Consider the following 68,027-nt stretch of genomic DNA (forward strand, 5'->3'; position numbering starts at 1 on the left):
TACAGGCAAAACAGGGCGCGCATCTTTAAATGAAAGCCAGAGGCCCAAGCAGGCGGCTCTGGTTCCCCGTGGACACCCTCCCTAAGCATGGGCGCAGCCCCGCCAGGGAGGGGGGAACCTTAGTTGGGAAGGAGCCTCGAGGCCAGACCCCGCCTTAAATAACCAGCTTCCCCGCCGAATCCCCCAGGTCTGGGCACCAAGTGCTCTGGAAACCTGTTCTCTGGCTCAGCCAAAACACAGAACCCCTCGCTCCTTCCCCTCCCTCTGGGCTTGGGGGAACCTTAAAAATCACAGCTGGGGTTAAGTCCACGCAGGGAGGCCCGGCCCGGGGCCTGCTCTTCCCGTGGAGAAACCCACCAGGGTGGCCAGGGCGGGGGGGCGGGGGGTGGGAAGCAGAGTCACCGAGGAGGGGCAAGACGGCTCGCCCCTGGGGACCTCCACCCTCGAACCCCTGTCCTCTGTTTACTCCGAGGTGGCAGCCCGTCCCGTCTTGTCCGTGGTCCGACTGTTCCTAAATGTGTGACTCTCAGTATTGCCAGTGGCAGCCGGTTCTGTGGTGAAAAAGGTTTATTCCCTTCCTCACGGCTGCCTTGTACAAAATCCGTTAGAAAAGGAAATGTAAAATATCAGATTTCTAAAGCGACAAACACAGCACTACGGGGTTAAAAGATTTTTACTACTGGTCTTGATTTTGACGTGAGCTGGTTTTTAATTCTTGAACGTTGTCACTGAAATAAAAACCTGATTTGCCTTTAAAGTGTGCTTTGTTCTGAACGGAGCGGGGAAGCCTTCCCTGTGCGGGGTGTCTTCTCCCTGAGCTGGGGGCCGGCCGCTAGGAGCGGGAGGCGAGGGGAGCGGAGCCCGGCCCCGAAGCAGACCCGTCGCCCGGAGTGGGGGCGCGCGCGCACACACACGTGGGGGTGTATATGTGTGTGTGCAAGTGGGCGTGTGTGCGTGCACGGCTGTGTTCACGCATGTACGCGTGCGCACGTGCATGTAGGTGTGTGCGCACGGGCACATAGGGGGTGTGTGCGCCTGTGTGGTTGTGCGTGCACACGTGTCTGTGCATGCGCGTGGGTAACAGAACAGATGTCAGACGCAGAAGCGGTCTTTATTATGAAAAAGCAGTGTTATCCGGGGAAATCACACGCGGGTTTCTTTCTAATAAAATGACACAGCAGATTTCTGAGATAACTGGCCAAGCGCAGAAGTCGCGAGTCAACAGTGCTGCCCGTCCCTGCACACCCCCGGCCCCCGTGCTGAGCATAAATAGCTGTCCGTGGGCCCAGGCTCTCGGGGCCAGGAATCTCTTCCCCCATCCCTCCCTGCAGGGCTGTGGTGGGGGCAGAAGGGGCGGCAGCTGGGCTCCGCAGAGCCCGGGCACGATCCCTCGGGGGTCCCACCCTTGGGTCCCCAGTCCCTTCTGGTGCCTCCGCCTTCACGTTGGAGAGGACACAGCCACGTGGCCTAAGTGCAGGTGCGTCCCCGAGCCCAAAAGGGGAGTAGAGTGAACCCCCCCCCCCACCTCTGTCCCCCTGGTCACTCTCAGGCTGGGCCAGGTGGCCACTGGCAGAACCAGGCGTGGCCCTGGGGGAGTCCCCACCCGGGGCCTCCTTGGGAGCTCGTGGGGCCACATGGATCCCGCTGTGAGGTCGTGGTGTCCGCCGTGGCTTGCCTCCTGCAGCGCGGAGCCCCCTTCGTGCCCCTGGCTGAGCTCAGAGCGGGGGCAGTTTTGCCAGAACGAGGGGATGGAACGGGGCTCGCCGAGGGCCCGGCGTGCCCGGCTGGGGACGCGGTCAGTGAGGTCGGCTGGCTCTAGGCAGGTGGGCTAGACCTACATGCTTCCTACGCTGCTGGGCCCATCCGCTCTTCAGGATTTTCCAGAAAAGACTATGTTCTTCCACACGTTCGTGGTGAGGAGGAGGAGGAGGAGGAGGAGGAGGAGGAACCTGGAGAAATGGCTCGGGGAGGTGGGCGTCACCTGGAGGCGCTGTCCTCAGTCACAGATGAGGGAAACGGTCATGGTCATGTCGCCGCTGGAGACAGGAGGGCGGGAGGGACCGGTGTCACCTGTAGGAGGGGCCCTACCACCCCGCAGTCAGAGCTGGCTGGGCCCCGCCCCAGAGCCCGTCCGGGCCCTTGTATGAATGGGGAACAGGCCCCAAGTTAGGGGGGCTGCAGACCGAGGCCCCGCCTCCAGAGGGTCCTGGGCAGTCACGCCAGACGCTCCAGAGTGGCCACGGGCCTTTTCCCAATCCCATGGGCAGGCAGGCGCAGGGGAGCCATGGGGAGTGCTGGGGGAAGGGCAGGTCTTCCGGAAACCAGGTGCCTGGCCTGGTGGGGTTCCCGGGGGGCCGTTCACATCCAGGATGCGTTCCAGACACCATCCTGATCTATGTATTCTGCCCCCTCGTGTTGCACGTGAGCAGCCTGAGGCTCAGAGAGGGCCAGGGACGGGCCGGGGTCACACAACAGGTCAGAGCCCGAGTCGGAGAGGTGTAAAAACGTGGCAGGACTCAAGGAGCACGGGATCCCCCCTCAGCTCTTCCGTTTTGAAGCATGACCCGCCGGCTCACCTCTCGTCAGCCACAATGGCCTCGTCCAGCTGCCGGGACAGCTTCTGGAGGTGCTGAAGTCCCGCTCCCACAGGCTCCGGGTCACTGTCAGACTCACTGAAAGGAGGAAAGCCACAGCAGCGACTGGCGGAAATGTGCAGCACGAGGCCCTCCCGCCCGGTGCTGGGCCCGGTGCGCGCAGGCCCGGAGATGCCCCGAGGGGGCCGGGAGCACCTTGTCTGGGCCCTCCCTGCCCTCCAGGAGGTGACAGCCCACGCGACTTGGAGCACCTGGCAGAGAACACGTGGCTCAGGGCCCATCAGGTCCAGGGCCGGGGACCCTGCACAGGTGAGCCCTGCGGTTCCCCCTCGTCAGGGGTAGAGTTGGGCCAGGACACAGATGCCCCCGGGGAGCCCCAGGAAGGGGTCAGAAGCCGCTGGGGCCCAGCTAGTGATCTGGGGGCAAGGCACCCCTCCTCTTACCTGGGGGAGCACAGGGGCTCCGTTGAGGAGTAGGGGCTCCGGAAGGTGGGCTCCCTCCGGGACCGCCACTGTGGGTGGGCGCGGGGACCCACGTGCCCAGAGAGTCGGTGACAGGGTCTCTCCCGCGGGCCCAGGGCTGAGGAGGCTGGGGCGGCTCCACACAGCCGGGGGCTCTTCTGGCCCGGGGTGTGGGTGGGGGGACGACTGCCCGTCTGTGCCCCTCTTCTCCTCTTCCTGGCCTTCACCTGGGTCCCCACCAGCCACTTGGTGCCGCTCTGGCAGGACTCCTGGATTCTCTGGGACGGGACCACGGAAGGTGAGCGCAAAGCCAAGGACGAGCTCCTGCAGAGTCTCCGGGCCCCTCCCGCCCCTCAGCGCCCCAGCCGCGCAAATATAGACAGCTCGGAGCCCCAGGGGTGAGGGGGGTGCGTGGGTCCCTGTGAAGCGAGTCTGCTGCGCGGAGCCAGCTCAGGGCCACCCAGGGCACCGGTGCGGCGGTCAGCAGCCCAACCAGCGGCTTGTGGAGTCCACGCTCGTTTCGGGACACGGAAAGACCCTGGCGCCCCCTGGAAGGCCCCCAGTACCTGCCTCGGGTCTCACTAAGTCACCCTCCGCGCTGGTGCGGATTCGAGGGGCAGCTCTCCCGACACTCAAGCGGCTCAAAGCCCCTCTGGGTTCCTCACGGCCTGGGGTGGGGGTCCTGGGCGCCTCCCACCGGCTGGGGAGGCTGTGCTGGCTCCTCGAGGCCAGAATGTCGGCCCAGGCAAACCAGAGGCCAGAGGCCGGGACGAGTTACGTTTGGTGAGGTATGTGGCCGCGGGCGCACCTGTGTTTCTGTGATCCCTTCGGGACAAAGGCGGTCCCAGGACTCCTAGTCGGGGACTGACCTTTGGCTCAGAGACCCCAGAGCAGAGGGTCTGTAAACCTGGGTCAGATTCCCAGCCCGACACCAAGGAGGTACCCGCTCCCCTTCTCTCCTGGGAGGCTTTCGCTCGCCATGACGTCGGTCCTTCCCGGGGGACCCCTGCCCCCATTTTTGGGTTGGAGGACCCGTTCACCTGCAAGGCCCCAGGCACCTCACACCTGCCCATGTGGCGTCTTTGTGCCCACACGTGTCGTCTGACACAAATCCTCGCACACCTACCTTCTGAGCACCTCTCGAGGTCCACGCCTCTGCCAGGCCAGGCCCCCCGGCCCCCCGGTGGCGAATGCTTCTCACCCCCTTTCCACCAGGCAGCCGGGGAACGAGCTCTAAAATGCTCCTCGGACTGGATTCCCACCAGGTTGAAAACCCTCCCCACTGGCCCCCGGTGGCTCTTGGGAGAGTCTAACCAAACACCCGCGGCACGCGGCACGCCTGCCCTTCCCCTCCTGGCTCCCTGTCCTCTGGCCACCCAGACCACGCTCCCTCCGCTCTGGATCTGGCCCCACGCCATCTCGCCTGCCTTACGCTCTCCCCCCACTTCCTTCCCCCTTCCTGGGCGATTCCGCGGGGTGGCCTCCCATGCAAGCCTCGCTGTGTTTGCTGTGTCCCCGTGACGCCCATGCTTTCTACGCTGTGACACCACAGCTCTAGGATCTTATACCGCGAGGCTCCGCTTGGCCTCCAGGACGCCCTTCCCATCCGTTCGTCCCACGGCTGGTTGAGGGCAGGAGACACAGCGAGGACACACCAAAGTCCCCGTCTTCGTGCGGTCGGCCTCCTCAGGGGCCCCTTGAAGGCACCGGCTGCGGGCACCGAGGAAGCCCTGGGTTAAGGGCCCGTGGGCATTACCTGGGACACGGAGCCCAAGGCGTTCTTCGCTGAGCGAGCCGCAGCCTGGAGGCCCTGCTGCGCCGGCTCTGGGTTCTCCAGGCGTTTCCAGGAGGGCCCCGCCCCGAGGTTGAGGTTGCGGCTGACTGCCCTTAGGGGCAGCCTCCTTTGGAAGTGTCTGCACAGGGAGCCCAGGGCCCCGCTGGAGGGCTCCGGATGGCCGCCCGCAGCCTGCTCCGCCTCCTTCTCCGCCAGCTGTTCCCGCTCCTGGAGCGGCCCCCGACGCGCGGAGACCCCCACGCCCGGCCACTTAGAAGCCATCTGCCCGGTCGGGAGTCTGCTCAGCCCACCAGATCCTGGGGAGGAGGTCAAAAGCAGGTCAGCAAGCCATCCCCTCTCCCCCTCCCAGGCTCCACGGAGACACAGGTCGCCCGGGCTGGGCGTGGGGGCACGTGGCAGCGGCGGGTGTGGGAAGGGAGCTGCTTCCCGGAGGAGGGGTCAGCGCTTCCCGCGGTCCCTGGCGGCCACTGTCCACAACAGCTGCGTGTCCATCTTCCCACCCAGCCCCCCCAGCTCTCTGCCTCAGGCGGGAGGGAAGCAAGGGTCAGGACGGGGCCTCGCCGAGCCTCGGCTGGCCAGGGCCCCCCCATCCGGGGCCCTCTCCCGTCGCCCAGAGCCCCCCGATTTGCAGCTCGCAGTCCCCAGACGCCCCCACTTGCGTGCCCATCCTGACTGGCACACCCGCCCCCCCCCTCCACGCTCCGCGCAGGTCCCGTCGGAACAGAAGGGTCCCCGGGCCCCCGGGCCCCGGACTGCGCTCACCCGGCAGCCCCCGGCGCAGGCCGCAGCCCCGAGCAGCCGCTCCGCGCCCACCCGGCGGGTTTGAAACTCCGCGCGGGTCCGCCCCCTGGCCGGCCCTCGCAGCTGATTGGCCGCGTCTCCGCAGCGCTGCCGCGCCCGGGATCCGATTGGCCCGCGCTCTAGCGGCGGGAATGCTGCCCTCCGATTGGCTGGCCGCCCCATTCGTGCTGGGGCCGCGGCCGGGCGGGCGCAGCCGGGCGCCGCCCCTTTGTCTCCGCGGTCTGCGCCCCGCCGCGCGGCCCAGCGGGTTCGGTCGGGAGGCGCGGGGCCGGGAGCTCGGCCGCGCCCCGCGGCCGTGGGTCTCAGACACTCCCTCTGTGTCCCCACGCTCGGCACCCACACTCTGGACCCTGGAAGATCCTGGGGGCGGGGACAGGCCAGGGTACACCTCCCGGTCCTCCCGCGACGAGGCCGCCTCCCGTCTCCAGTGGGGCATCCAAACCCCGCCCTTTGGAAAGCCCTCTCCCACTTTCTGGAGACCCCAGGGCAGCCCGGCCCGCGCCCCTCTCGGGTCCCTTGCTGCCGACCTCACCGGGCCCCCCTCTCTGGCGGGGTCTCCGCCGGTGGGTTCCTTGTGGCTCTGCCCTTCACTGCGACACGGCTGGGTGACCCCACCCACTCCTCTCTGCTAGGGGGGTTGCACGCCCCAGGTGCTGCTGTGCTAAGTCCTTTTATGATGAACTCGCTGGGCCCCGATGGCAGCCTAGCAGATGGGGAAACCGCTGTCCGGAGGGGTTGGGTCGGGCCCCAGTTCCCTCAGTTAGTAGGTGGCGGGATTCCCACGGTCCGGGACCCGGGTCCAGGCACCCAGCACCCCCTCGGATCCAGTGCGTGGGGAGAGACGGGCGTCAATGAGCCGCATCATCAATAATCCAAGAAAATTAGGACACCAACATCGTGTCATTTAGAGCTCGTGCCTGAAGGATGAGCTAAGGGAGCCAAGAATGTTTGAGCGTGTGGGGGGCGGGGGGCGGGGGGACCAGCGCCCGCGGTCGGTCGTCCGGCTCCCACACACAGACGTGTAACCGAAACTGGTTTCCTGAAACAATGCTGGGCTCTGTGTGACCTGCTTTGATTTGTTAATTTGCTACTTTGTCGTTTAAGAACACCACTGGCAGCTGGCGACGGGGCTCCCGGGCTCTGCTCCCCTTCGCTGGTTCCCCGAGCTGGATCATTGCCCGCTCAGGACAGTTGTGCGTGTTGGTCATATTTAGGAGGTTTAATTCACGCCCTTTTCCGATGAAAGACGGGGTGGGGGGGGGGGAGCAAAAGTGGTGATTCTTAGGAAAACTACGCCACACGGGTGGGAGAGACTCGGTGCAGGAGAAACACCTAGAAACAGTCTCTCCGGCTAGACCCGCTCTCGTCACACCTGTCCGAGCCGGTGACAGTGCCCCGCGTGTCCCGGGCGTCAGAGGACGGCTCACACTGGTCCAGCACTTAGCTCGCACGCCGGGCACATTTCCTGTCTTCACCCTTCCTTCCTCAGCCCTCCAGTCTGAAGTCGGGGCTACTTCCGTCCCCGTTACAGATGACACAGACCCACAAGGGTGAAGTGTCTGCCGGGGACAGAGGGACAGTCGGCGCTGGAACCGAAGCCCTTGGATGTCTGGCTTTAAAACCTGAATGCTTAACCCTGGGACACGTGACCTCCCGGAGGCTCGGGAGAGCCTGGGTGACCCCGACCAGACCCTCCCCTTCCCTGCCCTCGGGGGCTCAGAACAGCTCCCGCAGCCTGGGTGCTGGAGTGCAGTCGCCATGGCAACGAGGGAAGGAGGAAGAAACCTTTTCTTCTGAATGAGGAGGCTCCCTCTTGCCTTGCAGGGGGTTGGTGGGGAGAGGGGGTGGAAGGGGGAGGATGTGCTGAGGGGAGCAGGCTCCTGGTCCAGGGGTGGCGGGGACAGGGGCCCCTGCTCCTCCCTGAAAGGAGAGAACGCTGTCAGTTGTCCCAGGCGAAGGCTTGCTGGGGTCCAGCCCCACCCTGGCCTCTGTTGGGGAGGAGGGTGGATGCTGAGGGGGAGCTCCGCCTGCCCCGTCCTGGGGGCTCCCCCGTCCTGGGGGCTCCCCTGTCCTGCCGGCTTCCCCATCCGACAGCAGAAGTTCTACCCGCTTCCTTGGCCTATGGAATGGCCACTGCAAACTCCCAGGAATGTGACCTGCGGCGGTGGGGGACAGGGCGCCCCACATGAGCTGGGGACAGGTGGTGCTTTCGCTGAGGAACCAGGGGACGACAGAGTGCGGGGATGAGGCGTTCCCACAGAGGGGTCCGCAAAGGCTGGTGTTGGGAGGCCAGAGAACAGGACAGAGGAGGCCAGGGTGACTCCAGAGGGTGCCCTCCCCCCCGCCACCCCTCCCTATAGTGGCCGGAGGCAGGGGCCGCCCCACCATGCAGCCTAGGAGGTTGGGGCACCTCCTGAGGGCAGTGGAAAGCCGCTGCTGGGTTTTCAGAGGGGGTGGGGTTAGAGTTGCCTCTAAATGAAGTCCATTAGGAGGTTAGTTTGGGGGACAAGGGGTGGCTGGGGGGCCCCGTCTGGAAGCCGTGGCCTGAGCCCCTCCCGGCTTGATTGATCTTCTGGCAATCAGCCTCATCAACCTCCCTCACCCCCGCCCCTGCCCACAAGGGGCCAAATCTCTCAGCTCCGCCCCAGCCACCAGTGATTTCCACCCTCCACACCCGGAGCCGTCGTCAGTGGGACGTGAGGGGACCCGTTTCTTATCACTGGCAGGAAAGTGCCGGACGTTAAGTCTAGTATCACAAGTACTTAGAATGCAAACACCCACGTAACCGTCGGGGGGAAGAAACAGCATGCCAGGACCCCGGAAGCGCGGCCCCCACCCCACCCGGCGCGGCCCCCCTCCCCCTCTCCGGACTTGTCTGGGAATCGATGTTACTTTTCTTCGTAGTAGTCGTAGCACCCAGTGTACATCTTGCTCCCCGTGCACGCAGACCCCTCCAGGCTGTTGTGTGGCTAGAGCAGGATGGAACAGAGGGGAAGGACCCCTGCACCCTCACCCCACCCCCACCCCCCAGAGAAGGGCGGGTCTGGGCCCTTGGAGGACTGAGCACCCAGGGAGGGGTCCTGGAGAGGTCTGATCCAGCCGCCCCCGTCTGGGTTTGGGGGCTCAGGCTCAGCCCCGCCCTGTGCCAATGGCTCCTCACGGGAGACTTCCGGGGTGCTGGGTGTGGGGTCCCACCTACTGCTGCAGGGAGACTTCTCAACTTCCTGGGGAGGAAGGTGGGAGAGGTGGCTCTTCCCATTTCAGTCTGGAAAATGAATGGAGTTAGGAAGGGTGGCAGACCCTGCGCCGGGGCGCAGGAGCTCTGCCTGGCCACCAGGTGGCGCCAAGTGCCAAGCTTTCGGGCCCCCTGTCCCTTTAGACCAGAAGGCGATCCCAGGTGCAGGGACTGAGCTCCACCTGGGTCCCGGGCGCAGGGATGAGGCCCTCCAAAGGGGAGAGGAGAGCCCCGCTCCCCACAGCCAGACTTTGTAGGGGAGGCTGAAGTGGGGCTGAGAGAGGCTCTTTGCCCAAACCTGCACCCTTCTCTCACCCCGTTCTAGAGCCACCCAGGCCAGACGGCTGCTTCTCTCCCCTCCCCTGCCCTCCCAGTGTCACATCCTCCGGTGTGCAGTGCAGAGTATGGGGGGAGGGGAGGAGGAAATAGGAAAGGGAAGGCAGGCAGGGACCGAGGAGCCCTAGGCTCAGGTCTCCCCTCCTCTTCCCCTTTGGTGGGAAAGCTCCAGCCGGCTTTCTTCCTTCTTGGTGACAAGGGAGCGGGAGAGTGGGGTGAGCTGGGGGCGAAGTACAAGCTAGCCCCCCCCCCCCCGCCTCTGCCGGCGGAGTACCCCCCCCCAGTGGAGTATGTGTGATAATCCTTGCACACTCCTGGCTCCCCAAGAACAAGGGAAAGGGGTTTAAGTGCCGCCATGGGGATGTGGGAAACTAAGGCAGATGAGAAATTAAACTGCCTTACTGCCTACAGCCACTGACAAGTCCTTGTAACCCACAGACTGACCTCCCTCTAGGAGCTCAGCTGCCTGGATGATGACACTTTGCTGGGGGCAAAAGGGAATCTTGGCTCAACATTGTCCTGACCCCCCAGGATCCTGTGAGTCTACTTAACATGAAAATTCCTTTGCAAACCTCCTTTATCTTTAACCCCCAAGTATATGCTGGCCATCCTCCTCCAAGCTTATGGCCCCCGATATACATCTGAGGGGTCTTGTGACTGGGGTCTTACTAGACGGTAATAAATGATGTTTTGCTAACAGCAGCCCCTCAAGGGCCTGGAAACCTTGCTTCCAAAATTCCTTAGAGACTTACACGGTCCCTGACCCCCTCCCAACCTGAGGATATATGATGAGTTACCCGGCACGACCACATACAGCTTTTTCTGCCCACAAGTCCTGTCCCCGTGCTTTAACAAAATCACCTCTTTTGCACCAAAGACGTCTTCGAGATTCCTTTCTTGGCCGTCAGCTCTGAACCCCCCACCATCACTCCCCCAAAACCCCTCATTGGGGTGGGAGGAAACCAACGGTGGGGGTTCGGGGGCCCCCACATCGCTGTGAGGAGCAGGGATGAGGCACCACCGACCTACTCCTCACCCACACCCCTGCGGGCCAATCCCCAGGTCTCCGCCACCCAAGGCTTTGTCCGGGGAGATAATCTGTGCCTGAGCCCACACCTCCCTCACCCGCAGCCATGGACGCCGCTCTGCTCCTGAACGTGGAAGGGGTCAGGAAAACCATCCTGCACGGAGGCACGGGGGATCTCCCCAACTTCATCACGGGGTCCCGGGTGAGTGGGCCCCGCCCCCCACACCAGATAGGGGCCCCCACGGCAGCCTTTGCACTGAAACCACGGCCGGCTTTGTCAGAACCCGGCCGGACACGTCGTCCCTGGATTGTCAACCCCTGAGCACCTGGGGACCTCTGGATTGGTGCCCATTCACGGGACACTTTTGACGCTGGAAAATTAAACTCTGGCGTGGGGCAGGGGAAGGGCTTTGGGAATTTTCTGGAGCCCCAAACGTCGAGTTAAAAGGAGGGGCCCTCGGCGGTCGTCGTTTTGTCCACAAATCTCTGGGGGGCTTCCCTGGGTCTGTGGCCCCAGATCCAGGGCTGACGTAAGCGAGGGGCTCCTGACCCGCAGGCTGCCAGAGGGTGGGACGGGGTCCTTTGCGAGGGAGTGGGCTCCCGGCCCCCCGGGGGGAGCTCTGGCTGGGGCTGCATGAGCTGAGCCCCGGGGACACCCCCCCCCCCCCCCGAGAGTGCCAGTGGGGGTGGGGCTTCCGCAGGCGCCGTGGAGGTGCGTCTAGACCCGGGGTCCCTGTCTCGGCCACCAGGTGATCTTCCACTTCCGCACCACGAAATGTGACGACGAGCGGACGGTGATAGACGACAGCAAGCGCGTGGGCCACCCCATGCACATTATCATCGGGAACATGTTCAAGCTGGAGGTCTGGGAGGTGCTCCTGACGTCCATGCGCATCGGCGAGGTGGCCGAGTTCTGGTGCGACTCCATCGTAAGTAGGCGCGCCCGCCAGGGCTCCTGCGGGGCCGCGGAGCGGGGCTGAGACAAAACCCTGGGTCGCCTTCCTCCGCGCAGGTGGAGAGTCACCCCAAGGAGCAAGCCCCAGAGCGACAGTCAGCGTGGTGGCTGGCTGGCTGGCGGGATGTGGGACCAGGGCCACCCATGCCCCACACACCATTGTTGGATCCTGGGGACTTTTGGCCACGGGTCACTTTTCTGCCCCCTCCCCACTCCTGTGACCCTTGTAAAATTATTTCCATTTAAAAAATCTTTTTAAATGTTTATTCTTGTGAGAGAGAGAGAGAGAGAGAGACAGAGCACGAGTGGGGGAGGGGCAGAGAGAGAGGGAGAGAGAATCGGAAGCAGGCTCCAGGCTCTGAGCTGTCAGCACAGAGCCCGACGCGGGGCTCGAACTCGTGAACCGTGAGGTCATGACCTGAGCTGAAGTCGGACGCTTAACCGGCTGAGCCACCCAGGTGCCCCCCAACAAACATTTCTTTTCTTTTTTTTTTTTTTTTAATATATGAAATTTATTGTCAAATTGGCTTCCATACAACACCAACAAACATTCCTTACGGAAACTTTCAAACATATACAAAAGCCAACAGAAAGTGCGGTGAGGTCCCAGGTGCCCATCCTCCGCGCCAGCCACCATGACCCGAGCCTGGCTTCCAGCCCCATCCTCCCGCCTCTCTCCCTCACCCGCGTGGTTACAGCACCTTCCAGACACCGGATCGTTTCACCCACAAATCCTAGAACTTGTATCTGTAAAAAAGATACTACCTCGGTGTCATCGTTACATCCTTTTGAAACCCCGATATTTCCTTAATGCCAGTCGCTCCTTGGTCCTGTTCCCGCCACTCTCTATGGCTGTTCCAAGCTGGGCCCAAACAACGTCCACGCACAGGCCCCGTGGATACGCGTCTTGGGTCTCTTTTTGGGTCGTCTCCCCTCTTTGTCCCCTTGGTGTGGATTCCTTGGAGGGACCAGACCCCTGCGTCCCTCTGCCCCCGTAGTTTCCAGACGTCGTGCGCCACACCTGCTTCTCCCTCTCACTGGGTGGTACCTGTCTTGTGATTGGCCGATGGGTGCAGACGTTGAGAGCCTGGTCCAGCCAGCACCAGCTCCCCCGGGCTCTCCCCCGATGTACCCAGCGGCTGCTGATGGCGGCCGATCAGATTCAAGCCCTCACCGGGGGTAGTTTGGGGGCTGTGTGACCCTGGGGAAATCCTTCCTCCCTCTGGCTGCCTTGTTCATCCACCGAAACCCTAGGCTAAGGGGCTGTTGTGGGGAAGACGTGATGTGGTGCTTACGAGGGCAAAGCACAGTTCGGGGCAACTGAAAAGTGCTGGAAGAATTTCGGAGACGAACTTTTATTTATTTATTTTTTAACTTAAAAATTTTATTTATTTATTTAAAATATTTTTTTAATGTGTATTTATATGAGAGAGAGAGAGAGAGAGAGAGACAGGGTGAGCAGGGGAGGGGCAGAGAGAGAGGGAGACACAGAATCCGAAGCAGCTCCAGGCTCCGAGCTGTCCGCACAGAGCCCGACGCGGGGCTCGAACTCACAGACCGTGAGATCATGACCCGAGCTGAAGTTGGACGCTTAACCGACTGAGCCCCCCAGGCGCCCCGAACTCCCCTGTTTTAGACGAAGCAGAAGAGGCAGAGAAGAGCGACTTGGGCTGGGTCAGACAAGTAAAGGGACAGGGTGGAGGTGGGACCCCTGGTTCCCCCACCGCTTATCCGGATGGAAGGCTGGACCCCGCCCCCCCCCACCCCCGAGTGACCGCCAGGGGCTGCAATGCCGGGGTCGACCGCTAGGGGCGCCCGCCCGACGGTTCCCCCGCCAGGTGCCAGGTGGGCGTGTCTCCTCTGCCTACCCTCGTCTGTGTTGTGCCTCATCCTAAGGTGTAGAAAGAGTGTAAAGATGTGTCTTCAACGAGCCAGGTCTTCAGAAAATCGGCTTTGTGGCTTCCGTTAGTTTAAAATGCCATCTGTCGGCTTTGCTTATGGTGAGGTTCTCCGGCACGCGCACCTGTCACTGGGGGGGGGGGGGGGCGCGTGGGACGAGCCTCGGCCGCCAGCGGGGTCGTGCTCCGCAGGGTGCACGCTCGCTCACGTCGCCAACGAACCCTCGATTGGCCGATTGGTTTGTTGTGCGCAGAACCCCGAGCTGCTGCTACCCCCCCCCCCCCACCCCCCCACCCGGACGCGGGCACGGCTCTGCGTGTCCTGGGCGGTCTGTGTGCGCGTCTCGCAGGCTGGCGACTTCGATGCCCCGGGGACAGCCTGCCATGCCTCCTCCCGGCCCACGGCCGCCATGATTGCGCACGCACGTACGCACGTGCCACGGTGGCTTCTCTAATGACGTTTCCCCCTTTTCTCCGTCGCCGCACCCAGGCATCAAGCATCCACCCTTCATGGGTCTGTCTGTCTGCTTATCTACCTGGGAACATTCGCTGGGCACCAGGTTTGGACCGTGCCGTGTGTTAGGGGTGAAACAAAGCTCTGTCCCTCAGTCTGGAGGAGGAGCAGAGACTTGAGCAGTTACGACGGAGGGCGGCCAGTGCCCTGATGGGAGTCAGTGAGGGCACAGTGCTTTGGGGCCACAGATGACGGGCAACTAGCTGCTTTAGGATCTTGGGGGAAACTTTTTCAAGACGACATCGAATTGGGTATTGAAGGATGAATAGGAGTTCACCAGGTCTACATGTGGGGAGAGAGGTGGCATCTGGGCCAGGAAGTGTGCAAAGCTTCGGCGTGGTTAATTTACCTAGCCCCTTCCCTGGGGCCCATCTCTCTGAGTTTTGGGGGGCACCTGGTGGCTCAGTCGGTTAAGCACCCGACTTCGGATGAGGTCACGATCTCACGGTCTGTGGCTTCCAGCCCCGCATCGGGCTCTGTGCTGACGGCTCGGAGCCTGGAGCCTGCTTCGGACTCTGCATCTCCCTCTCCCTCTGCCCCCACCCCCTCAAAAATAAATAAGCATTGAAAAAAAGAATCTGAGTCTTGGAACAACTCAGCGATCGGTGGGATCATCATGTGTGTTTGTCAGAGGACTTAGGAGGGCCTGGCTCTGCCCCTCACTCCCTGCAGAGCCCTCCTCCTGGACAGCCCTCATCAGCTGTCGCTTTGAAGAGCGGGGGGCCTCCTGCCTCCCTCACCTCCCCCCACTCAGGGGAGGCAGGGTCAGTGAGGAGCTGGGGGCCTCTGCCCTGAGAGCGCTCCTCCCCGCCTCACCCCCGCCGTGGGCAGGACGCTGGTCTCGAGGTGGGACTTCGTGCTGGTGCCCAGTAGTGTGGGGTGTGAGGCCAAGGGCTGCAAACTCCGAGTCCACCAGGGGCCGGGCGCTCTGGCCGATCGACGGGGGCAGCCTGTCCTCAGCCACCGCCCCCCTTGGTTGCCGCGTGGCTGCATATTCTGCGTTTTTAAGATGAGCCAGAAATACTCCCTCAATACTTGAATGTCAGGAACTAATTGGTAAAAACTCCACAAGGCGCGGGTTAAGACAAAACCCATCTGGCAGCTGAATATGGCCTCGGGCCCACTGGTCTGCAGCCTCCAGTGTAGACACAGCCCCTCAGAAAGAACCCGCCCCGGGCCTTGAAGCCTTAGAGACGGGCAGGGGTCCTGGGGCCCCCTGCCCCCGTCGCAGCCTGGGTCCCAGTCCCCGGGGCTGGAGCCCCACAGAGGGCCCCGCGTGTGTCTCTAGCTGTCCTCCCGGTCCCCAGCCAGGCAAGCTGGCCTCACAAGACCGGTGCAGACGGGGACTCCATCCTTCCCGATTTCTCCTGGCTCCTGGCGGCACCCCCAGCCCCACCGTGCTGCCCAGAGGGTCTGCGGGCTCCAGGGTGCCGGTGGCTCCGTGGACTCGTGGGACGAAGGGCGTGTGAGCTGGGGGCCGCCTGCCGGGCCAGGATGGGCCCTCCCCCAGGCGGCCGCTCCTGGCGCCTCTCCTGGCTTTAGTTCAGCCTTGATCCCCATGGGATTAACTGCCATCTGGTCACCTCCCTCACAAAGGAGCCTCGGCATTCCGGGTTAATCCTGGCTGCTGGGGGCGGGGAGCGCTGACCGTCACCCCCACTCACCCCCACGCTGGTGACTTGGAGGGCAAGCTGAGCTGTTTCTGCCCCTGGAGTCCCCGACACCGGGTCTTTCCTGGAGCTGCCCTGAGAGAGCCGGAGATGGGCCGTGTCAGAACCGGGTCCAAGCAGAGGGGCTCACAGCTGGGAAGCTGAGGCCCCAGGGGCTGATGTCCCCAGGCCTCCTGCACCCCCAGAAGGGCAAGCCCGGCGCCCAGCGCAGGGAGGGGCTGGGATGAGCTGCGATCTGTACCCACCCCCTGCAACCCACGACAGCTCCCCTATGGCAGGTGTGGTGCCCAGGCTCTCTGCGAATCAGCGTGGCCCTCTCGGCCACTGGAGCCTGCTCCTTCCCCTACTCTCCACACCGCCCTCCCTGCGGGTCACAGACTCAGGGGCTCAGGTCTCCTTGGGAGAGAAATGCGTCAGCGCTGAGCACAAGGGCCAGCAAGAGGCAGCATGGCACTGTGGCGAGAGTGTGTCCTCTGGGGCCGGGTTTGAATCCCGGCTCTGTCACTTCCTAGCTGTGTGACTTAAGCAAGTTACTTAACCCCTCTGGGCTGCAGTCTCCTCATCTACAGAGTGGGGATAATAGCCGTACCTCCCTCACCGGGTCATCTAAGGACCGAGGCAGCTAACAGAAGGAGCTGGTGAACACTTTGCCTGGGACACAGTGAACCCCAGTCATTGGTGGGGCGTGCTGGGGACAACGCGTGCTACCAGCCACGGGCAGGCCGATGGCGGCTGTGGCCGGACCCAGAGGTGGGCTCTCTGGGGCCGGAAGCCACCGTGGTCTCTCCCCACAGCACACAGGGGTCTACCCCATCCTGTCCCGGAGCCTGCGGCAGGTGGCGGAGGGCAAGGACCCCACCGAGTGGCACGTGCACACGTGCGGGCTGGCCAACATGTTTGCGTACCACACGCTGGGCTACGAGGACCTGGACGAGCTGCAGAAGGAGCCACAGCCTTTGATCTTTGTGATAGAGCTGCTGCAGGTGTGCCCCGGGCAGGGGGAGGGGCGGGGGGGGAGGGGGGAGCAGGTGCGCCCTGGGGTGGGGGAGGGGCAGGTATGGGGGGGAGGGGGGTGCGCGGGGGTCGGGAGAGGGGCAGGGGGGCAGGTGCATGGGGCAGGGGAGGGGCAGCAGGGCAGGGATGCCAGGGGCGGGGGTGGGGGGGGCGGGGGGGGCGGGGAAGGGGCAGGGGGCTGGCCCAGCCTCAGGGCAGCTGTGCCCCGGGGGAGTGGGCCCGCAGGGAGCCTGACCTCACTGGTCACTGGGCATCACCTGCTTTCTGTTTAGAGCACAAGAGGGTTCATAAACCCCAGCAAAAGTGGAATCTGACCCCCAAAAGTACCAAAAGCCCATCTGAGACCAGCTCTTTCGGGAGTTACTGGTGTTCACTTCGGAGGCATTTACTTCTGTTGGTTCTGGGCTGTGCTTTTGTTTCCAGTGGTTTCCAATTAGTCCCCGGGGTCCTGGATTCAGACCTGGTTCTCCAGCAGTGGGAGAGGCTGAACAGAACTGCCCACACCTTCTCACCCAGACCCCAGAGTGACTGATAGCTCGCGTTTGTGGGGTGGCGGGAGAGGGTCAAGCCCGGGTCGGGACTCAGCTCATGGCCCAGGATGAGGTTCAGCCCGAGGGCTACGTGGATGAACAAATAAATAAGAGAATCGTGTCGGCGGAGGGTCTCTGTGGGCCTGCTAGGACAGTTGTGCGGTTTCTCCACTGCACAAGGGCATCACCTCCAAGGTGCTCGTCACCGACACCGTATATGGGAACCTTTAGAATGACGATTACCCGGCAGATGGCAATAAAGCGTGTAGTTCTGCCAAATGAGTGTCCTGACGATCTTCTGAAGACTGAAGTCAGGTGTGTTGACTGACAAAGGGCTGTCTCTCCCTGATCGCACAGAGGATCTGATTTAGGCCCCCCGTGTACGTGGCTGTGGCTGGCGAGCACGGTTCTGCCGCCCGGCCCACCCTCCCCGTGGAATAGGCCGAGGGGGTTCCCCAGCCGCGGGGACGCGGGCACCCCGGTGCCCGCCTCACCCGCCTGCCGCTCTGGGGCCAGGTCGAGGCCCCGAGCGAGTACCGGCGGGAGACGTGGAGCCTGAGCAACGAGGAGAAGCTGCAGGCGGTGCCCGTCCTCCACGGGGAAGGGAACCGGCTCTTCAAGCTGGGCCGATACGAGGAGGCCTCCACCAAGTACCAGGAGGCCATCGTGTGCCTGCGGAACCTGCAGACCAAGGTGGGAGGCGGCGGGGGGGGGGGGGGGGGGGGGGGCGGCCGGGGGGAGGGGGCAGGCGGCTGGGGGGAGGGGACAGGCCGCCGAGGGGGGGGGCGGCTGGGAGCAGGGGGGGAGGGCACAGGCCGCCGAGGGGGGGGCGGCTGGGAGCAGGGGGGGAGGGCACAGGCCCCCGAGGGGGGGGGGCGGCCGGGGGGGAGGGGCAGGCGGCGGCCCGAGCTCACGGCGCACGCGCTCCCCGGGCAGGAGAAGCCCTGGGAGGTGCAGTGGCTGAAGCTGGAGAAGCTCATCGACACCCTGACCCTCAACTACTGCCAGTGTCTGCTGAAGAAGGAGGAGTACTACGAGGTGCTGGAGCACACGGGCCACATCCTGCGCCACCACCCAGGTGCGCGTGCGCGTGCGCGGGGGGCGGGGCCGCGGCGACCTCGAGCCCGCGACTCTGGGGAGGGAAACCGAGGCGGCGGCTCGGGCGGACACGGAGGGCACGGCTCGTGATCCGGGCTCAGGGCGGGCGAGGCTCGGCCTCTGAGGCCCCCGGCGGCCGGGGCGGCCCCGATCCTCCCCTCAGGCATCGTGAAGGCCTACTACGTGCGGGCCCGGGCCCACGCGGAGGTGTGGAACGAGGCGGAGGCCAGGGCGGACCTTCAGAAGGTGCTGGAGCTGGAGCCGTCCATGCAGAAGGCGGTGCGCCGGGAGCTGAGGCTCTTGGAGAGCCGCCTGGAGGAGAAGAGGGAGGAGGAACGGCTGCGCTGCCGGAACATGCTGGGCTAGGGCAGGGAGCGGGCCTCCGGGCCTCCCCGGCCTCCCCCGGCCGCGTCCTCCCTTGACTCTTCAGACTCCTCTGGCCTCCCTTGGCCTCCTCCTGCCCCCCTCCTCCACTGACTTCTGGCCTCCCTCAGCCTCCTCCGGCCTCCCCCAGCCTCCCAGGCCTCCCCTGGCCCCCTCTTCCACTGACTCTCTGGCCTCCCCCAGCCTCCTCCTGCCCCCCTCCTCCACTGACTTCTGGCCTCCCTCAGCCTCCTCCGGCCTCCCCCAGCCTCCCAGGCCTCCCCTGGCCCCCTCTTCCACTGACTCTCTGGCCTCCCCCGGCCTCCTCCTGCCCCCCTCCTCCACTGACTTCTGGCCTCCCTCAGCCTCCTCCGGCCTCCCCCAGCCTCCCAGGCCTCCCCTGGCCCCCTCTTCCACTGACTCTCTGGCCTCCCCCGGCCTCCTCCTGCCCCCCTCCTCCACTGACTTCTGGCCTCCCTCAGCCTCCTCCGGCCTCCCCCAGCCTCCCAGGCCTCCCCTGGTCCCCTCTTCCACTGACTCTCTGGCCTCCCCTGGCCTCCTCCTGCCCCCCTCCTCCACTGACTTCTGGCCTCCCTCAGCCTCCTCCGGCCTCCCCCAGCCTCCCAGGCCTCCCCTGGCCCCCTCTTCCACTGACTCTCTGGCCTCCCCCAGCCTCCTCCTGCCCCCCTCCTCCACTGACTTCTGGCCTCCCTCAGCCTCCTCCGGCCTCCCCCAGCCTCCCAGGCCTCCCCTGGCCCCCTCTTCCACTGACTCTCTGGCCTCCCCCGGCCTCCTCCTGCCCCCCTCCTCCACTGACTTCTGGCCTCCCTCAGCCTCCTCCGGCCTCCCCCAGCCTCCCAGGCCTCCCCTGGCCCCCTCTTCCACTGACTCTCTGGCCTCCCCCGGCCTCCTCCTGCCCCCCTCCTCCACTGACTTCTGGCCTCCCTCAGCCTCCTCCGGCCTCCCCCAGCCTCCCAGGCCTCCCCTGGTCCCCTCTTCCACTGACTCTCTGGCCTCCCCTGGCCTCCTCCTGCCCCCCTCCTCCACTGACTTCTGGCCTCCCTCAGCCTCCTCCGGCCTCCCCCAGCCTCCCAGGCCTCCCCTGGCCCCCTCTTCCACTGACTCTCTGGCCTCCCCTGGCCTCCTCCTGCCCCCCTCCTCCACTGACTTCTGGCCTCCCTCAGCCTCCTCCGGCCTCCCCCAGCCTCCCAGGCCTCCCCTGGTCCCCTCTTCCACTGACTCTCTGGCCTCCCCTGGCCTCCTCCTGCCCCCCTCCTCCACTGACTTCTGGCCTCCCTCAGCCTCCTCCGGCCTCCCCCAGCCTCCCAGGCCTCCCCTGGCCCCCTCTTCCACTGACTCTCTGGCCTCCCCCGGCCTCCTCCTGCCCCCCTCCTCCACTGACTTCTGGCCTCCCTCAGCCTCCTCTGGCCTCCCCCAGCCTCCCAGGCCTCCCCTGGCCCCCTCTTCCACTGACTCTCTGGCCTCCCCCGGCCTCCTCCTGCCCCCCTCCTCCACTGACTCCCACCCCCCTCCTGGCCTCTGCCTGCCTCACCCCCCACCTCTGGCCTCCTCCCGGCCCCCTCCTCCACTGACCCTCTGGGCTCCCCTGGCCTCCTGTAGCCTCCTCTGGACTCCCCCGGCCTCCTCCTTTCCCCTTCTTCACTGACTCCCAGCCTCCCCTGGCCTCCTCCTGCCCCCCTCCTCCATTGACTCCCCAGCCTCCCCCACTTCCCTGGCCTCCCCTGCCTCCCACAGCCTTCAATGCCACCCGACCTCCCCTGGTTATTTTTGTTGCTTCATTCACTTCCTCTAGAATTCTCTCTGGAGTCCCCGCCACTCCCTTCTGTGCGGGGTGACCACTGGACCTTTGCTTCTGCTCTGTCCCCACTGTTAACACCTGTGCTCCTTCTGTAGCCAAAACCAAGTTTCTGTGCTTTGTCCGCAGACTGACTTTAAAATGAGAAAACCAATAAACGGTATAAGTTTCCCCAAAGGCCCCCGTGCGGTGCTGTGATCGCGGTTCTTTTCTGTGCTTCCAAATTCACGGCCCCCAGGGACAACAGAAGGAGGTCACTTGTGGCGAGGAAAGGGGGTTAGGGTTCGGTGGTTCAGGCTCGTGGCTGAGGCCGTCCAGGTATATGTGCGCGAAGCAGAGGGGAGCGGGTCGGGCGAGGGGACACCGTGGGCTGGAGTGGGACGGTCACCAGCCTCCCACTGCCCTGGGCGGGACCACCGGAGGCTGCAAAGCAGGTGGAGAGCCTGGCAAGGGAATTAATTGAGGACCAGGACCTATGGCTGGAGACACCCGGCCCCCAGGGTCCTTCCGTTTTCAGTGTGCGGCCTTCCCTCCGCCGCCCTCTTCCCTGGGGTCTGTGAGGGTCTCACCCCGTCTGTGCTGAGGCCAGAATGTGTCCCATTACCCTGGTCCCCTGCCGCCATGCCCCCTCCTGATGCCCTAGGACTTTGCAAGCCCTGGAGAAAAGAGAGGCGGGGGGGGGGGGAGCGTGTTTGTGTGGAAGCTGCGCCCCCCCCCCCCCCCAATGCTGGAGACCGTGTGGAACCCGTAAGGCTAGAGACCCTCCCTCCCTGGTCACCAAGGCCACAGGAGCACCTCCCGCCAGCCACCCAGGGGGTGGGGATCAGCCACATTTTGGTTCAGGCCTTTCTTGGTCAGCCCTCCCCCCTCTGCCTGCCACCTGCCTTTCTCGGGTGGTCGGAGCCTCTCCCCTGGCCGCACCCCTCCTGGTGATTTCTGCCCTGCTGGGCACACTCCCCCTCCTCCCCGCCCCCCTCCCCCCATGTATGCCAGATCCAGACAGAGAACAGACTCACCCCGTCCAAAGGCCAAGGACAGGACCACAGGTTCTTGAGGACCCAGGTGCCTCTCACCCTATCTGGCTGGTGCAGGGGTGGAGAGCTGACCAGGGCCCCGAGGTGTGCCGCCAACCTGTCCAGGCCTCTGGCCCCGGCGCTGGCTTCCTGTGGCCCTGACGCAGCCTCCCGGAGGTGCTCTGGGCCAGGTCTGGGTAGGTGGGCGCAGGAGGGTCCTGGGATGTCGCCCCTTCCAACCTTTCCAAGGGACGGAGCTGGAAGCTGGTTCCGAGTGGCCAGCAGGGGGCAGCAGAGATCAAGCAGGTTGGGGTCCCCAGGGCCGGAGCTGGGACTGGCTGGGAGCCCTGAGAAAGCTTTGCTTCCCCAGGAGCCCCGACCTGCCCTGACTCTCTGACTCTCACGGGTCGCCAGCAGGTCCCGCAGGCAGGGCGCAGGGAAGGGAGGGTTTAGAGCTGCAGCGTCCGAATGCCACCAGGCACCCCCCTGTACAGATGGGGAAACTGAGGCTTGGAGAAGGGCAGTAACATTCCAGACCCCACTGCAGTTCTGGGACAGCCTCAGGATTAGTGTTCCAGGTTTCCAGGTTTCCGGGCTGGGACTTTTTGTACAACACTCCTCCCGGGACAGTCTACACATGAGTGTGATGTATGGGAGGGAGGGAGGGAGTGGGGGGTGGAGAGAGGGAAGGGAGGAATGGAGGGAAGGGAGGAAAGGAGGGGGCAAGGGAGGGAGGAAGGAAGGGGGGAGGGAAGGGAGGGAGGGGGTGAGGGAGGAAGGAGGGAGGGAGGGAGGAAGGAGGGAGGGAGGGAAGGGAGGAAAAGAGGGGGCCAAGGGAAGGAGGAAGGAAGGGGGAGGGAAGGGAGGGAGGGGGCGAGGGAGGAAGGAGGGAGGGAGGGAGGGGAGGAAGTGGGGGAAGGAGGGGGAAGAAAGATAAAGGGGGGAGAGCATGTTTGAGATCTGTCTCTTGGCCGGGACACCGTGTGTCCTCATAGCAAGTTGACCCCACGTCCCCACCAAGCCCACCCCCGGGGAGGAGGTGGGGGGACAGTGTCCCGTGGCCCCTGAGGTCTGATGTTGAGCGGCCCTGAGCCCACAGCCGGGCACCGCGTCGCATAGGGACCCAGGCAGGGAGGGCATCACGGTCCAGGCGGCAGCTGTGACGTCCAGTTTCCGGGAAGTTACGTTAAAAAGGCAAAAAATAGGTGCGTTAACCTTGACCCTGTGCGTCAGCAGCGTTACCGGCTCGTCCCAAACGAGGTGCTTTGCGTTCCGTGCCTCACACCGTCTCTGGGGCATGTGGTGCTCCCAGCGCGTCCCGAGGGGCGCGTGTCGGAGTGTGGGTGGCGGCGGACCGTGTCCCCGTCCCACTCCGACCCTGCACACCGTTCACAATTTAGTGTGACTCGTCGAGCTGCGTGTGAACGTGATGCGACGGGGGAGTCTCTTCTGTGCTCTCTCCTGGGATTTCCTCCTCGGAGTCCCCTGCGTCCCCCTTACCAGGACCCCATGACCAGCCGGGCCCCCGTGCCCCCAGGATCACTCTTGCAGAGCCCCCGTTGGGGTGGAAGGCCACGCGTGCACAGGCTGGGGGGTGAGGCCGTGGGCACCGGAGAGGGGCCGCTCCCCTGCCGCCCGCACTCCACCTCGGGGCTCGTGGGGGCCTGGCTGTTACTGTCTCCCACGGCTTTGCGCATCCTGCCCGCACCCCCCGTAAACCTTCCTCGTATTGGCGGTGCTCGGGGGTCCCTGCCGAGCCTCAGCGCGTGTTCTCCAGGTTGATCCAATCTTTCGACAAACGACCTTTGAAGTGGGTCCCCACCCCCAACCCTGCCCCTCTGGCCCGAGGTTTCCGGCAGATGTGCTGGAAGGGACCTTGTGACAGACTGGACAGACAGACGGTCCCCAGCCACCAGGCACGCGGCCTGCTGGTGGTTGGCTGGCCCGTAGAGCGGGATGCAGCCTGCGTGGCCGCTTCTGGGCCTGCGCCCTAGAACCCCCTGCCTGACCGCCTTCCCACCTGCCGACCGATGATGCCAGCGTCCCCGGGGCCCCGTGTGTGACGGCGGGACTGTAACGTGGTCTTGTTGGAAGGTGTCGGGGGGTGGGGGGAACAGAGGACCGGGCCTGATGCCAGGGACCGGGAACACAAGGGCACCCGAAAGCCAGGACCGCAACCGGTAGGATCAGGTTGTGCTCGAGGAGGGAGCCCCCCGAGACCCGAGATTCGGCCGTGATGATGCTGGGGAACGGGAGCCCCCTCTGTGGTCAGACGTGCGTGCTTCTGGGTAATTCGGGTAAAACCTCGCAGGTGGAGGGAAAGAATTGGAATCCAGAGCCTTGATATACACGCTTCTAAGAATCCACGTCTGTGCTCGCTGGAACCGGTTAGAAAATGTTTGCGTCTCTTTCCCCGAGGCCCCGAGCGTCTTCCTTCTTGGTGGGTCGGTTCCCAACTGCGGGCCCGCCCTGCCTGGGGCCTTGGGCGCTCCCCTGGAGCCTTCTGTCCAAACCTGCTTTCCCGTCACCTGGTGGTGGCCGTGACCTGGCGGAGGAGGCCCGGGTCGTCCCCTGCGACCCAGGCCCTCACTCTCCTCATTCTCGAGCCCCCATGGAAGCAGGCGGGTGGGCGGGCCGCTCCCCGGGGGCTCCTCGGGGAGGGGGCCTGAGGGCCCGTGGCCAGGGCCCCACAGCAGGCCCAGCTCGGAGCAGGGGCACGTCCTGGTGTCCCTGGTCCCTTCTTTCATGATCACCTGTGCGAGTCATTCCCTGGAAGGACTCAGGGCCAACGGGGCCAAGAGGTCCCGATGGGTTGTCACAGAGCTGCCCGCCGGTGGTCAGCTGGCCGTCCTCGCTGGGGTGGGGGGCCCCCCATCGGCCTCTCACTCGCCCGCGGGGACCGGAGCCGGAATTTACCAGAACCACCAGGGAGGGGGGGGAATCGATTAACGGCTCGGGGCCTCTCTGTGCACGTCAGGCACGGCTGAAAGCTGCTGTGTCCCAGGTTCTCCGGCCTGCGTGCGGGGGAGGGGGCGAGGGGACGCAGATTGTGATCCTGTGCTCCCGGGTCGGGATTTCGCACACTGGACGCAAGGATCCTGTTTGAACCCGGCCTCGGCGCGCCGAACCCCACGGCCCGGCACTTTCCGCCGCACGGGGACGTCACCACCACGGCCGAGACCTCGCGTTTGCTTCCTTCTGACCGTGTGAACGCTGGCCAAGCCGGAGGGGTGGCGACGCTTCCTCTCACGGCCCCGTTTGGGCCCTGGCTTTCGTCGTGCCATTGTCTCGCTGCCGCGGTCCAGGTGCCGAGCGTCGTCTGTCGCACGGGTGGCGCTCACACGTGTGCGAGAGCGGGTCTGCCGGAAGTTGTTTGCAAACACTCCTCGGTCCCTTAACAGCCTCCTGCTGTGCCAGCGTTTGATTTTCCCCTCCTGGCGACATTCCTCCGGAGCGGCCCTGCTCCAGCCCCTCCAGGACCGCAGGGCCCTCTGGGACGCCTCCCCGCCTCCCGGAGCCCGTCTTCCTCCCTTCTCGCCTGCTGCTGTGGTTCGTGCCGGGCATCGTCCTGCAGTGGCTTTCTCAGGACAGGCGCGTGGGGGGGGTGGGCGTTCCTGCGATGGTGCGTCGCTGACGGTGTATTTATTCCACCTTCACCCTGGGCTGGTCCTTGGCTGGCTGGAGACCTCTCTCGGGGGTCCCTATCCCTCTCCCACTGTCCCCCGGCCGCCGTTAACGTTAGTCTGCTCCGGCTGCTGTCACAGCAGCTCACGCATCACGATTCCCCCGTCCCTGTCCCCTGGTTCTGGGGGTTGGAACTCCGACATCATGCCTGCTCCCTTCTGAGGCTGGGGGCAAATGAATTCCATGCCCTTCTTGCTCCTGGGAGTTTTCCTGCGCCCTGACCGTCCCACGGCGTCTCCCCATGCGTGTCTGTGTCCAAATGCTTCCTTTAAAAAAATATTTTTTTTTAATGTTTATTTATCTTTGAGAGAGAAAGAGAGAGAGTGAGAGCAGGGAAGGGGCGGAGAGAGAGAGGGAGACACAGAATCCCAAGCAGGCTCCGGGCTCCGAGCCGTCCGCACAGAGCCCGACGCGGGGCTCGAACCCACGAACCGTGAGATCGTGACCTGAGCCGAAGTCGGACGCTCAACAGTCTGCGCCACCCAGGCGCCCCTGTTCTTGTTTTATGGGGAACCAAGTCTCCCTGAGGATGTGGAGGAGGTTTTTGAATTTTCGCTTTGGCTTCCATGATAGCCCTAGTTCCCCAGTGTTCCCCCGCTGGGTCCTTCTTGCCCCCGGGTCTACACATCCTCGCTGGCCCGTGCGTTTTTAAGGTGAGACAGTGAAGGCTTGATTGCAACCTCCACAGCTGGGCCGTGCTGTTGGGGGCGGGGGCTTCACCGCAGGTCGCAGGTCGGGCGAGCAGACCCCTGGGGGTCCCCGGGGCTCCCGGCTTCAGCGGGTTATCCAGGGAGGAACACCCGGGTCTTTCCCGGAGACCTGTGTTTCCCGGAAGCCCGTCCACGCCTGACCCTCTGCCCGCCTGGTGGCCCTGGGTCGGGGGCTCCCCTCACACGGGGTCGGTTTGCCTGTGACCTCCTGGGGACACCGCTGGGCAAACCCACCCGCTTGGAGCCGGTATCATGGTAACCGCGGACCCCGCTGTCCTCTCCCTGCTCCTCTCCGTCCGGCGTCTCCGCGGGGCCTGGCCGAGGCCCCTCGCGTTGCCCCCTCGCTCCCGGCTGACGGCCCTTTGCCCCGGCAGCTGTGTCTGTGCTCTCGTCTGGTCTGCTCTGTGCCTCTCGGGATGGGCCACACCAGGGGCACCTGTGCTTCCTGACCCGGACGGTTGGGCCAGAGGGAGGCCTTGGCCGGGAAGGACTGAGGTCGGCGTGCTTTGGTGCCGCCGGGGCGCAAGGAAGCCCTCCTGCGTCGTCCCCGCGGTCAGGTCTCATCCAGGGCCACTCCTGGTCCCAGCCGAGCCCCCGACCCCTCCTCTGGGCCCTCAGCGTTCTCTTCCCGGCCCAAACGCCTCTCGCTTTAGGAAGCCTCCCCTGGACACCGCAGACGAGCCCGGCGTCTGGTTCCCTCGTCCCCAGAGCCCTTCTCCCCCGCCCGGCACTTGGACGAGTTTCTGTCTGCTCCTCCAGTCGACTCTTGATCCCATCCCGCGGGGAGGGGTAGGCTCCCCTCACATCCTACACTCTGCAGAGCGCCTGTGGGGACCCAGCAGACATGGCTTTGGTGAGCGAGCAAAGGAATGACTGAAAAGGCCCTCTCCTCCAAGAAGCCCTCCAGGGTTCCCCTCTCCCAGCCTCAGCGGCCACAGTCCTCACCACTCTTGTAACACCTACTGCTTTTTCTTTGCCCTGTGGTGGCTTGCGGCCCTGCCCGCCCCTCCCTGCCCACCACCCTCCGTGTGGTCCAGGCCTCATCCCTTCTGGATCCCCAGGGCCTCCCCCGGTGCCCGGCACACAGTAGGCACACGCTGACCTGACGGCTGAGTTTGGGAAAGACCTTGTGTATCTGTACCTGGGGCCCAGGTGCCCCGGGCAGGTATTTAATTGTCGTTTTCTCTGTGGACTCACTGTTTTGTGTCGGTGATGTTTTTCCAGAGTCTGATCCTCCCTGGTGACGGCGTACCTCTCTGCGGGGGTGGGGGGCGTGGGGCTCGGGAGACCAGGCCCAGCTGTGCAACCGGCATCCCCAGCCCCGTTGTGTGGTTGCCAGGCGTGGGCCCCGGGGTCGGCGGGTCTGAGCCTCAGCCGTGATTCCGCGGCCGTGGCCCTCACCTCTCCAGGCCGCTGTCTTCATCCGCAAAGTAGGAAAGATAATAATGCTTGAGGCAGGCCGTGGCGGGAACCAGATGAGGTCATGGGTGTGGGGCGATTTACACAGTGTGTGACACGTGCAACTGTTCAGCTCCCCGGCCGCCGGACCTGGTCCTCTGCGGTCGGTCGAGGGTGGGGTGCCGGGAGCCGCACACGCACGAACGTAGGCTGTGATGAACGTGAGCTGTTGGCCACGGTTGTCCTTCCGTTCCCGCTGGGGCGGCCCGATCCCACGCCTTCGTGGATTTACCCCTGCCCGCTCAGCGAGCGTCCCCCTTCAGCGAGCACCTACATCCGGCCAGAGGTGAAGTGAGCTCACCGTCGCTGGAGGTATTCAAGAAGCCACCCAACGGCTTCACACCCTGGCCGGTCAGCCCGGGGGCCCCTGGTGACTTACCCAGGAGGGGTTTTCACTCTCGAAACGGGGGGCGGGGGGGCCCCGCGTGCTCGCGAGCTGCCCACCGAGTTGAATCCGAGGAGAGCTCCAGCCCGAATGTTTGCCCTTTTCATCTCGCCCGTTGCCATGGGAACGGCGAGCGATTGCAATCACCGCTGTTTGTATTGTGAACTTGGCGCCCGTCAACGCGGCTTCGGAAAAACAAGACATACAAATCTCGACTTGCTAGCATAGGGCGGAGCGCGTGATTCCGGGGACACATCTGCCTGTGGCCACGTGGAGACCTCTGAGCTTCCGGAGCCACGGCCAAGGGTGGGGCGGAGCAAGGACTTCGGCCAGGCTCCTTCTGGCGACCGCCGGGCTCCTGCCACGCTCTCCCGGCTCCAGGATCCGTCCTTTGAGCACCCAGTGTGAGCAGAGAGCACTGTGCTCCAGCTCTGACTCACTCCCCGCCAACTCCTACTCACCCTTCAAGGCCCCGTGCAAGTGTCCCTCGCCTCCTGATCTGTCTGTGCCCCTATTTCTGTCCCCAGCCCTGACCTGTGATCTCGGGGCAGGAATTCTGTCTTACTCATCTCCAGTCACAGGGCTCCTGGAGTCCGGAAGGGAGCTCTGACCTTCCCACCTCCCCGGTGGGCCCCCGTGTGCTGGGGGCCGGGAGACCTCGTGGTTCCCTCCGGTGACCGGCATGGGGTGAGCTGGAACGAGCTGGAGGCGACACGCTTCCCAGAGGGGGCTTCAGGGTCACGCCCCGGATGACGAGGGGGCACACAGGACAGTCTGAGGGCCCCGCTCGGACAGCCGGCACCTTGGGGGGGGGGTGTGGGGGAGGGCCTGGAGGAGCCCTGAGGGGCCCAGACACCAGGGCTGCCGGGCGCCCTTCCTGTGGGGGGGGGGGGGGCGGGCAGGGGCCGGGGCTCCAGCCGCCTCTTTGCAAGGCGGCCCCGTCCCCTGCCCTCTGCTCGGCTCCCAGTGACAAGTGCCCAGGAGGCCAGGGAGGCAATTTGTTGTCGAAATGACCAAGTTCACTCTGGGCACATTGGAGAAAAAAAAACAAAAAGCTATTTCCTAGTGTCTAAACTCATTAAAAAAGCAATTTTGCAATCAATTACAATGCAATTTAGCCACTAACTGTTTAATTATAAAAAAAAAAAAAAAAAAAAAAAAGGAAGCTGGAAAAGGAGAAGTGAGTTTGCTCTCCCGGTCCTTGTATTTATGAGCCGGCCCTTGGAGGGCTCTCTGCAGCAGGACGGGCGGGGCCGGCCTGGCCCGGTTACACCGCGAGTTAAACTTTCCGAGTCCATATATTATATTTGCCGGAGGAGGTCCCTAGCGTTCGAGCACGCCCGGAGTGGGAGAGACTCATGTTCCTGCCAGAGCTCGGACCTTCCTTCTGGAACCGCCGCAGTGAACGACGTGGGGGGTGAATGAGAGAGGACGTGGCGTCTGGAGTGAGGTGGGGAGGAGCCCCACTCACACGTCCATTCCTTACCCCCAGGGACAAGGGACAGGTCCCCTCGGGGCTCTGCCCAGTCTCCTCCCGTCTCTGCACCTGTTGCTGGCCAAGAGGGGGGCCCCACCCCGGGCCCCTGCTGATCACTTCTCAGGTCCCTTCTGGCTGGACCCCACGCGTGATCCCGGTCCACAGACCGCTGCCATGAGCCACACTCCGCCTTTCTGCCGCCGTGGCTCCCCTGTTGCGAGAGCAGAGGATTGGATACAGAGGGCACAGGTGCCTGGGTCTGTGGAAACGTCCACAAGAGGTTTATCTTTAGAGTCTTGAGGGTCGGGGCGATGCCTGCCGGGGGTCTCCAGGGGCATCGAGCAGCAGAACGGCCTCGGCAGGTGCGCTGGCTGCAGAGGGGAAACCACCGACGTCCGAGCACTTGTCGCAGACGATGTCCGTGGGGATGATGCACGTGGGCTGAAGACACATAAAACCACGAAGGGAACGATTCACTTCTGACCTCGGTGCATCCGTGGCGTGGTTAGGGCCCGACGCCCGCGAAGCTTTGGCCGTGGGTTCTGTTCGCAGAAACCGTTAAACTTCGCATCAGAAAATTCCATTCCTGCCCTCAGGCGGGGTCTCGGCAGTGTCCCCAGCGCAGCTCGGATCTGGCTGCAGGCTGAGGACCGATCCCGGCCTCGGGCTGAGTTCCGGCTCCATTTGCGGACGGGGCTCTGGGCCTGCCCAGGACTGAGGTCCAGACGCCAGCCCCAGCCTGCGCTTGGGCGTCCGCAAGGCCGGAGGCAAGCCTGGCCTCCCTCGTAAGCTCGTTCTCCCCCCCCCCCCCCCGCCCCCCGGGACAGAGCTGGCGTCCGGGTCCTGCATCCGTGAGGCTCGGAGCCTCCACACGTGGGGGAGACGGCCGGGGCTCCCCAGATCGCACATACTACAGGTGCACAGGCGTGCAGGAGGCCTGGAGGATGAAAAAGGCAAGCCTTTTGCCCAAGCCCAGCCGGTTGGAGGGCGCCCCAGCCTCCTCTGACGTCCCCTTGCTGGGGCCCGGTCGTCCCCCGCCCCCCCTCCCATCCGCATGGTGAAGCTCCGATCCCCAGCGTGATGGTGTCCGGAGGGACCTTGGGACGTGTTGAGTGACAGGAGGTCGTGCGCGTGGCCCCAGGGTGGGATCGGTGCCCTCGTGAGCAGAGGAAGGGACGCGAGGTCTCTCTGCACCGCAGGGGACACAGCGGGAAGACGGCCGTCTGCGAACCAGATAAGTCTGCTGGAGCCCTGATGGCGCCCGCGGCCTCCGGAGCCGTGAGAGGTCAGCGCTTGCCCTTTGAGCCGCCCGGTCTCTGCCGGATCTGCTCACGGCCCAGGTGGACGACCAGCCCCGTCCTCGCCCCTTCTCGCCCCTTCCTTTGACCCGGCTCACCAGGCGCCACAGCTGGGAAGCTGTAAAAGTGACGGTGATGATGATGGTGGTGCCCACCCACCGCGACCAGCCACCGGGCTCACGTTTGTCGGCGTTAGTCGCATCGTCCCGCCGCGGACAACCCGACGGACGGGTGTTTTCGTTTGCTCGTTTTACACGGGGCGCCAGGGACTCGGTGACCCAGCAAGACGCAAGCTTAGGCCTTTCTAGGTCACGAGGGCGCTTTTAACCACCACCCCCCCCCCCCCCCCCCACCGTGCTCCCTGCCAAGAGGGACGTGAGGCAGAGAAATGAGCAGGTCATACCTGCACTTGAGGGGGAGCATCTGGGTTGCTGGGCCCAAGCAGGGGGATAAGGGAGGGACCGGGAAGGCGGCAGCGGGGTGCGGGGTGGCCGCACGGAGTCCAGCCCTCTGCGCACGCGGGAGGGACTCCTCCACGGGGAGAGGGGAGGAGCCGTCACCCCGGGCCCTGCCTGTCCCGCCTCGTCCCGGCGCGCGGCAGCTCCAGGTGCAAAGGCCCTGCGGCCCGAGAGGCGGCCACGGCGTCAGGGCCTCGGGCGTGACCTGGGCCCACTGGGCCAGCCTTGACCCCTCTGCTTCCACTGGTCTAATTCCCAATCAGCCGGGCTCTGGGCCGCGCTGCTCGGACGGAAGACGTAATTATGTACTGATTTCCTTCCGAAGATGCACGGCCTGGGGTCAGTGCAGCACTTTCGCGGCCCTGCGTAAACACGGTCTGAGGAGGAAGAGGGTTCCTTTTCGGGGGGGAGTCAGGGGAGCCCGGCTCCTGGGTGAGCGGGGGCGGGCACGGAGCGACAGCCCCCCCACCCCCACCCCAAGGCTGCGATTCACAGGCGGGTGGGCCCCCCAGGGAAACCGAGTCGGGCTCTGAGCCTTGACGGGCTGGCGAAGTGAGTCGGGATTGTGCGTGTGGACTGGTCCACCCACGTGTCCCTCCTCCGTTAGTGCCATTTCCTGCAGATGTCCCCGGGTGATGAAGCTTCATGGCGCTTTGCCACATGGCATATTCTCCCTTTCCCGGTCCTCCGGGGACCGTCTGAAATACAGGCCAAGCACTCTTACCTCAAAATTATATTAAGGAGTTTAATTAACAGAAATGAGTCCATAAGCCATAGATGGCGGTCTAAGAGTGCCGCTGCAGACACACGCGGGCTCCCGGCGGGCTCCCTGTGCCCCTGGGGACCCGGCCGCGTCATCCACAGCCTTCGAGTCAGGCCGTGACCTCCCCTCGCTTCTCAAGAAAAGCCCTGGGATGCGGGAGGGGCACAGACTTAAAAACTAAATCTGGAGGGTGCACCTGCCCCGGCACCCCGCCCCCCCCCCCCCCCCCCGCCCTGTGGCGCCGCATCTGCTCTTCCAGCCCCGACAGGAGCACGTCCCCAGCGTGAACTTCGGATGGGGGGGACCCTCGGGACGGGGTGAAGGAGCCACACGGGGATGGGGGCGGCCGGCCGGGTTCCCCCAAGCTGCATCGCGGAGTCCTTCCTGATGCTGATGTGGGCGGGAAGCACGGACCCCTCGCTCCGTGACCTGCTTCGCCACCCTTCCCGGGCACCTCCTCCGTCTTCCTTCCTCTTGTTTCCCTGGCGGTCCTCTCGGGTGATGTTCTGTGGCTTCCGCACCGTGCGTTTCCGGTCTGTAGCCCTGTCCTGATAGCCCTCCCCCAGCGTGACGGTTCCCGACCGGTGGCCCCCCGCAGCCCCGCGCCCTGGGGGACCCCTCACGCTCCGGGGTGTGGCTTAGTTTGCACCAGAGATGCAGGGGTGCCCGGTCATCCTGCGATGTCGACAAATTGTCCCTTGTCCGGCCGGACGTTCTCGTAGGGGCCGGACTTCCTGCACCTGTGTGTGAACGCACGCCATAAGTCCTTCTTGGCTCTGCTTTTAATCTGCACCCGATGGTCCAGGAAGGCAATCATGGTAACCTCAGGAGGATGTTGTGCTCCTTTTGTGTTCTGAACGTCGCCAGCCGCGGCCTGCCACGCGGACGTCATTCCTGACGGCAGCCACGCCCGGAGTCCCTGATGGGACCCTCGTGTGCAACTCTATGACGGGCTGGTCACCCCGTGCCGTGTGCAGGTGTGGGGACGCCCGCGCGTTTGCTCGCACAGTGAATGCTCAGCCGTGCACTGTCTTCGTCAGAATTTACTTTTCTTGGTACCTCCTTCTAGTTCCGTGAGTGAACTGTTCCGAGTTTTTAATCACTTGACTTTGGTCGAGGTTGAGGCTGTTTTCTGTGCCTTCGTTTTGAGGGTAGTACGGCTTAACGGGCTGAGCCACCCAGGCGCCCCGCGTCTGGGGCTTCAAGCTCCGCACGAGGGAGTCACCGCCAGGGCCACTGTCCTCGGACCGGGGCGCGTGTGGCGGAAAGGAATCCCCGGTGCCAGTGCTTCGAGGGACCCAAGGGCACCGCCACCCAGCCCCGCTTGCGGACGGACGTCCTCGTGCACCTTCTCCGAGCGGGACGGGCACTGAGCTCCGAGGACGCAGTGCGGCTCCGGGAGGTGCAAAGGCCCGGCGTGTAACGGGCGCGGAGCCCGGGAGGTCGCGTTCCCTTGCCCCCCGTGCGTCCCCATCCATCCGCCTGTCGCTCGGGGTGGCCCCCGTGGGCTTTCAACTCTGGGGGCTCTCCTGACTCTGCCTGGGGGGCCGTCAGCGGTTTCGGGGTGGAGTCGAGTCCCCCCACCCCCTCCCCGCTGGGCGGGTTGTTGCCATAATGCGTGTTCTTCCCTGGTCCACCCCCGATCTCTTCCACGGTTCGTTGGCGTGGCGTCGTTTTTATAAAATCGGGCATAGCACCGGGCCGACGTTTGTAAGCAGAAAACTGCGGCGTGGCAAGCAACGCCACGTATCACCGCCAACATGCCGGAAAAAGGTGACGGACGCCCTGGGAGCTTCCTCTCCGTTTTCACGACCTCCACCCTCTCCGGGGTGATCGCCGCCCCGGATGTCGCGTTCACCGTCCTCCAGCCCTTTGCTCCGGTTCCCCCACAGGCGTGTGTCTCTCCGTTGTGATACGCGGCCGACGCTCTCGCGGCAACGAAAGAGCTTGGTCAGGACTCATTTGGGTGGTGGTGTTCCCCGCTTTCCGTAGAGGCAGACAGTTGTGGGTTTTTTGTTTTTTCTTTAAGCTTATTTGTTTGAGAGAGAGAGAGAGAGCGCTAGCAGGGAGGGACGCAGAGAGAGGAGAGAGGGAGAATCCAAGCAGGCTCTATGCTGTCAGCACAGAGCCTGATGCGGGGCTCGACCCCGCGCACGGTGACCTCAGGACCTGAGCCGAAATCAAGAGTCGGACCCTTAGCCGGCTGAGCCCCCCCGGGCGGCCCCATAAGTGTAAACAGTTGTAACACCATCACATGCAGTCCGGAATATTTCCACCTGCCTCCCCCCAAAGGATTCCTTGTACCCACCTGCCGTCGTTTAAAAAACACATCCTCGGGGGCGCCTGGGTGGCGCAGTCGGTTAAGCGTCCGACTTCAGCCAGGTCACGATCTCGCGGTCCGTGAGTTCGAGCCCCGCGTCGGGCTCTGGGCTGATGGCTCGGAGCCTGGAGCCTGTTTCCGATTCTGTGTCTCCCTCTCTCTCTGCCCCTCCCCCGTTCATGCTCTGTCTCTCTCTGTCCCAAAAATAAATAAAAAATGTTGAAAAAAAAATTTATTTATTTATTTATTTATTTATTTTATTTTTTTTATTTTTTTATTTTTGGGACAGAGAGAGACAGAGCATGAACGGGGGAGGGGCAGAGAGAGAGGGAGACACAGAATCGGAAACAGGCTCCAGGCTCCGAGCCATCAGCCCAGAGCCCGACGCGGGGCTCGAACTCACGGACTGCGAGATCGTGACCTGGCTGAAGTCGGACGCTTAACCGACTGCGCCACCCAGGCGCCCCGAAAAAAAAATTTAAAAAACAAAACAAAACAAAAAAAAACACATCATCGGGGCGCCTGGGTGGCTCAGTCGGTTAAGCGTCCGACTTCGGCTCAGGTCATGATCTCCCAGTCCGTGAGTTCGAGCCCCGCGTCGGGCTCTGTGCTGACGGCTCGGAGCCTGAAGCCTGTTTCGGATTCTGTGTCTCCCTCTCTCTCTGACCCTCCCCTATTCATGCTCTGTCTCTCTCTGTCTCAAAAATAAATAAACGTTTAAAAAAAAATTAAAAAAAAAACAAAACCACATCCTCGTGGGTATGAAACATGTCTCCTTGTGATTTCAATTTGCATTTCCCGACGGACGCAGGTACGGAGCATTTTCGTGTCTTAGTTCTGACCCGTGCATTTCCTTTCGTGGAAGGTCTTTTCCAGTCTGGCTCATTTCCAAACTGGTGTTGCTCGTCTTTTTGCCGTTGATTGGCGAGATTCCTTACATACTGTGCGTGAGTCCCTTGTTTGGGATCCGCATGCTGAACACTTCTCTCAGTTTGTAGCCTGCTGATTCACTTGGTTAATTGGCGAGATTCCTTACATACTGTGCGTGAGTCCCTTGTTTGGGATCCGCATGCTGAACACTTCTCTCAGTTTGTAGCCTGCTGATTCACTTGGTTAATGGTACACGTCGGAGAGAAGACGTGTACCTTTTGATTAAGTTGGCCTGTTCGTTTTTAAAAATCTCATGAGTGTTGTTTTCCGTGTTCTGAGAAGCCTTTGTGAGCCGGGGAACCTCGCTGCACCTCCCACGCAGGGCTCCTCCCTTCTCCCCGGATGAGTGGGTTCTCCCCGCACCAAAGCAGTTCTCCGTCACGCCAGCCGGATGTATTCCAGTGTAACCCGCTTCTGACCCTGCGCACCTGGAGACGGCCTCGGATCCCACGGGGTGAGGGCTCAGCCCCACGAGACTGCCCAGCCCCCTTCGGGGGCCACTTGTAGGTCCTGACCAGCCAGCTCTGAGTCCGAGGTTCCCACGGCCCCCTCTTCGGGTTCGATCACTTTGCTGGGTGGCTCCCAGATCTCAGGAAACAGGTGACCCGTGTGCCATGAGAGGACACAGCTCGGGGACAGCAGACGGAAGGGGTGCCCAGGGCGAGGGGCAGGGGAGGGGGCAGAGCTTCCGTGCTGTCTGCAGGTACCACTCTCCCCACACCCCTGCGTGGTCACCCGGCCAAGAACCTCCGGAACCCGGTACTTCGGGCGTTTCTGTGCAGGTCTCCTATTAGGGGCAGAACCGATCATCACTCAATTTCCAGGCCTTCTCCAGAGAACAGAGGATGAGACTGAAAATTCTAAGCTTTTATTCATAGCTTGGTCTTTCTGGCGACCAGCCCCCGTCCAGGAGCCACCAGGAGTCACCTCCTTAGGACAAAGGACGTTCCTATCACCCAGGCAATGCCGAAGGATTTAGGAGTTCTGTGCCAGAAACAGGGGCAGAGACCTACACATGTGTCTGTCCTGTTATTTCACACGTCGTCTGCCCCAAGTCTTGAAGGTAACGAGTGTGTTTTCTCTGGAACTTCTGTGGCTCTGGCACTAACTTTAAGTCTATGCTGGGTCTACGTTTTAGACTTTGTATTCTGTTCTGTTCCGTTTCCCTGATCTTTTTTTTTTTTAATATTTTTTTGAAAAAAAATTTTTTAGCTTTGTTCATTTTTGAGAGACAGAGAGAGACAGAGCATGAGCAGGGGAAGGGGCAGAGAGAGAGGGAGACACAGAATCCGAAGCAGGCTCCAGGCTCCCAGCTGTCAGCACAAGACCCGACGCGGGGCTCGAACCCACGAACCGCGAGATCGTGACCCGAGCCAACCCACTGAGCCGACTGAGCCCCCCAGACGCCCGTTTTTAGTTTTAAAAGTAAAAACGTTTTCCTTTTTAAAAAATGTTTACTTATTTATTTATTTAGGACACGTGTGAGTGGGGAGGGGCAGAGAGAGAAGGAGAGAGAGAATCCCAAGCAGTCTCCGCCCTGTCAGCACGGAGCCTGACACGGGGCTCGAACCCACAAACCGTGAGACCATGACCTGAGCCGAAGTTGGACGCTCAACCGACTGAGCCCCCCAGGCGCCCCTCTATGCTTCTTTTAATAGAGAATCTGTATTGAAATCCTCTTTAGTTCCTGATATTGGCAGTGTGTTTTCTCTTTCTTTCTTTCTTTCTTTCTTTCTTTCTTTCTTTCTTTCTTTCTTTCAGAAAGGGAGAGAGGGCCAGGGGGAGGGGCAAAGAGAGAGAGGGAGAGAGAGAATCCCAAGCAGGCTCCAAGGTCAGCGCGGAGCCTAACATGGGGCTCGATCTTATGACCCTGGGATCATGACCTGAGCCACCCTCAAGAGTCGGACGCTCAACCTGCTGAGCCATCAGGCGCCACACTTTTTTTTTTTTCTTCCAGTTTTCTACACACTCCTTTTTTCTTGATTAATCTCCTCAGAGAGGCTATCAATTGTATTAGCCTTTCCAAGGAGACAACTCTGGTGATTTTTGTGATTGTTTATCTAAGTTTTAGATCATTGATTTTCCCTCTTCTCCTTCTTCTTGCTTCCTGTCTCCTGCTTTCCCTGAATTTTAATTCCTTTCTTTTTTGCACCTATAGGTGGAAACTGAGACCATTGCTTTCATGTCTTTTTTCTTTATTAACACAGGCATCTAACGCTCTGGCTTTTCTTTTAACCCCTGTGTTAGCTGTCGCCTACAACTTTGATATGCTTTGCTTTCATTATCATTCACTTTGAAATATTTCCCAATTCCCTTTTCCCCTTTGTTACCCTTTTCCACTGATTGATGGCTTATTTAAAAGCGTTTTGGCTTGATTTCCTGATATTTGGTGATTTTCTAGATGGCTTACTGTTACCACGTTTAAGTTTGATTCCACTGGATTGGAGAATATAACCTGTATGATTTCTGTCTTCCTGCATGTTTTGAGACATGCTTTATGGGCAAGCAAATGGCCAGTCCTGGCGACCGTTCCTTGCATTCCTGGGAAGAAGGTGAGTTGTTGATGGGGTGACCCCTCGATGGTGTGCAAGGCCCTCCTTCACATCTTCTGTATTCTTTGGCATGAAGACAGTGAGGAGGGCTCCAAGGACATGCTCTGTGCTGGTGGGGCTGGCGGACAGGGTCTCCCTGCAAGGAAACAGGCTTTGTTGTAACACGCCAATTCAGAACCCACGTATCTCAAGCTTAGAGACTGTCTACACCAGCAGATGAAGGTTACTCGATTTCTTTAAGTCGACTACTCGCTAAGGGCGTCAGGTGTGTCTGTCCTGGCTGGGGAGCTGGAGGGGGGGGGGCAAGCTTTCATCAGGGGACGGGATATTGCCTGTGGCTAAGCGTGGCTGGTGCCCTTTCCTTCAGAACTGAATGTGCCCGGTGAGCCAGAGTCTGCTCTGGTGCCTTAGATGAGGACTCTAACTGCCTTGCACCCAGCGTGGTCGGTGGGCAGTGCGCGTGGGCCCCCAGCGTGCACGTTCCTTCTGACTGCTCGGCCCCGACCCTCGGGGCTCCCGTCCCGTGTGGCTGTTGGAGCCCAGCAGGGGTTAAACCACCCACCGCAGAGTCCGAAGTTACCAGAACCGAGCATTCATTGTTCCGATGGGGAGCCGAAGCCCAGAGGGCGGCGGGGGATTGGGGGAGGTCACGTGCTGAGTGGTGCCACACGGGAACGAGTGTCAGCTCTCCCGTCCCCTCTCCACGGCTTCGGCCCTGGGCCGGGACCCGAGACAGCCCGGCACGGCCAGTGCTACACAGCGTGCAGGCCAGAGGGTCAAGGTGAAGGGTCAGGAGGCCTTCCCTGTCCCCAAGACCCCCGTCAGGAGACGGGAGCCCGGAGGGGAGCACGGCCTGGGCCCGTCTGCCGTCTCCGGGCAGCGCTGGAAATTCCTCCAGGCGTCAGCTCCCGGGACTGATTCGTTCGGGGCCGAGATCACAGTCTGTGACTGGGGCTCAGGGGCGTGTCGTCCGCGGGTTAGAGGCTCAATTGCCCCAAGCGGCTGGGAAGGCGAGGAGGGCGGAACCCGCTGGTGAGAGGAGGTAATTGTTCGTGCCCGGAAATCGTGCTGCAAACCGCCAAGCGTCAGCAGGTGAGCGGGCGTCCGCGTGTTTTCGTCCCGGCGATTTATTCGGCAGATCTCTCAATCCATGGCAAAGTGCTGTTGCCGTGAGGGCTTGATGGTTTGTTTTTTCTGCTTAAGCAAAACATAAATTATCTGGCCCATTAATATCTGGGCGCTTTAATCCATTATTAGAGGAGAAAAGTAAAAATCCTGCACGAAGATGAATGTGTGCTTTTAAGGTGATTAATAATGCGCAGCCCCCGGCACATCCATCACTCTGCCGATGGCCCCGGCCCGGAAGGGAGGAAGGCTACGGGCCGGGAATCCTGCGGGCTGCCGCTGCTCGGTGCCTCGTCCGTCCTCGGCCCCTGCCCCCATCTCCCCTCCTGCAGAGCCCTCCCCAGCTCCCTGGCTCCTTGCCTTCCCCGTAAAAGCCAAGCTTCCAGCGCTCGGCGAACTGCGGGCCGGGGCACCCACTGTGTGCCCGGCCCGGCACCGAGGGCAAGGCCGGAGAGCCTGGGTCCGGTCCGAGTCTCTGCCCTCAGAGGATCTTCTGTGCATTCGAGAGAGGCCCGCCCATGGAGAGGAGTCAGGTGCTGTGCCCGCGCGGCAGGCTGCAAGGACCATCAGAGCTGGGTGGTCAGGGAGTGCTTCCTGGAGGAGGCGGATGAGAAGTGCGTGCTAAGCACAATGAAAGACGTGGATTCCGGAGCCCCACTCTGTGCTGAACATCCCGCCGGGGCTCCTTGTCATGATACTGTGAGTCCATCCAGTCGCCCTGCGAGGTGGGTATTGTGATGTCCTCTCACAGGTGAGGACACCAAGGCTCGGAGGCAGAGGTGCCTGCCGGGCATCACACAGTGGGGGCTCGGAGGGCTGGGTCCCGACCCTGTGCTTCCCCTGAGGCCCGAGGGGCAGAGAAGCTGGGGGCGGTGTGGACCGTGGGCCTGCGGGCAGAGGGGCGGCGGGGCGGGCGGGTGGGCGTGCTTGGACAGCGGGGCAGCAGGGTTGGGACGGCCTCAGTGCCGGAGGGAAGGGACGCCCCCGAGCCCTGAACCAGGCCGGCCACCCACCTCCGACCTCAGCAGCACTACCGTGCCCCCTGCTGCCGGGACCATGTCCTCCATTTGGGGGAAGGAAGTACCCACGGGCTCCTTTCTCCAGTGTCCCCAGTGGGATTGCCTGGGCCTGTGAGCCAGGCTCAGGGCCTCCCGGTCCTTGTCCTCCTGCCTCGGCTGCAGGGGCCATTCCCGATGGCCTTACTGGCGCCTGGCGGTGAGTCGCCCCAGGGGGAAGAGGTCTCAGGGACACCCGCTGTGGCCAGTCCCGAGGGGCTTCTGCACGGGGGGGCCGAACCCTGTTTATTACAGGCCGACCTGCACATCGCGGGGTCTTGTAATTTCCCAGAGAGCTCGCTGTACAGTTGCTAGGATCTCAGTGGACAGGCAACCGCACATGGGCGTCCCTCACCTCTGGCGGGGCCAGTCCGGGGTAGGGAACCGAGCCACGGCACCCTCCCGCCCCCCCCCCCACGCCTCCCCGTGGCAGGTCACGGCTGGTGACAAGACCTTGGCCTCTGGATGGAGAGCTGTGGCTTACAGTTAGAAAAAGAAAAAGAGAAAGAGAAAGAAAAAGAAAAAGAAAAAGAAAAAGAAAAAGAAAAAGAAAAAGAAAAAGAAAAAGAAAAAGAAAAGAAAGCTATTTGGTTTTCATCTAAAACTCAGAGTCCCTTGGGCACCCTGTAGTCTGGCAGGTGCCTATGGGAGAGGCCGGACTGGTCCTGCTCGAGTCACGTGCCCTCCGTTTGGACCAATCGCGGCGAGCAGGTTGTACCGGAAGCGCCGGGGTGGACAGTTCCCGCCACAAGCGCTGGGGGGCGGCGGGCAGGTCCCCGGTGACGCCCCCTTCCCCGGGCACTTCCTGGGGGACACGGCCCTGCTGGTGGCCTCGTGCATGTATTTATCGGGATCTCACCTGCCTCCCTCTTTGGCTCGTTCGGCTCCCCCGCCACGTGGTGCTCCACCTCTTGCATCCAGTGACAGTCACAGCAGAGTTCATTGCAGTGAGAGGCAAGGCCGACCGGTCCGGACCAACACTCTTGATAGAGTGAGGCCCCGAACAGCCGGGGGACAGAGTTTTTAAAGCCGATCTCATCGTTTTATCATTACCTGGGAACAGAACAGAGAAACAGTCTCCAGATGAATTAGAAACAGTTGTCAGACGAGTTAGAAACAGTTGCCAGATGAGGTGATTATTTCAGACTTTCTGCTGCCAAGTTGTAACCCGTGGATCTCTTTGAACTTGCCTCTGATGCTCTTTTCTTTGAGTTTTTGTTTCCTTCATTGGTGAAGCCTGATTCACCAGAGTATGAAGCGTAATTTACAAGAGTAAAGCAAGGCTGTTATCTCTTGACCTTCAGTGTCCGAACAAAGCTGTTACTTTTCAAGCTAAGTTAGCCCTACACTACAATTTAACCCTTACACACCCACGCTGTCTACGCACGCTGAGAAGTCCTGCATCACGACAGGTGAGTGGCCAACATGGCCCGGTTGGGGGACCTCGGTGGCTCCAACCGTGGCTGCACACCAGTCTCCACAGAACGTCTACGTGTCCGAGTTAATATTTTTTATTTTATTTTTTAATATTTATTTATTTTTGAGAGAGAGAGAGAGAGAGACACAGTGTGAGCGGGGGATGGGCAGAGAGAGATGGAGACACAGAATCCGAAGCAGGCTCCAGGCTCAGAGCCGTCAGCACAGAGCCCGACGTGGGCCTCAAACCCACAATCCGTGAGATCATGACCTGACTTGAAGTCTGCTGCTTACCCCCCAGGGGCCCCCCTTCTTGGCATTCATTACTGTCGGCCGTTCTTATATGTACCTTGTGACCTGGTGCTCTGATGGCCGGTGAGCTCCAGTCTGGGGTCCTGTCCACCCTGCCTGCCCCTGTCCACACTGCCTGCCCCTGTCCACACTGCCCGCCCCTATCCACACTCCCTGCCCCTGTCCACACTGCCTGCCCCTGTCCACACTGCCCGCCCCTATCCACACTCCCTGCCCCTGTCCACACTCCCTGCCCCTGTCCACACTGCCCGCCCCTGTCCACACTCCCTGCCCCTGTCCACCCTGCCCGCCCTGTCCACACTGCCCACCCCTGTCCAGTGGCAAGTATTTATGGGGCTTCTGCGGCCTCACCTGGGGTTAGGCTTGTCCGGATTCTGTTTGCATCTGCGGTGGCCGGAAGCCCGACGCCAGGCTGTTTGTGACTCACAGGTGGTGTCATCTGGGATCTCAAAGTCACATCGGAAGTGGCTTGTGTTTCCAGGAAGCTTTTCCTCTTCAGGCTGGAGGAGTCTCCCGGCTGTGTCTTTGTGGGGGTCCAGGTTTGGGACCCCTCCCAGCCTCACGGACAGGTTTGACATCAGACCGCCTGCCTCGGGCCGCGGCCTGGTGTCCTCAGCCCCAAACATCCGGCGGCTCCCAGCAAAGAGCCTCTCGGTGTCCAGGGACAGAGCAGACCTCGGGCCCCCTGTTCTCCCCGGGCTCCTTATTTCCCTTTTAGGGCTTCGTAGGCCCCTCACGTTTGTGCCAGCTCGATAGTGGGTTCAGGTGCATTTTTACAGCTCTCGTATCCAGCCACTCTGTATCGTGGGGAGGGGGGTCCTCCAAGGGACCGGGGCACACTGCCTCCGGAAACGGGCCACCGTGTTATTCTTTGCAAAACCACCACCGGCTTTGTCCTTTCAAGGTCCCTCTTTTCTTTTTTTTTTTTAATTTTTTTTTTCAACGTTTTTTATTTATTTTTGGGACAGAGAGAGACAGAGCATGAACGGGGGAGGGGCAGAGAGAGAGGGAGACACAGAATCGGAAGCAGGCTCCAGGCTCCGAGCCATCAGCCCAGAGCCCGACGCGGGGCTCGAACTCACGGACCGCGAGATCGTGACCTGGCTGAAGTCGGACGCTTAACCGACTACGCCACCCAGGCGCCCCGGTCCCTCTTTTCTTTCCCCCCTTGTAGTGCCAAGGCAGGGGTGTGGGAGCAGGGCGTACCCCATCCCCGTGGACATACCTGGATGCCCACCGAGCTACCTGGCCCTCTCAGATCGGCAATTTTGCGCCTCTCTTGGGGGCTGCACCGCCCCCTCCCGCCCAGGGCCGGAATTACAGAGAAGCTCTCGACCCTCCAGGGCAGGGTGGCGGTGGGAGTGGGCTTGGGGATCCTCCTCAGGGGGTCTGGCCCTGATTGCCTGGATTCCAGGGGTGGGCAGGGCAGGGCAGGGGACGGCAGGGGGGGTGTGCAGCTGAGGGCTTGACCCCAGGGCACAGAACCTGATGAGCGAGTGGGTCTCTGGGCGGAGAGCCATCCTGGCGTGGGGACGACCCCAACAATGAGGCCTTGCGGGCTTGGGGAGAAGGCAGACAGTCTCTAGGGGTCGAGGGTCTCCACAGGCTGAGAGAAGAGGCCCCCTTCCCCGGCCTCCGGGTCTCTGAGCACAAGGAGCCGCGATTCGACCCTGGTGTGGCCCCGTCTCTCCCCTTCTCTGCCCTTCCTTCTTCCTCTCCTTTCGGTATTGTAAAAAATCCATTAGGTTTTTATTTGCTTTAAAAATACTGTTCATTTTCCTTTTATTTATAACAGTAATGTGTTCACGGTGGAATCCGTGGAAAATGTCAAGCACGAGAAGCTAGCTGATGCCTGCCCCCAGCCCCGTCTACTATCACTTATGACTATTATTGATACTTCGCTGTTCATATTTACGTATTTGCCACATATAAATAAGCGCACAACTTAATAATGTATATTACGAAATTTGCATTATTTTATAGACTGCCTTTCCCCCCCCCCAGTTAATGAACTATTATGAAAAATTGTCATTGCTCTGAGCATTCTTTGCAAAGATTATGTCTAATGGCTCATACATTCCATCGTATAGATGCAATTTCAGGCATTCGGTCAATTATTATGCATTTGGATAATTTTTTCCAATGTTTTAGTTTTATAAATAAGTCCTTGACGAGCACAGTTGTGCATAAATTTTTGTGCGTATCTCTGTTTTTTTCCCTTACGTCCATATTGCTGTGAGTGGAGTTGCTGGTTAATTTTTTGTGTGTGTGAGGATTTTGATTATGGTATGGAGCTGTCATACGATAATGTGATATATACGTGTATATATATGTCATATAAAGTGCCAAAAAATATTGTGTTCTGTAAAATCATGCAGTAAACATGACATGACTTATGGGAGAAAATGTGTTTAAGGCAGATCACTGAAAATTATGTTCTGTTGTAACCACAACACTAACAAAAAACAACCATCTTAATAAAAATGCTGTTTAAAAATTAAACTTCTAACAAAGACAGCAACAACTGCTTTATTTTATTAAAAAATTTTTTTTTTTTTTTTAAATTTTTTTTTTTTTTTCAACGTTTTTTATTTTTTTTATTTTTTTTGGGACAGAGAGAGACAGAGCATGAACGGGGGAGGGGCAGAGAGAGAGGGAGACACAGAATCGGAAACAGGCTCCAGGCTCCGAGCCATCAGCCCAGAGCCTGACGCGGGGCTCGAACTCACGGACCGCGAGATCGTGACCTGGCTGAAGTCGGACGCTTAACCGACTGCGCCACCCAGGCGCCCCTTAAAAAATTTTTTAACGTTTATTTATTTTTGAGAGACTGAGACAGAGTGCAAGCAGGGGGGGACAGAGAGAGAGAGAGAGGGAGAGGGAGACACAGAATCTGAAGAGGCTCCAGGCTCCGAACTGCCAGCACAGAGCCCGACGTGGGGCTCGGACCCTCGAACCGCGAGATAGTGACCTGAGCCGAAGTCAGATGCTTAATGGACTGAGCCACCCAGGTGACCCACAACTGCTTCACTTGTAGAAGCCGGAAAGGGGTGAGGGGAGGGGATGGGGAGGAAGTGCGGGCTGAAGGGGAGGAGGTCAGAGTGCAGAACAACGGCCTCAGGATACTTTTGCTGTCAGCGCACACGCGTCCCCATTTGGACTCTGCCCAACACAGAACACCTCGCCAATCTGATATGGGATCTCGTTTATAAATGTGTGGGTTTCTTTTTTTTTTATTATTACCAGGAAAATTGGCTATTTCTCACGTGTTGCTCAGCCAACTCTGTGTCCCGTGGGAACTGTGGGGCCGGGATGGTGCCTGTTCCTCTGTGGGGGCACTTGGGGTTTGTTTATCAAGGTCTCTCTTTACATATGGAGGCCATTAACCCTTTGTTGGTCATAACGACGTCAAATATTTTTTCAGCTTGTCGTTTGCTTTCCGGTTTGGTTTGCGATGCTTCTCAGGTACAGACGTTTGTCACGTCTCTGGTGTCCCCGTACCATTTCTCCCCTGGCTTTGTGCTTGGAAAATCCTCCTGTACCTGGCAGTCTGTTAAAGATTGACGAACACCCTCTTCTAGATTTTTTTTAAGTTTCTGCTTTTCTAAATTTGATTAAAAAAAAAAATCAGTCTAGAACGTACTTTCACAAATAGTGTGGTGACCTAATAATGTAGTTTCCCCCAATTTTTAAAGAGCTGGATGTCTTGCTGTAAGCCGCTGCCTCTCCCTGTAGCACAAGCCCATCTCGTTATGATAAACCAGTGATGCGTCTTAGTTCATCGACCTGTGTGGCCGTATCGTCGTTGGTTTCCTTCCTGCAGGTTCACATGCTTATATATTAATGTTTACTTTTGAGAGACAGAGCGTGAGTGGTGGAGGGGCAGAGAGAGAGAGGGAGACACAGGATCCGAAGCAGGCTCCAGGCTCCGAGCTGTCGGCACAGAGCCCGACGCGGGGCTTGAACCCACAAACTGCGAGATTATGACCTGAGCCGAAGACGGACACTTAACTGAGCCACCCAGGCGCCCCAGCAGGTCCCCGATTGAAACCAACCGTGTGTGGGGGTTTCCTGGGACTGTGACAAAGTACCAGAGACGGAGTGACTGGGAACCTGGGGGGGTTTACGGTCCCACAGTCTGCATCGCAGCGATCCGAGTCGAGGTGCCCGCGGGACCGTGCCCCCTCGCCGACCTCAAGCCCTGTGTGCGTCTCCCTGGCCTCCGGTGCCACCAGCAAAGGTGGGCGTCCTCGGCGGTGGCCCCGGCTTCTCCCCGCGTCTCCGTCCTCACTCGGACCTCTTCCCGTAAGGACGCCAGTCTCACTGGATGAGGGGCGCTCCTGACTCCAGCGTGACCCCATCTTAACTAATTCCGCCTGCCAGGTCCCTGTCTCTGAACAAGGTCCCCGTGAGGTTCGGGGACAAGCGCTCCCCGGACCCTTTTAGGCAGGACGCACTTCACCCCGTGACGCCAGTGACTCCACGTGAGCAGCACACACGCCGGCCGGAACAGCAATCTTCACGACGTGTCACGTTTCCACGCGACGGCATCATACGCTACCTTGTGGCAATCACTTGCGTGACGTCGCAGCGTTCTTGCAAACCTGGCCAACCCGCGTTTATCCCTTAGAGTCGTTGTGTGCGTCCTGCCGTTGCCCACAGGGCCGTTCACGTCTGCATCCCCACACCAGCTGGGCCCTCCGCTTGCTGTCTCTCCACGCTTTGGCGAGTGTTACGAGGCCACGCTTCCTCCGTGGAAGGAACGGCCACGCTTTCCCCGGGGTGAGTGTGCCGGGACCCAGGAAGCGCGTGCGTGCGTGCGCGTGCGTGTGCATGCGCGTGCGTGCGTGCGCGTCCTCCTCGGCCAGCAGACGGTGCCTCTGGCGATCACCGAGGCAGCCACGCGGGGCCGAGGGCCGTGACACCAGCCACCCCCTTGGCCTTCAGCAGACCCGCCATCGGGCGGCCACCTTCCCGGCTTGCGGCCCCCACCGGTGCCCCCGGCCACGCGGCGTGGACCGGCCGTCCCGGCCCCGCCTTGGAGCCGCCGCAGCCCCGTATGTTCCCCCATATGCTCGAGCCTTTTCTGAAATTCTTCCATCTGTTCCCGGGAAACGCGAAGGAATTTAATGATCTTTTCCGGGGTTATTAAACCGACAGCTGTTGTCATTAATAGAGGACATTCCTGACTGCGGAGAACAAACGCGAGTCGTAACTGGGGCCTGTCACACGGGCTCCCGCTAACGACTCGAGCGACCGGCCCGAGACTGGGCGCGCGCGGGCGCGGGCGGCTCCGGGGCCGGCTTTGCGGGCAGCCCGTCTTCAGAGCGCGAACGTCCTCGCTGCTTCTCTGTTCTCCAGGCAGCTTTCGAGGCAAGATGTGCAATTGGCAAAACACAGAATGCAATCTGCCAGCCGCTGCCTCCTTTGGAAACGAAGGCGCTTGGGCGCCGCAGAGGAAAGATTACGTTTCACCGTGTGTTTCAGATTACGGCTCATTTTCCGGTAGGATGTTAGAGGCGCAGGGAAAACAGCTTTCGTGGTTCGGGTTGGGGGCTGTGCGCGCCATCACAGACGGGGGCCGGGCTGGTGTGGACGAGGAGCCACGGGGAGGCCACGCACGACCCGGTCCCCTCCTGCCTCCTGGCAGCCGTAGGGGTTGATCTTTGGGGCTCGGATGGCCCGGGAAAGTGCAGGAGAATGATGGGGCATTTCTCAGCGGGCCAGATAACGCCCCCAGGTGCTGTGGCACCTGCCCGGTGATGTGGAGTTGGGGACAGCGGGGCCGGGCAGACAGAACCACGTTCAGAACCATCCCTGAGAAGCTGGGGGCCAAATGGCCAGTGATTAGAGAAGGGACCAAGAAAGCCACCTGTTGGGACTCGGTTGCCCTTGGCGGGGGAGGGGGGGGGCGGGCTTGGGCCCCAGGACTCCTCCCCGCCTGCACCGGCCTTCCAGACCCAGGGAGAGCCCATGGCGTGGCTGTGGCGGCTGGCGATTTGCTCTGGGTCCCAGATCAGGCCAACGGGGGAGACCTGGGGTCTGTGACAGGGTCTGCTCTTTGGGAGAGTGAGGCTGCTCCGGGCCTGTTGCCCTGGGGAGTGGGTGGCCCAAGGCCGAGTGTGCCCAGCAGGCGGGGATCAGGGAGCAGAAGAGGCAGAGGGGGGAGGGGACAGCTGCCACCAAGGATCGTCGTTCTTCTTCAGTGGGAGGGTTTCCTCTGAAACTTTGTTCATCCACCCATTCACAAATATGAGCTGTGTACCCGGAGGTACCCCGCATTTTGCTGGGCCAGGGGAGTATTAAGGAGCCGAGACCCTGCCTCGGTGGGGGGACAGACACTCAAACCACATGGTACTGTCGTGTGGTGACTGCTGAGTAGGGCACATGCAGGGTGTGTGGGGCGTGGAGGAGAGGCACGAGTTCCTGTCTTTGCTTGGGTCAGGGAGGGCTTCCTGGAGGAGGCAACATCTCCACCGCTGCGAGGGAACAAGCAGGCTCAAGAGGAAGGTGTGTGGGGAGCAAGGTCCCGGGGACTTTGTGGCAACTGAACCTTCCCGACGGTTGTGGGCCTGCGGTCACAGCCCCATTGGTGGCTGTGCTTTTCCTGTTGGCTTTCACCGCGCCCTCCCCGCCCGTTAGAACTTGAGATCTGGCAGCGGGGGTGGGAAGTTTGCTCGTGATGTGAATCCCGTCGCTCCAGAGAGAAAACCGTCTCCCGCCAGGCTGTGCTGGCACAGGACCGGTCATCAGGGGCGGCTTCTCAGCACCGAGGGTCTGTCCTGCGACATTTCACAGCCCAGGCGCTCCCAGACTGGGGGGCCCACGGTGATGGCTGTGTCCCATCCCATTCGTTTGTAACCAGGAGGGAGCTGGGCCTGTTTCGGGCGGGTTCGGGGAGCAACACCCCTGCCCCCAACGCCCAGCTCGTCCCTTTGCAAAGCTCTGAGCTGCCCGGGGGGTGGGTACCACCAAGAAAATCACACAGATTTCACGTGAAGAAGTCACCTGCGGCTGGAAGGCTTGGAGACCGTGATCTTGGCTGAAAAAATCTAACGCCAAATAAAATACAGATTCTCAAACCCAAGCAACGCTGAGGGTCCCTTTATAAGATGAAAGTATTTTCCAAGACCTCTCCCCGACTCCTGTTGATTCAAGTTAATTCCCATCATAATGTTGCTTGAACACGTACCGACGCGGAAGCAGAAGCAAGACCCTCTATTTATGGCTCTCATTTCACTATAAAAGCAAAACAAATGGACAAATTATAGAACGGCAAACTAGGAAATCAATAAAATTCAAATTAACAGCATTAATTTAACGGGCTGCGGTTTTCCCAGACCTCAATCACCACGCTCCTGTCACAGTCCCTAGGGAGGCTGACTGTGGCTCCCCAGCCCCCAGAGCCTCCCCCCAGGGCGCGCCTCTCTGTTCCGATCTTCGTGGCCCCCCGGGGTTAGCAAAAATAAGATCTGGTGTGGTCCCCGAAAGCTGGAAAGCTCTATTTTTTTTAAGTCATCTCTGCACCCAACGTGGGGCTTGACCTCACAACCCCGAGATCAGAGTCTCGTGCTCCACCAACTGAGCCGGCCGGGCGTGCCTGCAAAAGCCCGGCTTCCAACACACACATGCACACACACACACACACACACACACACCCGTGCACAGGCACACGCGAGCCCTCCCTGCACAACTCTTTCAACTTTCGTGTTTGACCTTCTCACAATACGATGTTAGAACAAGTGAAAATAGGGGCGCCTGGGTGGCGCAGTCGGTTAAGCGTCCGACTTCAGCCAGGTCACGATCTCGCGGTCCGTGAGTTCGAGCCCCGCGTCGGGCTCTGGGCTGATGGCTCGGAGCCTGGAGCCTGTTTCCGATTCTGTGTCTCCCTCTCTCTCTGCCCCTCCCCCGTTCATGCTCTGTCTCTCTCTGTCCCAAAAATAAATAAAAAACGTTGAAAAAAAAAAAAAAAGAACAAGTGAAAATAGGAAGGAGATACACGTGAGCAGAGAGTCGGAAGCAACCCCTCCCCCGCAGAGCCTACAGCCGGTGGGGGCAGGAAGGGCATCGGGGGTGCTGGCCGCGGTGCTGATGGAGCGCTGGAGAAGCGGAGCGGGGCGGGGCGGGGCGAGGCGGGGGGGGGGGGGGGGGGTTGCCGCAGGCGCAGTTCCAAATCAGTTGAAGTCGGGGCGCCAGGGGAGCTGGCCACGTGGACGTCTGCCTTCCAGCCGAGGGGAGGGCACCCGCGGAGGCCCCGAAGGCAGGTGCGCGGCTCTAGGAACCAACGAGGGGGAGCCCCAAAGGGCCTGGAGCGGAACGGGGAAACCATCGGCCGCGCGTCTGAAGGGCGCCCTGGCTGCTCTCCCCGAGGCCCTGGCCAAGGGCCAGGTGCCAGGTGCCTCCGACCAGGACCAGGGTGGCCGGATCCTCGGCACTTTGCAAAGCAGCACCGACCGACCGGATCTGCTTGTAGCTGGACGTGAGGAGGGGGAGGACGAGGCATCAAGGCGACGCCCCAGGAACAGAGGTCCTGTTTCCTGACACGGGGAGACTGGGGAGCAGGAGTGACGCTGGGGCGGGGGAGGGGCGCGCCTGCTGTTTGTGGGCTGTGGGGGAGGGACAGTGCGTGGGGGTGTGTCCAGAGCTGCGGGCTGGGCCCCCAGAGGAAGGCACTGGACCCGCCTGGGCTGCAAGTCCCGGCTGTGCTGGTCTCCAGGGACGGACCTGGCCCGGCTCCCATGCTGTTCCGGAGGGGACCACGTACAGCCTCCACCAGCAAAGTGTGTCCAGAGTCCTTCCCACGCCCCCTCGGGGGCGGCGATGTCCCATCGGTGACACAGAGGTTTGCTGGTCTCACCAACAGTCTGTCCCCCCCCCCCCCTCCCCGCCCAGTGGCCCGGCCGGGTTCTAACATCAGGGGGACCGGGATCAGGGAGGGCACATCATGAAGTCTTTGCCACCATCAAGGGCGACTCACCCTCCTGGTTTGCCTGGCCCTGCCCTGGTTCGAACACGGAGAGCCCCACGTCGTGGGAAACCCCCCATTCCCAGGCGGACTGGGGGGAGGGTGGTCACCCCGCCCTCTGTCACCTCGCAGGCATCGCTCATGGTCTCGTTCACACACCGTGGCCCCAACATCGTTTCACTGCCCCGTAAACAGTCACCAGGTCAACGTGCTTGTGACCTTTGAAATGCTGGCTTAGCTCCTTCCCGGCTATACTTTCCTCGCTCTCGGGGTTCTGAAGCACCCCCGAGCACGGGCTGTGCTGCACGTCCGGGCCGAGGCCGGGGAGGCGCGGGGGCCGGGCCGCCCTTGGCTCTGACCACCCTCATGGCCACGGGGTTCTGGTGCCGTTGAACCTGGAAACAGACAGCACTGTTTGCTGCGGAGATCGGCAAGAGGGAAGCCTGACGAGGCCGGTTGAATTTAGAACTCTCCTCTCCGTGAGGGGGCCAGACATCTCCGCTCAAATCAGACCCAGGGCGTTCCGCGAAAAGCAGACACAGAGACTATTGATTGCCCAAGTTGGGTGAAAACTAAAATCCAATAATATACCTTGTTAATTTAGTGCAGAAGAGAAGACAAGTCAGCCCTGCAAATACAGGTTACAGGAGACACAGGAAGAAATTACCGTGTAACAAGCGAGACGCTAATTCCACACTCCCAGCTATAAATACCACAGCTCACATCAGCCCAGAACTGAGCAGTCGTCTTTCCCCATCTTTCCCCAGCTCGTTGGACTCAACCCGCCCTGCTTCCTTGTTGACCCGAGACTTTGAGTGGAGAGGAGAAATAGGACCAGAAGGAAGAACAGCTCCTTTTTCTTTCTTAAAGCCGCTAATGAAAGCACGACTTAGCAGTCTGCATGAAAACACGGAAAGCGATCTACAATTATCCACATTTAGGGGATGTGCAACAGAGGCCTCTTGGTCCTGTGCTGCTCCTGGAAATAGCAGTTGACGAAGAATTAAATCTTTAGTTTGTTGGAGCAGAGGAGGTCAGATGGGTGGTTGTGATCAGTCCCCAAACCATCTTTTAAGCGTCTGGCTTTCTGGGTCACGGCACGAGGAGCAGGACCCACGGTGGGGCCGCCCCAGCTTCTCAGAAGCCGGCCCTCCTCTCTCAAGGAGCCGGCGTGTTTGAAATGCATCTGTGATTGAAAACACTTAAGTGTGAGGCCCCTGGCGCTCTCCCCTTTCAAGGTGACAGTAATTGAGGATGGCTCCACGCAATTCTGACATTTATAATGCGGCTGCGGAAAAGGTCAGCTTCCTGTTGGATGCGCATGGGAGCCAGCGGGAGAGGATCTCGGAGAGGTCACATGGTGCGTTTGATATTTTCAGGGGCGCTTTGATTAATAACGGCCTCATTCTGCAACATATAATTATAGCCCCCCACTCTCCACCGTGTAGAGTGGCCAGCTCTGAAGAATAGCGCCGCGGTTTCCCCCGAGGCAGGGTGTGAATGGAGGCCCCCGGGAACTTGGGAAAGGTGTGTGGAAGAAACAAACCGTCTTGACCCACGGGTGCAGCCTGGTGCTCTGGGCGCCAGCAGGGGGCCTTCACCCGGGGTGCGGGTGAGTCGTGAGCAGGGCGATGGGGTCATATTTGGTCCTGTGTGCTCCCGGTTGCCAGTGCTGCCTGGGGCGGGGTGGGAGCCGTGGGGATGCAGGCAGGGACCCCGGCCCGGGAGGGGCTGTGGGCACAGGCTTGCGGGGGAGGGGGTCCCAGGGGGCACAGAGGGGGCCGGGCCCGCAAGTGTGGGTGACACCCTAGCGTGGGGACTCTGAGGATGGCCCAGGGGCTCCCCGCTGCCCCCAGACCTTCAGGTCCTCTTGGGGCTTCTGGCCGGCTGCTTAGACGTTCTTGCAGAGAGATGGGGTCGGAGCTGTGGCTGCTCCCGCCGGGCCCCTCCGGGTCACAGATGCGTGGCGCTCATTCTGGGCACCGGGTCCCCCGCGAGAATGCGTCCCCAGGGTGCGCCTGCACTGGGCGGGCTCAGCTGTGGAGCCAGCTGTGCTCAGTGCAGGGGAGGAAACGGGATGGGACCCCAGCCGTGGAGGGGGACCGTCTGCCAGGGCTCAGTCCCGTGGCCAGAGGTCGACATCTGGCCAGGACGAGGCTCAGGTGGGGGCTGGGGTCAAGTGGAGGCTGAGCCGCACGGTTTCTGCTTTGCTCCGGAGCACGTATCACTCAAGCGAATTCCTTCGAGTGTCCGATTCCTGGGAGGGGAGACAGCTGGGCTGGCCCAGCTTGGGGCACCCTGAGGGAGGCGGCCCCCCTCCACGAGTCGATCGTCGGTGGCCAACGGGAGAGTGGGGGTCCCTCCAGGCCGAGGGGACCTGCACCGTGTGGGGGCAATTCAGAGAGGAGGCACCAGCGGCAGCCAGGCCACCCTTTCAGTCGTGCGCATTTTCAGAAGCATCAGGATGTCCCCCCTGGGGGGGGGGGTGCTGCCCCTGGCGTTTCTGACCCCAAACCTGCCTTGTGTCATCGTCATCGGACAGAGTCCTCGCCCCAGAGTTACCAGTCCGGCCTGGAGGTACCGACCTGTTGGGGGACACTCCCTCCTTCCAGAGCGGTGGTCGGTCCAAGGCCAGGGTGGGTCTTAGTGTGGCCACAACCACAGTCCGGGTCAGCGGGCTGCGTGTGGGGCCGCCTGACCGCAGGCCCCGGCCCGGCGGTCTGGGGGAGCTCTGGCCTCGGGGTGGTCGGTCCGCAGCCAGTGGCGGTCGCCGAGGGGGGTTACTGCCTCAGCAATCACAGTCGGGTCTTTTCCCTCAGAAATTTACATTCCAGACGCAGAGGGATTCATCAGCAGGACAGAGCAGGGGGCTAGCGACAGGGGGTCAGAGTGGCCGTCTTCCCCTCTGCAGCCGAGGCGTCGATGGGATCGCGTTAGAGGCTCCTGATTCCTGAACGGCCTTCCAGTTCGTAAACAGCTTCTCGGGCTCTCTGGGCCGCAGACAGGCGCGACGCCTGTTCTCCCAGGGGGCTCTGCGTCGTCCACGCCCGCCGCCTTGTTGCCACACGTGTCCCTCGGCGAGTCTCCCGTGGCTGCAGTAGGGGGCTGGGTCTGGAGAACTCAGCACCTGCTTTTCTGCTCCAAGTCTCCACATGTGACCGAAAAGGCATCACAGTTCACGACAGCCGTGGGAAACTCCAAGCAGGCTCTCGGGCCAGATACTATGGTAAGAAGTCTTCAGAAGACAGAAAGGAAGGGGAGCGGAACCAAAGGAAGCACCAAGTGTGGGTGCCACGTCTAGGGTGCCTCCGCCACAACAGGCTGGCGGGGCAGCCGGCACGGCGACCGTCGGGTGTGCGGGGGGGCCGCTGCCCCATCCCGGTCTCCAGCTGGGAGCGACGGCGTGGCCGTGTGAACTTGAGCAGCAGGGCCTCTGCAGGTGGGTCCAGGGCCAGCGGGGCTGGGGGGCTCGGTGATGCCGCTGAGGGGATCTCCCAGACCCTGTGCCCGCGGAGGGAGCTCCGGGTCCCGGCACCTGACAAACGGACACGGCACAGAACAAAATGCAGGGAATTCTCAGAGAAGTGACAGTAAAGTAACTCCCAGGGCTGAGGAAAGGCTACTCTGTGGGCGACTGGCTCAGTTTCCTCCCTGTACGAGGAGGACAATGATGGTCTCCAGCGTGGGGTTGTGGGAAGCATCCAGGCCGGCCACGCGGGAAAGCTTGACGTCGGGGGCCCGCCTCATGGGAATCGCCGTTATTGGGAGGTGCCCGGGGCCGAGGTGTGAGGTAAAAAACGCACAAAGCCCCAGACGATCAGGGAGGCATTTCGTAACACCACAGGCAAAGAAAAATATACCAAAAACCTTTCAGAAAGAGCAACGGATCAAAAGAGACACCGAGAAGCAGATGGTCCCCGAAACAGCAAGTCGGACCGACGTTGATGCAGGCGTGCAGGCAGCCGCACGTTCCAGGCTCTGAGGAAAAACAGCTTAAAGCACGATTTCCTCCGTGGCCTCGAGTGCCCCGGAGGGAAAGGGAAAGGCACGTTTGGATGGGCAACGACTTAAGAGCACTGCCTTCTCATTACCCATCTGTGTGTTATGGCTTCACCTCTTCCTTCCAAGAATAAGCCTTAAAAATTATCATGTCGTTTGAAGAGCGGCCGACGCTTTGACAGAATTGAAATCAGTAATCTTTTAACTGACTCACGACTGGGGAATCAGTGACTGCGCAGTGATTGAACAGCTAGCTATCCCTCCCCCGAATTCAGATCAGAAGAAGTCATACTGGGTGAATCTCTCTCTCTCCCTTGTGGTTTGGATTATGTGTGTTCAATTCATCTTCTTTTGGTCTTTTTCAGTAATTTTTTAAGAAGAACTGAGTGTAGTCGACACAAACGTTCCAGGATATGTCAGGTGCACAGCACGGTGATGGGACACGGCCCCACGGCTCCACACGGCCACCTGCCACATGACGGGATGACAATACCAGGGACTATGATCCCCACGTGGAACCTCCCATCCCCATGTCCTCTTCAATCCAGAACCGGAAGGCTGGACCTCCCACCTCCCCTCCACCCATTCTGTCTACCCCCCCCTTCTCACAATCCATCTGACTAAATTAATACGGAAATGAGAGATCAATCAAAGAAGAGGGGAGATGCAAAACGCTAGTACAGCCTAAAGATAAATCGTGTCTGATGGCTAAAAACAACGGTGATCTGGAATCAGGATCCCAGAGGACACAAATGTGGGAGAGACATGAAGGGCTGGAGAGGGGAGGAAGAAAGCAAAGGAATTCAGAGTTTTGTTTTGTTTGAGGGAAAGACATAGAGACTGATTCCTTCTAGATGTTGACGGTGATGTAGCTTTAAGTACGGATGTGGAGTATTTAGGGGTTTTCTCCAAAACAACGGAGAAGGCAACGGAACAGGAAATATTCGACATTACAGAAGAAGTGTGCGATAAAAATACTTGGTCCATTCAGTGATAGGTAGGAAGTGGGGTGTGGAGGAAGAAAAAAGCAGGGTAAATAGGAAACACAAAATACAACGGCAAGAGCTGGGGCACAGTGACCGTAACTTACATGCACCTACTGGGACAAACCTCAGGTCAGGTCTAAACATTTACCTCTGTGCTGTTTACAAGGGGCACGTCCAGACCAGGAATCACACGGGGACGTGGAAGTCAGAGAGAGAGAGCGCGAGCCGTGCTGAGCAAGACCCCAACACCCGCACAGCTCATGGTGCTCTGCTGACATTAGCTAACACGGGTTTCACGACAGCAAGTATTAAAGGGATAAAGAGGGATGACGGATGTCGGCGGGAGGTCCAATCCACTGACAAGGATCAGCAATCGGCAACCTTGTGACCCGAGACCGTGGCTTCAAACCACGGATGCAAAATCTGATGGGTGAAGAAGTATAGGAAAACGTTGATCTACAATCAGCACGGGACTCTCTCTGAAACCCACACATCAGGGAGATTATTCACAGTCACTAGCTGGTCACATATATTTCTGCATATATGCATGTGACATTTTAGTCAGACAGTACGCATTATTTTCAAGCACACACGAAACAAACATTCACACAAACCGACACGTATTAGGTTACAGCGGAAATCTCAACGAATTCCGATAGGTAGGAATTGCACAGCTCAGACTTCTGCCCGTCGAGTATGGCATACCACGTCCTGTGACCACCCTTCCCTCTGAAACGGTGCTAGACGTCATGTTTCCCCCTTTTTTTTTTTTTTAACGTTTATTTATTTTTGAGACAGAGAGAGACAGAGCATGAGCAGGGGAGGGGCAGAGAGACAGGGAGACACAGAATCAGAAGCGGGCTCCGGGCTCTGAGCTGTCAGCACAGAGCCCGACGCGGGGCTCGAACTCACGGACCGTGAGATCATGACCTGAGCCGAAGTCAGACGCTAAACCGACCAAGCCACCCAGGCGCCCCATGTTTTCCCCTTAAATGCACTAATACATTGGAAAGAAAGGAACAATGAGGTCAAAAACCTAGTGAAGGCGGGCATCCCTCCCAGTCTTTGGATTTTTGCCCCAAGGGCCTTTGCTGAACTTGAAATTTGATTTGGAATAACAGGCTAAGACCTGGGGCCAGGTGCGGAGTCTACCAGGAAACCCTCGTTCTCCTCATTAGGGAACCAAAAATAACCCTTGATGCTCACTGTAAGGAAAGCCACCTGCCTTTAAATTTGGTGTAAGTGCGTAAGGAAGAACACTTCCCTTGGGCGTAAATCAGCACAAATGGGCTCGTGTTGATTGGGAAGTCTTGGTGGGCGGGATACGATACTCGGCGTCGGTAACAAGTGCCTTCTGCAGTTCTGATGAGGGTGGTCCTCAGAGTGCCTGAACTAGTGAACTCGTGCTTGTCCATGTTCGAGTTACCCGGAGAGCTTTTCAACGTTTCAATGCCCAGGCCACCCTGCAGGCCGATAGAACCTGAGTACGTGCTGGTGGAATTCGGGCATCAGTATTCTTCACAAGGCCTCCAGGAAGGTCTCACGTGTGCCAACGTCGAGAACCACTGTCCTCAACAGGGGCGGGAGCCAGAGACTTCCGGGTGTCTGTGCGAGAGCAGGACTCCCACCCCTACCCATCCACTTGTGCATCCCTTCATCCATCCATCCAGCCATCCTTCCTTCCTTCCTTCTTTCTCCCCTCCCGTCTCCCTTCCTTCTTTCCACCTCCCTTCCTTGCTTCCTTCCATCTGGTCAACAAATATTTATTGCGCCTACTTGAGCTAGTCTGTTCTAGGCGCTGGACATACAGAAGTAAACAAAATGGGCAAAAAGCCGCTGATCTCAAGCAGTTTGTGTATCTGAACAGTGTAAGGCAGGTGCGAAAGCAAACGCCTGGTGGGGGTGTCCAGCGCGGCAGCATTTGTGAGAGTAAAAAAACCCGAAAGAACCGAAATGCCTGACGGTGAGGGTCGTCGGACCACGGTCTCCCAAACAGCAGTCGGGCACCTGAGGAAGCAGACAGGAGAGCCCGGGATGACTCCCAGCCCCAGCGCCCCTGGGCAGTGTGGCCTTAGGCAGGTTAGCCGGTGGCTCTCGTCCTGTCTCCTCATGCGTAAAGCGAGGACGATTATTACCTTCCTCAAAAGATTTTTATGTGACTTTTATTTCACGCACGCGCGCAGAAGGGAGAGCGTCAGAAAGCTTAGCGGGGGTCAGGGCAGAGAGGGAGTCCTAATGGACGTCAGCTGCTGCTGTTCTGTGGCTGTTATTATGCTGGTTGATGTAACGGTTGCCGGGTTATGGTGGGGAAAGTACCAAGTTGAAAAGCAGGAAACTGCAGTTCTCTTCCTAATGATACCTCCTACTCTGCACGTGATCAGGGCACGGAACGGGTAGGAAAGGTGCCAATTAGAGCCTCATTATATTTCAGCTGTCACGGTCGATAATCCGTTTCCTTCGACCAAGATACTGAGCCGCAACGTCCTGTTCCTTGGGCTCTTTAAAAAAGGAGGAGGGGGGCGCCTGGGTGGCGCAGTCGGTTAAGCGTCCGACTTCAGCCAGGTCACGATCTCTCGGTCTGTGAGTTCGAGCCCCGCGTCGGGCTCTGGGCTGATGGCTCGGAGCCTGGAGCCTGTTTCCGATTCTGTGTCTCCCTCTCTCTCTGCCCCTCCCCCGTTCATGCTCTGTCTCTCTCTGTCCCAAAAAAAAAAAAAAAAAAAAAAAAAGTTGAAAAAAGGAGGAGGTCTGGGTTTCCTAAAGGACACCCACCTTTGATCTGGCCACCGGCCACAACAGGGATCTAGGCGTCCCTGAGAAGGCCCTGGCACCTTAGGCCAGAAGACCTCAGCAGGACACAGGGGTGCCACTCTGTGAGCCTGACGCCGTCATCCCTCACTGCAGAACTCAGAAACCCAATTCAACCCAGTTCATAGAGGTCGTAAAAAAAAGTCTTCAACGGTAGTCAACGCAAGGGCAGCGTCTCCTAAGAAGGATCTTTGAGTGTAACCTGAATGCCATGGGGGTGGTGTCTCAGGAGCTTAACAATTCCTGGGATCCATGCCTCCCACCTCAGTATCAGGAGCAAAGCCCAGCCTGGATGCTTAGGAATGCATTAGAAACCGACTTCTGAGTAGAGGAACTGGCCGCCTGCATAGGAGGCACGTCTCTGAGACTGGAGGGTGGGGGGCGTCCAGGCTTGATGAAAGAAAGAGAGAATTGTTGGGGGTGCCTGGGTGGCTCCATCCATTAAGCGTCCAACTTCGGCTCAGGTCATGATGTCACAGTTTGTGGGTTCGAGCCCCGCGTCGGGCTCTGGGCTGACAGCTCGGAGCCTGGAGCCTGCTTCGGCGTCTGTGTCTCCCTCTCTCTGTCCCTCCCTTGCTCACGCTCTGTCTCTTTCTCTCAAAAATAAATGAACGTTAAAAAAAAGGAAAAGAAATAGAGAATTGTCGGTCCCATTGAGAGAGCCCCCGTTCTGAGCTAGACCCAGGGCTGAATACTTAACACCCAACACGTTATGCTATTTATTTTTCGAAACCCCCTGCAAAGTAGGTGTTTTTATTGTTCACAGACTAGAAAAAGGACCTCTGTCCACTGAGGGTCAAAGGCGGGCAGGTGGCTGAGCCCACATTGGACGTGAGTCTGACGGCAGCAGCCGTGCTTTCAATGTCTCTCTGCTTCCTGTGAGCAGGTCCCAGGGAACCGGGAGGGAAGAGACTGGGTGGGCTCTGACAGCTGCCATCACCTGCCCGCGGGCAGTTTGGGAAGAGCAGGACTCAGCGCTGTGACCTCTCAGAACTATCTGGAAGTTTGGCACACAGCTGGCCCCAAACATGTGAGCAGAGGTCTGACACTGGGACTTGATCTGAGCAGAAGTCCGACACTGGGATTTGTTGCAGTGAGGGCCCTGATGGCAGCTGTCTTCTCTGGGCCACCAGGCAGGCTCTCTCCTCTGTGACTTGTCATCCCGCCTGGCTCTGGCACTGGCCTCCCCACCACTGCCAACGTCCCCGCTTGCTTCAGCTGCAAAATCTGAAGCTAGACCCAATATGTCAATAAAAGCCTCATTTAAGTCACACACTGTGGGAGGGTTAATACTATGTTTATCGACCGAATCAAGTATTGAGTGAGTTCCGGGGTCCTTACATAACGATCTCGCCATTGTCCTTATTAATGGGTTTTCTCCCCAGGAATTGCGACTCTGCCGCTCACACTGGTCATACCCCGTAGCAGCTCCCGGAATTTCAGTGAAGGGCTCATTATTTTTGCATATTTCATGCTTCATTTTCTCCTGAACACAGCTCCACGTTGGCTAATTGCGGCTGTGTTGCCGGGGTCACGGCTGCCCTGCGTGAACCCTGCATGGGAGTGACGGATCCTGTCTCCCCGGGGCTAAGGGTGGACGTGCTGGGGGCAGGAGGCTTGTACACATCAAGTGAGCAGGGAGAGTGGGTGCTCCTCCTCTGGGAGACAGGTGGGCAGGGGGAGGAGAGGGGTGGGCAGGGGGAGGAGTGGGGGAGGGTGGGGAGGGGTGGGCAGGGGGAGGAGTGGGGGAGGGTGGGGAGGGGTGGGCAGGGGGAGGAGTGGGGGAGGGGTGGACGGGGGAGGAGTGGGGGAGGGTGGGCAGGGGGAGGAGTGAGGGAGGGTGGGGAGGGGTGGGCAGGGGGAGGAGTGGGGGAGGGTGGGGAGGGGTGGGCAGGGGGGAGGAGTGGGGGAGGGTGGGGAGGGGTGGGCAGGGGGAGGAGTGGGGGAGGGGTGGACGGGGGGAGGAGTGCGTGCACCCTCCCGCCCCTCCCCAGGTGGCGCAGAGGTGAGTCTCAGGGACACGCTGGCTCTACCCCATTCCCTGCCAGGTCCTCGCGCCCACCGCTCTGGCCCCTTTCCCTCCCCATGTCCACGCCTTCACCTCCCTCAGGGACCGCAGCCCTGTCCCCTTGCCCAGCGCCCTCGCCCCTTCCCCTGCCTGTACCCCCTTCCCCACGGACTGCGGCCTCCGCCCCACCCCCTCCGTCCTTCCCCCACGGTGGACCCCAGCCCAGTCCCCTGCGCCCCCGCCGGGGCCCCCACACACCCGGCACCACGCGTCCTGTCCACCGCAAGACGAACTTGCAGCTCCTCCCTCGCCGCTCCAGAGGCCGCCGTCCCCCCCACCCCCGCCACGGCGCCCCCCGGCCGCCCTCGGATCCCGAACAAGCACCTAACCTTCGCCTGCTCCACACGGCTCTGCGGCAGCACGCGCTCAGTCGGGCTGAGCATGTGACCCAAGCCGGCCAATCTGAGTGTTTCTCACCAGGACCTTAGTGATTGGGCGGACGGGGACACGTGACCCTAGCCGGCCAATCCGAGTATTCCCTGCCCCGGACTTCTGGGTGGGCAGGGACACGTGACCCGAGCCGGCCAGTCCGAGCGAGAGGCCTGTCAGGTTATCGCAGGAGACGCCGAAACGGCGGTCGTGTCGTCTGTCCGTGGGTCCCTCCCGTGTGTGTGGGGGGGGAGAGGAGCCCGGCGCCGGCGCAGAGCAGCAGCGGGAGTCCCCCGGGCCGGTCACCCCGGACCTGGACGTGCCGGTCGGGGCGGCAGGAGGTCCGTGTGCACGTGCGGGGCTGTGTGCGGGGCCGGGGCCGGTGACCTCTGTGGTCGCGGGCTGGGACAGCCGGTGAGGGAGGCCGGCCGCCGCACCGTCGGGGCCTCTCGGAGCCGGTGACGTTGGTGCCGCCGCCGCCGCCGCAGCAGCAGCAGCAGGAGGAGTTTGGCCGACTCCGGTGAAGCCAGCGGGAAGCGCCAGCACCGAGCCCGGAGGTGGGCCGGGGGACGTTGGGGGCGGGGGTGCTGGGGCAGAGCCACGCGGGGAGGGGCCGCGTCCCGCTCCCCCCCACTTTGTGCCGTTTATACCTGTGGGTCTGTCCTAATCGTGGATGTCAGGGTGTCCCCGGTAGGACGTGCATGTTGTGGGGTGGTTCCACCCGGAAGCCTTGTAGGACTTGGGGTTTTTCTCAGAGTGAACTAGGGCTTCGGCTGAAGGAGGGGCAGCAAGATGAACAGGGGTAGGAAGGGGCTTCCAGGCAGACAAGAGCTTGTGCAAAGGCCCTGTGGCGGGAGAGGAGGGTTTGGAAGGATGGCTCTGGGTGTGCCGGGAAACACAGGTGGGTAGGGCAGGGCACCATCCAGGTGAGGACGACACCGAGCACAGCCCGTCGCCCGGAAGTGCCCGACCAGGGTGACTTTCCTTCCCGGGGAACCCAGGCCTCCCAGGCTGCAGATGTGTGGGTCCCGGTGAGCAGTTTGGTCAGTGGGTTGTCCTGACACCTTGACGAGTGCTGGTTTCCTGCAGTCAGAACTGGGGGGGGGGGGCACTGTGGTGTGACCCCAGGAGCCCAGTGTCGCGAGGCAGCTGGAACACATCAATGTGGGCCGTTGGCTCTTCCTAGGGCTGAACGAACGCGTCCTGGTGAGTAGGCCGGCTCTCTCCCTTCCGGGCACCGCTGGGTTCCGTGACATCCGCGCCCCGAATTCGTATAATCTGGCGCTCTGGGCAGGAAGTAACGAGGGGGGAAAAGTGGTTTGGACCAATAATTGTGAACGAGTTGACGGGACCACGCGTGAGTGCTAACGTGTGGTGGGCGGCGCGTGGAGGGTGAGGAGGGAGGCGGGGGCCCTTCCGTGGTCGCCCGTCTGCGGGGACGTGGCCTCGGCCGCTGTGATGCTCAGCCTCGTGAACCTGCTCCCCTGCTGTCACTTCACACTCCGCTTTCCCGCCGCCCTGGGGGTGCTCCTGCGGGCTCTCCTGGGTCCGGGGCCCAGACGCCGCCGTGGGTTTGGGAGACGCGTGGTGGGGTCACGGCTCGGGACGTGGTCGCCGCGGAGGGTCAGCCTGTCCGGGACCCGGGCACGGTTCAGACAGAACGCTGTTGCGGGAGGGCGTGGCCTTCTGGTGGGGAAGGGGCTGGCACCCTTGGGTGGGGGTCAAGGAGGGGAGCAGCCCGGTTTGGGGAAGGAGCCGCCCACGGCCGCCCCGGGCTCCACGGGAGCCGGGTCCTGGCGGCGTGATCTCCCAGGCCCGGCCTGCACCACGCCCACCTCGTGGGCCTCAGACCGCCCTCCCGTTGCCGCCGTCCAGGCCCGGGAGGTGAAGCTGGTACGGGACCTGCCCTGCCTCCCCGGCCTCGCCACTGTGCCCCGGATCACGTCACCGTCAGCTCTGCCCCGAAAGCCAGGGTCGGGCCCCGTCGCCCTCGTACCTGCCTGGCCGAGCCAGTCTGTTTGCAGGCGTGCAGGTGTGAGCGGGAACATGGGCGCGGGCCTGAACGCACCTGATGGGTTGCCTGCTTCTCCCGGAGACCTCGGGGACCCTTGTGTCTCTGTGGCCACTGTCCCGAGCGGTCATCCGCCCCGTGATGCTGAGTGTCCCCCGGCGTCTGTTCCCCCCTCCCAAGCGCTAGCTGGGCTGTGGCCCCCCAGGCTAGAAGCTATGTTTCCCGGCCTCGCCATGACCGGCAGAGCCGGGTGCCCCTGTGGCCAGATGTGGGCAGTAGGGTGTGAGTGCGAGTGCTGTGTGCCCTTCCAGGCCCTGACCCGTAAGGCCAGCCCCGTATACCGAGCTGGCAGGCCCGCGTCGGGGACGGCGGCCCTGGCCACCCGGCCTTGTCCCTGACAGCCTCAGAGGGTCAGCCTCACTGCCTTTGCTTCCCCACTGCTCAGCCTTGCTAGACCCCACTGCCTTCGGAGAGGAGCGCGTTGTTTTGGTCAAGCCACAGCTGATACCCCAAGCTCGCGGGGCCCGCGTGTCGCCAAGCCTGCAGCCTCCTTTCGGAGCCGTGCTCACGTCTGATCTTGACGGTGGCCCCTGTGAGTCGGGGGCTCGTGGTAGCTACCGTGCTTTGCCCATAAGGAAACTGAGGCCCAGAGACAGCTGGGTTCTGTCCCGGGTCACAGATGCAGAGAGGAGACCGGAACCCAGGCCCCTGGGCCCCAGGGCACAGCTTTCTCATGTGCAGGCTGTTGCCAGGAACGCTCTGAGTCGAGGCCGTGAGGTTGTTATTAAAATATTTACTTGCATGAAAAATTTCTATTACCTGAAACTCATGTATTATAGATGGAATCAGTAGCTTAGGAGGAAATAAACAAGAAGAATCACTTTAATAACAAAAGCTATGCAGATAAATTCCTCATTTCAGCAAGCTCTTGGCTGTCCCGAATAAATATATCATTTTTATCAGGCAAGTGCTCTAGAAACAGCGTCTTCAGGAAATATGTCAAAATAATCTCTCTGGCTGTGCCGCTTTCTGGAGGAAAGAAATATGACAGTGGCTTCGGCACAGGCTGTCGGGACGGAGGGTGACGAGGCGCTGAACAGGCTGGTCTCCCGGCTGCGTTCCAGCCCACCACGCACAGCTCAGGGGGCGAGGGCCACGCTCTCACTTCCTGGCTGTGTGACAGTAGCCACGTTGCTCGCCCTCTCTGAGCCTCCGCTGACCAACTCACAGAGCCGTCTGGGTATGGAAATTTCTTACCAGATGCGGAGTGCTGCTCACAAATCACGTGGGCCCCATTTAACGCCGTCACTACTGCTGTTGTCTAAGTCGTGGACGGGGTGTAAGGGGAGGAGCAGAGTGGGGCCCGATGCCTGCTGGCTGAGGAGTGCGTGTGCCCGGTGCACACGTGTGTGCCTGCTCCTCTCCTGGAGGTGCGCCATCAGCCGGGCCTCAGCGGTCCAACCCCAGGACCCTCCCAGCCCCTCGCCTCCCCTCGAGGAGAGCCGGTCCGCGCTGAGCCCCGGAGCATCGGAGCCCTGTTCCTTGAGTCCCTGCACCACCTCCTGTCCCTGCTCCCGCTGTCCCTGCCTTAGAGCAGGACACCATTGCTCCTGACTGCTGCCTCAGCGTCCGCACTTTGCTACCAGTCTGAGCTTCCCCCAGGATGGAAACTGTCCCTCGTTTGTGCGAAAACCTCCCACTGCCGGGCCACGAAGCCCGAATTCCTCACCTGACACCGAGCCCTCGTACCTGTCCAGCCCAGCGGCCCCGACACGCCCCGCCTTCCGTGCTCCCACACTTCTCGCTCTCCGGTCTGTCTGCAGCGGCCTCTCCTTTCTCTGGGGCGTCGGCTCTCCCTGCAGCATCCAGCTGGAGTGTCTCCTGGACGTCAGGGACGGAGCGACCGCTCTCCCTGCTGCAGTAGTCTCACGGAGTCCCATCTGTACCTCTCTGGCTCCCAGCGCGCCTTGCGGGTCCCTCCTGCTGGTCCCGCGGTCTGAGGCTGGAAGGGAAGGGGCCGTGGGGCCCGCGGCCCTGCTGCCTGCAGCGGGCCAGCACCTCCGCTTGGGGACGGCCGGAAGTCAGCGTGCAGTCAGGGACCCGGGGGAAGGGCGTGGAGGTGCCCCTCCTGTACCCTGACCCACCGGATTTAATTAGAGCCCATCCGTAGCGACCCCCCTTCCCATGGAGCTGTTAGGGTCTCTGTGAGGAAAGGAAGGAAAAGAAGCTCTTGTCTGGTGTTCTTTTGTTCTGGAAGGTTCGTGGCATCTTGGAGGTACAACATCTGATGATTAGTTGAGACCCCGTGCTTTACGTAACGCCCTTTGTGTAACACGTGCGTGTGTGTGATTCGTGTGCAGGCATGTGAGTGCACGTGCAGGGGTGCAGGTGTGCGTGAGTGTGCGTGCAGGGGTGCAGGCGCGAGTGCGAGTGTGCGTGCGGGGATGCAGGGGGGAGTGCAGGCGTGCGTGGTGCTTCCATGCACGTGTGATCGGGTGTGCCGGGACTTGCCGGTGTCGGAGTGGATAGGTAGTCATTTTGGCCAGGGGCCCGTCACGGACGGAGCTGATCTCCCTTAATGCCAGTGTCCCTGGAAAACCAGCCTGCCAGGCACTGCTGGCCGCTCGCGCTCCCCGTGGAGGGGTACTTGGCAGTGACTGTGTGGGACGCGCCCGGCGAAACTGCCCCAGTGTGCTGGAAGCCGAGCTGTCCCGGCCTGAGTGGCAGGGCCCGGGCTGTGGACGGATTGGTGACTGCAGGGCAGGCCGCCGGCAGGGAAGCTTCTTGTCCTCTCGCTTTTAGGTAATTTGGCCTTAAAACTACCGGGGGTATTGTCTGTTGGGGAACGGCCCTCGACAGGCCCCCTGGGAAAAGAGCCGTTAGGGAAGAAAATAAGGTTCCGCGAGAAATTGCGCGGCCTTAAGTTTAGCCCTCGCCATCCTCTACGGAGACTCCTCTACTTACAGGAAGGATAGCCTCGCGCCTTTGCCAGCAAGAGGGGCTGTAAAGGAGAGACATATGGATTTGAAAGCCCCACTCCGGCAACTAAGGAGTGTACCTCTGGGCACAGGTGACTTCAACCCCTAGGCCCACCTGGCCCCCCGGAGGCATTCCAGATGATGACTGAACCCAGTCGGTTAAGCTACAGAATGGTTCATTGGTTCCTAGGTGCGTTGTCTCTCTGAGAATGTATGAGGCGTGGGTTTCTAAGGCTTTTTCGGCCCCTTCCTGGCACCTCGGACCGAGGCAGACACATTGTTCTTCTGGCCTCATGTGGTTAGGAGGTCACGTCCCTGTCACTGTTCCACTTGAGGTGTTGAGAAACGGAGGGCCTTTCACGAGAACAGCAAAGCAAATGCTGCGTAGATTATAGATAAACGCAGATGCGTCATGGAATAATGTAAGAAATTAATCAACAATCAAAGGGTATGCGGGAGAACTAGGGGAAAATCGCCACGTTACTTCTTAAAGGTTGATTACACATAGGAACGTTTTCAAAGCTAGGTAATGTTAGAAAAACATAGATGACGTATGTTACAAGGAAATCACTAGCGAATATAATGCCACGTTTACAACAGTAAATGGGCCAGTTCAACCCACTTCTGTGTTCTGTGTCCATTTGTATTTTAGTGTTAGTTTTTTATTTTAGTTTTGTTTTAGTTTCACCGACGCCGTTCTTCCTTCGGGAACCCCTGGTTGCTGGAGCTGGTCTTCGGCCCCAGTGCCACGACTACGCTTCGGTGACACGGCAGGATTTGACCTCGTAAGCTCCCTGTTTGAACAGCCCTCATCTATATCTTAAAGGAATGAGGGGAGTCCCACGGGAACGACTCGAAGGAGATAATGATGCGTCCTCGTGGGGCTGCGGGAGCGTCGCCAGCCAAGGAGCATCTCATTTCTCGGAAAATTAAGCCAGCACGCCATTATCACATCGTTTCTAAACGAAGGAAGGACTGGACCTGAGCGTCGTGGCCTTGTTTTGGCAAGAAAGAGACAACCTGACAAGCTGTCTTGTCACACGCTTGTTTGAGCAGAACATTTTGAGGAATGTCTCTGGATCCGTTCGGGAAGAGGAGCTGGTGGGTAGGAGAAATGTCCGAGATGACCAAATGTGACGGGGCCGTTTGCCAAGTAATCACCCCACGCCCGAGCCCGGGAAGAAGGAAATGCGTTTCTGTTTTCTGCTCTTGAGCTGCGGGACCTTGCTCGGGGTGGGGAGCCAGAGCCCGTCCGCTGAAAAGTCGTGAAGCTCTGCTCGGCCGTAGACGCTGGTGAACACGGCCATATGAAGTCGACCAATCCTGCCTGATGCACCTTTACCCTCGTGACAGGCCCTCTCGGGACGGCCTTCCTGCCCGTACGCCCTCTGTCTCCCCAGGAACTGCCCTCCTGACTCGGTGGCACCCCGCAGCCTCTGCTGCCCCCGGCGAGAGCCGCTTGGCCCTCCGGGGCGGAGTCGGTCTGTGCTGGGCCAGTCAAGTCTGTCCACTGGAAGCGGGGACTCGGGAACCCAGCAGGAGCTGGGGGCCTTGGCCCACTTGGTGAACACCTGCCCGCAACCGGCCCCTCCTCCTTGGGAAAGAAGGGGGAGGAGGGAAAATTTGGAGCCACGCCTTGAAGCCTGACGTTTCTGGGTTCGAATCCTGGCTCTGAATCTTGAGTCTGATCCCGATCTTGTGACCTTGACCGTGTGACTTAACCTCTCTGATTTCCATTTCCTCACTTGGGAAATGGAAGTTTCATAACAAGGAAAATCGTTATTTAAAACAACTGTCACGAAACCTGTCTTGGTGGCTCTGAAACTTGTCTCTAGAGTAAGTGGACTTTGGACCACACGTCAGTGAAGCGTCCTCCCTCCCAGGGAAGTGGACTTATCCTGCGGTCAAGTCCCTCTGGCAGCAGACGAGCTTAGGGTCGAGGCCCCTTGTCTCGAGAAGCTCCACCGACGGCCGTTGCGTTGCCTGTTTTGTCCCATCCCCCAGCACTCCATCCCCTCCTCGACGTTTCCAGATTCTCAAGGCTAGAGGCACATCTCCCGGGTTCTCCCCTCCCCACATGTCCGCCTTCTGGCTCCAGTCTTCACTGAGTGCTTTCCAGGCACATCACGCTGCCTTGTGCAGGGACTGTCTTCTGTTGAGTGATTTACTCCCTCGTTTGTCCGGAGCACGTCCTCAGTCAGCTCCCTAAGAAGGTACACGGGAGGGGAGTCTTTGGCATCCATTAACACTCGGAGGTGCCCTGACGTTCTCCTAGCATTTGATAGCGTGGATGGCGTGGACGGGCTGGACGGTGTGGATAGTCCAGATGAGCGTAGAGTTTTAGGACAAACGCGATTTTCCCTTCTGTGCCTTGATGGTATTTTCCCATTGTCTTCTGGCCTTCGGCAAGGCTGCAAAACGTTCCTGGTGCCGGCTCGATTTGTTCTATTGTGAGTGAATTGTTGTCTGTTTTGCAGTCTTTTTCTGGAAGCTTTCTCTCCAGAGCAAAGGCCGGCAATTTTTTTCTGTCAGGGGCCAGACGAGAAATATTTTAGACTCTGTGGGCTGAATGGCTTCTGTTGCGACTGCTTAATTCTGCTGTGGTAGCACGAAAGCAGCCGTGGACGAGGCACAGACGGGCGTGGCTGTGTTCCAGTAAGACTTTATTGACAAAGTGCATGCTGGGGCAGCACGTGTAATAGAATCAGGAGGACGCAGAGAAGATTAGCATATGGCCCCGTGCAAGGAGGACGTGCAGATTGGCGAAGCGTTCCCTCTCACAA

The 68,027-nt window shown here is 60.8% G+C and overlaps 2 protein-coding genes across 8 annotated transcripts; one reads left to right on the plus strand and one right to left on the minus strand.

Moving 5' to 3' along the window:
- Positions 1–1,092: 1,092 nt before the first annotated feature.
- On the minus strand, positions 1,093–5,714 carry PIMREG (PICALM interacting mitotic regulator). 3 transcript variants are annotated; one of them, XM_058704568.1, is made up of 6 exons: positions 5,613–5,714; positions 4,812–5,146; positions 3,038–3,333; positions 2,577–2,672; positions 1,982–2,036; positions 1,093–1,949 (listed from the first exon to the last, which is right to left on the minus strand). In XM_058704568.1, exons 2-5 carry the CDS (start codon positions 5,109–5,111, stop codon positions 1,997–1,999), a joined length of 732 nt encoding a protein of 243 aa, XP_058560551.1. In that variant the 5' UTR covers positions 5,112–5,146; positions 5,613–5,714; the 3' UTR covers positions 1,093–1,949; positions 1,982–1,996. The 3 variants fall into 3 exon arrangements, with proteins under 3 accessions (XP_058560551.1, XP_058560549.1, XP_058560550.1); XM_058704566.1 differs by having other exon boundaries at positions 1,093–2,084; XM_058704567.1 differs by having other exon boundaries at positions 1,093–2,036; positions 5,613–5,713.
- A 3,917-nt stretch (positions 5,715–9,631) lies between these two features.
- AIPL1 (aryl hydrocarbon receptor interacting protein like 1) lies at positions 9,632–35,762 on the plus strand. Of its 5 annotated transcripts, none has more exons than XM_058703698.1 (8): positions 9,632–9,759; positions 10,285–10,451; positions 10,999–11,178; positions 16,081–16,269; positions 17,347–17,523; positions 17,767–17,908; positions 34,926–35,057; positions 35,386–35,744. In XM_058703698.1, the coding sequence occupies exons 2-8, from the start codon at positions 10,356–10,358 to the stop codon at positions 35,580–35,582; spliced, it is 1,113 nt and encodes a 370-aa protein (XP_058559681.1). In that variant the 5' UTR covers positions 9,632–9,759; positions 10,285–10,355; the 3' UTR covers positions 35,583–35,744. The 5 variants fall into 5 exon arrangements, with proteins under 5 accessions (XP_058559681.1, XP_058559682.1, XP_058559684.1 ...); XM_058703699.1 differs by having other exon boundaries at positions 9,635–9,759; positions 35,482–35,738; XM_058703701.1 differs by lacking the exon at positions 35,386–35,744 and having other exon boundaries at positions 9,637–9,759; positions 34,926–35,125.
- The last annotated feature ends 32,265 nt before the right edge of the window (positions 35,763–68,027 follow it).

The sequence above is a fragment of the Neofelis nebulosa genome, chromosome 16 (genome assembly GCF_028018385.1).
Source record: "Neofelis nebulosa isolate mNeoNeb1 chromosome 16, mNeoNeb1.pri, whole genome shotgun sequence".
NCBI classification, from domain to species: Eukaryota; Metazoa; Chordata; class Mammalia; order Carnivora; family Felidae; genus Neofelis; species Neofelis nebulosa.

Coding starts and splice junctions, on each gene's coding strand:
- PIMREG (XM_058704566.1), bottom strand. CDS start 5,111: ATGGCTTCTAAGTGGCCGGGCGTGGGGGTCTCCGCGCGTCGGGGGCCG. Junction 3,334..4,811: donor CCTTGGGCTCCGTGTCCCAG/GTAATGCCCACG, acceptor GTCCCGTCCCAG/AGAATCCAGGAGTCCTGCCA. Junction 2,085..2,576: donor GCCATTGTGGCTGACGAGAG/GTGAGCCGGCGG, acceptor GCGGGGTGGTAG/GGCCCCTCCTACAGGTGACA.
- AIPL1 (XM_058703698.1), top strand. CDS start 10,356: ATGGACGCCGCTCTGCTCCTGAACGTGGAAGGGGTCAGGAAAACCATC. Junction 17,524..17,766: donor TGCGGAACCTGCAGACCAAG/GTGGGAGGCGGC, acceptor CTCCCCGGGCAG/GAGAAGCCCTGGGAGGTGCA. Junction 35,058..35,385: donor ACGGCCTCGGATCCCACGGG/GTGAGGGCTCAG, acceptor GTTTCTGTGCAG/GTCTCCTATTAGGGGCAGAA.